General features: G+C 41.2%; 1 non-coding gene across 1 annotated transcript; it reads right to left on the reverse strand.

The window, feature by feature from the left end:
* Nucleotides 1–25086: 25086 nt before the first annotated feature.
* Nucleotides 25087–25234, reverse strand: LOC111754236 (small nucleolar RNA SNORA57). The gene has a single exon (XR_002788937.1). It is a non-coding gene; the product is annotated as a small nucleolar RNA SNORA57 (small nucleolar RNA).
* Between the last annotated feature and the right edge of the window lie 46855 nt (nt 25235–72089).

Raw genomic sequence — 72089 nt, forward strand, 5'->3', positions numbered from 1 at the left:
CTCTTTCTTTGAAATAGTTGAGCATAACTTCATTTACAATAGTATCAAACATTAAAAAACAGTATAAAACCATTCAAGAGAATGAAAGTATTACAGGGCATTCAGAACCAAATAACATAAAATGAACAATGGCTACTATATTATCTCATTTTTCATAGAAAATTTGTTTATACTATCATACAGAGTAAAATCAAATAAGATGCAACATGATAGAACCAATGGAAACAGAAAAACAAAAGCATGGGAGGACTTCAGAGTAAGATGATATCCTGGCTATAATAATGTCTTGTTTTTTTCAAAATAGCTTTTCATACCATCACAGACAATAAAATCAAATAAACCAGGATAAAACCATTCCAACTAATGAATGAAAACATTATAAGGCTTCAAAGCAATGTAATGGGGAATTGTGATTACCATAAACTCTTATGTTCTCTTACCATTTCTTACACTAGGGAGACTATGTAGTATTTATACTTGTGAGTTTGATTTATTTCACTTGTGAATATGGTCTCAAGTTGTGTCCATTTATTTATAAATATCTCAGTGTGATCATTCTTTATAGCTGAGTAGTACTCCATTGTATAAAAATACCACAATTTTTTATCCATTCCTCAGTTGATGGACACTTCGATTATTTCTAAGATCTGGCTATTACAAATTGTGCTGCTATAAACATGGGTGCACATATATCACTGTGGTATGATGTTTTCAGTTCTTCTGGGAATATGCCCAGAAGTGGAGTAGCTGGGTCGAATGGGACTTCCAATCCCAGGTTTTTGAGCAATCTCCAGACCAACCTCCACAGTGGTTGCACCAGTCTACACTCCCACCAACAGTGCAGGAGAGTTCCTTTTTCCCCACAGCCTCTCCAGCATTTGTTGTTGGTAGTTTTCTTGATCTTAGCCATTCTTTCTGGAGTGAGATGGAATCTCAGTGTTGTTTTAATTTGTATTTCTCTAATGACCAATGATGATGAACATTTTTTGTGTATTTATTTGCCATTTGTATTTCTTCATCTGAGAACTGTGTATTCATCTTAGTTGCCCATTCTTGGATTGGATCTTTGAATTTCGGGGATCTGATTTTTTAAAAATTCTTTGTATGATTTAGACAGAAGTCCTTTGTCTGAGGGTCAATTCACTAAGATTTTTTCCCAGTTTGTGGGTTTTCTTTTTACTATGCTGGAGATTTCTTTTGACATTTTTTAATAAGACACGATCTCAGTTATTGATTCTGTGAAGTATTTCCTGTGCAGTTTGATTCCTGTTCATGAATTCTCTACCTACCCCTATGTCTTCAAGATTTTTACCTAATTTGTCTTTCAATAGATTTAGTGTTTCTGTTTTAATATTCAGATCTTTGATCCATTTAGATTTTATTTTAGTACATGGTGATAGGCATGGGTCTAGTTTTAGTTTTCAGCATGTGGAGAGCCGGTTTTTCCAGTACCATTTATTAAAGAGACTGTCGTTCTTTCAGTGAACATGTTTGACCCCTTTATCAAAGAAAAGGTGGTTGAGTGCGTCGGTAGTTATGGTTGTATCTTCTAGTCTATTCCATTGATCTTCAGATCTGTTTTTATTCCAGTACCATGTTGATTTTATTACAGTAGCTTTGTAGTATAACTTTAAGTCAGGGATTGTGATGCCTTCTGCCTTAACTTTGCTGCTTAGAATTACCTATGCTATTATAGGTCTCTTTTGGTTCCAGATGAATTTTAGGAGTGATTTCTTGAGATCCATGAGGTATGTTGACGGTATTTTCATTGGGATTGCATTGACTGTGTATAAAAGTTTTGGGAGAATGGCCATTTTCACAATATTTATTCTTCCTATCCATGAACAAGGGATTTCCCATTTTCTGAGATCCTCTTCAATTTCTTTTTCAGGGTATTGTAATTTTCCATGTATAGATCTTTTACTGCTGTTTTTAAAAATTTTTATTTAAAGAAAGACTAAACAAAACAAAAATATGTAGAAATAGTACATACATTCAGAGGAAAAAATAAACAGTAGGAAGTCACTAGTTGATGTTGTCGGTTTACAAATAGTTGCTCAAGATACAAAAATGGAACATGTAAAGTGGGAATTCAAATAAAGAGACTGCAAAAAGTTCTGTTCAACTGTCCAACAAAACTTAGTAACATGGTTGTCAGTCCTATACACTTAAACATACATGCAGTTATCCATATCTTCATTTATGTTTAGATTAAATAAACTAACACAGGTTAAAATCATTCTGAACAAAGAATAATATAGTATTGCTGGATTTCACATCACTAGTTGATGATTACGGATTATCCTCTTACAAATAGATATTCAAAATACTAAAGCGGGGCATATAAAGTGGGGATTCAGACAGTGAGACTGCAATCAGTTCTGTTCAACTATCCAACATAAACCTAGAAATATGGTTATCAATCCTGTACCCTTAAACATACATGCAGTTACCCATATCTTCAATTATGTTGACAATGAATAAACCCAAGCAGGCTAATATCACTCTGAACAAAGAATAACACTATTTCTGGGTTTCACATTATGACACTCCAGGATCAGCACTGGGTATTTTAGTGTCTCTTTTTTTTCAAAGTATCTGTTCATTTCATTAATTGTCATAAGATTAGTTCTCATAAACTTTTATAGATTCTACACATGCATGAATCTTAACATGTATTTCTTTTTTTTAAATAAAATTTTAAAGTAGTAAAAATGCAACAGCACAAGACAGAACAAAGCCAATCAAGGCAATGCAGTGAAATTGGTACAGGATTTCACAGTAGGATACTGGGATAGTAGTAATAAGTGCTATGGTGTATCTCTTTAACTTAACAATAGTTGTCCAGTCAATTAAGTATTGTAAAATCAAAGCAAAAATAGAACATTATAAAACCAATTGAGAATACTGAATAGAGCAAAAGAAACATAACAAAACAGTGAAAACAACCTATGCCTTCAAACAGAAGATAGAAGCAAATCCCCCATATTTGCTATACTGCATATGGTCATCTCCCAAGAGATGTTGAAACATCTATCCCCAGTAGCTAAGGGAGGAGGGGGCAAGTGGGGGAAGGGTGCTTGATTTTCAGCCCGTGTGGCAGTAGGCTCACAGGTAATGGTTCTCCTCCAGGCCCAAGCTGCAGGTGCTTAACAAGAGGGCGGGTGAATAAGCTGCCTGAGGCCCTCCATGGCTGGATCTCTCAGATCTTTTACTTCTTTCATGAGATTAATTCCTATTTCATTATTTTGGATGCTAGTGTGAAGGGTGTGGCTTCTCTTATTTCTCTCTCAGTGATTTTGTTGTTAGTCTATAGAAATGCTATTGATTTTTGATTTTGTATCCAGCCACATTGCTGAATTTATTTATTATATCTAGTAATCTTTCAATGGAGTTTTGGGGTCTTCTATGTAGAGTATCATGTCATTTGCAAATAATGATAATTTAACTTCCTCTTTTCCTATCTTTATGCCTTTTATTTCTCTTGCTTGTCTAATTGCTCTGGCTAGTATTTCCAGTACCATGTTGAATAGGATCAGATCAGTGATAACAGACATCCTTGTCTTGTGTCTGATTTTAAGGTAAAGGCCTTCAGTTTTTGGCCATTTAATATGATGCCGGTTGTTGGTTTGTCATAGATGGCCTTTATTATATTGAGGTAAAGACTGTCTATTCCAATTTTCTGTAAGGTTCTTAGCATGAATGAGTGTTGAATCTTATCAAAAGGCTTTTCTGCATCTGTAGAAATGATCATGTGATTCTTACTTTTGGTTTTATTGATATGGTGGATTATACTTATTGATTTACATATGTTGACCTATTTCTGAATGCCTGGGATGAATCCCACTTGGTCATGGTGTATAATCTTCTTGATGATTTGCTGCATGCTGTTTGCCAATATTTTATTGAGGACTTTTATTTTTGTGTTCATTAGGGAGATTGGCCTGTAGTTCTCTTTTTTGTTGGGTCTTTCTCAGGTTTTGGTACTAACATAATATTTGCTTCCAGGAATGACTTAGGAAGAATTGCTTCCCTTTCAATTTCATTGAAGAGTTTGAGTTGGCATTAAGTGTTCTTTGTATTTCTTGTAGAATTCTGCAGTGACTCCGTCTGTGCCTGGGGTCTTCTTTGTAGGTAGGGACTTAATTACATTCTCAATTTCATTAATAGAAATTGGGTTATTCAGCAGTTTTATGTCTTCTTGACTCAGCTTTGGTACTTCATATGTTTCTAGGAATCTATTTCTTCTGTGTTATCAAACCTATGAGAGTAGAGGTTTTTGAAATAGGTGTTGATGATCTTATGTATTTCCACAGAATCCGTAGTGATTTTACCTTTTTCATTCCTTATTGCATGAATTTGACCTTTTTCTTCTCTTTTTTAAAATAAGGTTTGCTAGGGGCTTATCAATTTTATTTATTCTTTCAAAAAACCAACTCTTTGATTCTTTGGATTGTTTTCTTAGTCTCTATTGCATTAATTTCTGCTCTCATTTTTTATTTTTTATTTTAAAGAGATTAAGACAAAAGAGAACATAAAAAAGCAGATCAGATCAGAACAATGCAAGTAACACAGCATTTTACCACAAGACAACCCATAATTAAGAGTAACTATCATAGTGTCTCTTTCTTTGAAATAGTTGAACATAGCTTCATATACGATAGAATCAAGCATAACAAAACAGTATAAAACCATTCAAGAGAATGAAAGCATTACAGGGCTTTCAGAACCAAATAGCAGAGATTGAACAATGGCTACTATATCATCTCATTTTCCATAGAATATTTGTTTATATTATTACACATAATATCCAATAAGATATAACAGGATAGAACCAAAGGCAACAGAAAAACAAATCTGCTCTGATTTTTATAATTTCCTCTCGTCTTTTGGCTTTGGCTTTGACTTGCTCTTATTTTTCTAGATGTTTGAGGTGTAGCATTAGGTTGTTTATTTGTATTTGTTCTGTTTTCCTGATGTGGGGACTCAGTGCAATAAATTTTCCTCTGAGGACCACTTTCATTGCACCCCATAGATTCCAGTAAGTTGTATTTGTATTTTCATTTGCTTGTAAATATTGTTTAATTCCTTCTTTAATTTTCCCTGTGACCCACTGATTGCTCAAGAGTGTATTATTCAATTTCCATGTGTTTGTGGTTTTTTTGCAGTTTCTTTTATCATTAATTTCTAGTTTCCTGGCACTATGATCTGATAAAATGCATGGGATAATTTCAATTCTTTTGCATTTACTTAAATATGTTCTGTGGGCTAGTATATGATCTATTTTAGAGAATGTCCCATGCACTGCTGAGAAGAATGTATGTTGTGGTATTGTTGAATGGAACACTCTGCATATGTCTATCAAGTCCATTTGTTCACAGATGTAATTCAGTTCTGTTATTTCTTTGCTGATTTTCTGTCTGGTTGATCTGTCACTTGGTGTCAATGCTGTGTTAAGATTTCCTATTATAATTGTGGTATTGCTTATTTGATTTTTCATTTCTGTTAATACCTGCTTTGTATAACTGGGTGCTCTAGAATTTGCTGTGTATATATTTAAGATTGTTATTTCTTCTTCTTGAAATTTTCCCCTAAATAGTAGGTCGTCACCCTCTTTATCTCTTAGGATCATTCTTATTTGAAGTTCACATTGTTTTCAAACAGAATAGCTATCCCTGCTTTTTTTGGTTTCCTGTTGCATGAAGAGTTGTTTTCCATCCTTTGACTTTCAGTCTGTGAGTTTCTTTTTGTGTTAGATGGGTTTCTTGTAGACAGCATAAGGTTGGATGTTGTTTCTTGGTCCATTCTGCCAGTTCTTTTAATTGCTGAGTTAAGACCATTTACATTAATGGTTATAACTGTTATATATTGGTTTTAACATTGACATGTTATCTTTCTGCTGTTGCATCTTTATCTTTCCATTCAGTTTGTCTACCTTGCTTAGTGTTTTTTCCCTATGTGTATCTAAACTGTATTTCAGTATTCTTTGCAAGGTATTTTTGGTGATCATGAAGTTCTTCAGCTGTTCTTTGTCATGGAAGTATCCTATTTCTCCATCAATTTTAAAGGACAGTTTTTTAGGGTACATCAGTCTAGGTTGGAAATTATTTTCCTTTAGGATCTGTAATACTTCACTCCATTCTCTTCTTGACTTCATTGTTTGTGTTCAGATGTCTGCTGTGATTCTGGTAGGTTTTCCTTTATAGGTAATCTGTCTTTTCTAACAGCTTTTAATATTCTATTCTTATGTTGGATTTCTGCGGTGGTGATTATTATATGTCTGGGCATAGTCTTATTTTGGTTATGGCTATTTGGAGTTCTATATGCTTCACTAATCCTAATGTCAGTTTCCATTCTCATGTTTGGGAAATTTTCAGCTATTACTTCTGTAAATGACCTCTTGATATCATTTGTGTTGTCCCCTTCTTTTTCATTTATCCTTATCAATTTTATGTTGTTTTTCTTTGCATCGTTTTGCAGCTGTTGAATTGTTATTTCCTGATTCCTTGTTATTTTTAAAAGATATTTCCTTTCCTATTTACTTGCTGCAATCTTGTCTTCAAGGCCTGAAATTCTGTCTTCACTTTCTTTGAGGTGGTTTTGACAACTTTCAATGGAATTTTTGATTTCCTGTTTATCTCTTTGAATCTGCTTCATGAATTCTGTTTGTTTCTTATATTGTTCATCCAGGGATTCTATCTTTTTGTTTTGTTCCTCTAATTTTTTAACTGGGTCTTCTTTAGATATGTTCAGCATCTCTTTCATTAGTTTTATCATTTCTTCTTTTACCTGGGAAGTTATTTCTAATTTGAATTCCTTTAAAGCTTCCCAGAGTTGCTTCTTTATTTCAGTTGCTATTATTTCAGGTGTATGGCATATATTTTCTTCTATATACATGGCTCCTAGGCTTTCTTGGAATGGGTAGAGTTTTGAGATTGCATTTTGGTCTTTTGTTTTGTTATTTTCCTATATTTCAGTGTTTCAAGTGATGTTCCAAAGCTTCCCCTGGGCATGTTGGAAATTGTCTCCTATGCTCTCAGTTCCTGGACTGAATGGAGGTTGCTGAGTGTGGTCCAGTCAGGCTCACAGGACCTCCAGTGCCTCCTCCACTGTTCCATGAAGCTGGGCAGGCACCTATCCACTGTGGATGATGGTCCAAATCTCTCCCAGGGTAAGGGCCAATGCTGTGGAACTCACTTCATATACCTTCAACTCCCCTGATTGAAAGAGGTTGCTAGGCATGGTCTAGTCTGGCCACAAAACCTCCCAAGCTTAGTCTAGTGTGGCTGGAAGCAGGGTGGGTCCTTAACCACTGGGAGTGATGATCTTCAAGTATGAATACTTTTAATGCATTTAAGTCAAATTAGCAAGATATTCCCCCTTCTCAGTCCATAGCTCTGCCCATACAGTGGCTGTCCTCTACCAAACACTGATGTGTAGCTACCTTTCCAGCCTGTAGAGCATGGCCCTGTTCCTGTAGCATCTACCAACTGTGTAATAAACACAACAATCCAGCAGAAAGGGAGGGAGATTGGTATCCTACAGTAAGCCTCAAGTTCTTGTTTGGCTTCAGTCTTCCCAAATGATAGGGTTAGAGAAACGCAGTGCAGATGTTGGAGAGGGCAGTTGGGGGACAGTGTTGTGTGGCTCCTGGGACTGGACTGAAGCTCCTCTCATAGCTAGAGAATGAGGGAGAAAAGGACAAGCTGCCTGTCCCCAGCTGAGTGTGAATGTTTTCCGTTGTCTCAGCAATGAAGTGCAAGGCTTTGAGGAGGGCAGGAGGAAACTCCAGCTTTACCATTTCTGAGGGAAGAGGATTTGGCAACACAGAGGCAAGCAGTGAAACTGGTCAGAGGGTCCTGCCCAGTGGAACTATTTCAAACCCTCCCTTTGTTTATGGAGCAAGGGCCCTGGAGATACACAATATGAGCTGTGGAACCCTGGAGTGCGGAGGGGTTTGTCTAACATCTTGATCTACTTTCCTAAATTTTTTGGAAGGAGAAAACCCCCATGCCTCTGTGCCAAGCCATTTCCCCCCTCTATTTGTTAAACCCATCTGCAGTTCAAGGGAAATCAGATTCATGTGTTTTCAATTCATTTACACTTAACGTATTAAAATATTGCTTTGTAAGAGCTATTTGATGTCCAGGAAGCCATTTGCGTCTCTTAAATAAATCTTTAAAGTCCCTTTTTCTTAGAAACAGGAAATTGCATTTTGCCAAATGCAAATTAACTTGCACCTCGTAAAGTTCAAGTTGAGCTCAAAACATACACTGCGTGAGGGTCGGGCGGGTTTCAAACTTGGCAAGCTATCTCAAGGTTTAATCTAAACCAAAAGACAGCAATTGGAGCTCCAAGACATTCCACAGGATGGTATTATTGAAATCTGCCAGTGAAAAGTTAGATTCATATTGAGTTAGATTCTCAGCTGTTAGTTGATTATTCATATTGAGTTAGATTCTCAGCTGTTAGTTGTCTAGCAGTTAGTTGATTATCAGTCTTCTCTCATTCCCATCTTTTGCTCCTCCTTTATCAGACCTCTTCGCCCCACTGCAGGTTAAGGAGACAAATCAAGACCCATGCACTCTCTCTGGCCCCTTGATCAAGAGAATGGAGGAATTCAGGGTGGTGTCCAAAGGGCTGAGTTTATAGGCAGCAGATTTGACTTTCTTTGTTCCCTATGAATCAAGAGACATTATCCTTTCAGTGCCAGTCTTGAACTCATACCTTTTACTCTGCTTTTCTCTGTGCAGTCTATTTATGCATGGGGCCCCTTCACTGAAGCTTCACGACCCATTATCCTGTCTACCTGCACTATCAAGGTAAAGCAGGAAAGGCTGATTATTATTTTTGTTTAATTCTAAAGAAAAGGAGGGTTAGGGAATGATTCATTCCACATCGCAAGTATAACCAGGTTGTCTGCCTCAGACTTGAGGAAAACTACTCTGGGTACTTTTACTTATGCCAGTGGAGGAAAGAACCTCCTGGATGGCTGGCTTAGGCAAGTAAAAAGCTATGGAAAGAAGCAACTGTGGGTGGTCTATTTAGTGTTCTGCTGAGTTCCATGGATGTGGTTTAAGCACTCACCTTGTGTTTGGCGTTGCATGATGAGATACAGACAGTGCATTCATGAACAGTGTGAGGTCTCAGTGCTTCAGGACTTACAACACCCTCAAGCATAATTCCCTGGAGCATAAAGCAATATTCAGAATGGATCATGCATGGGTGTTTGAGGGGAATATAGAAGTGGTGCTTAGCCTAGTCTGGGGTTCTGAAATACCTTCTAGGAAGGAGCCACCTGCACTGAGAAAAAGAAAGCTGGGGGGAGGACAGAAAAGGACATTCCAGATAGAAGATACGGTGAAAATAGAGGCATAGAGCTCAGTAACAGCATGGTACAAGTGGAAAACTGTGCGACATTTGGGATTATTAGAGCAAAAGAAGGTAGTGGTAGGTGGCTAGTGTTCTTGACTGTCTGGCTAAGAAACACGAATTTAATCAGAAGGCCAGGGTTTCTCAAACTTCCTGATGGGCTCTTCAAATATAATAAAATCTGTAGACTGTCTCAGAAGAAAGCTCTATATATTCTCACAGACACACAATTGTGACTGCAGTCTGAAGGGTTTCATCTGTCTTCTGAAGCCAAGGCTCAGAATCCTTAGGCACTGGGGACTCACTGATAAACATTCATCAAGAGGCAGCATGACTGGGCTTGCATTTCAAAGCAACATCCTGCCTGTGAAGTGGAGAACAAATGGGAATGACTATAGGACTGGAGGGAGGGAAGATGGCTGGAAAGTTGATGCAGAGTTAAGTAGGATCTGGTGGAAGCTGAAGGCAGAATTGATGCCTCCCTGAAAAAGTCACAGCCAGGGAGCCAAGGACACGGTCTCAGGTGCAGAGCAAAACCTTCCAGATGGAGAGCTAAGTGCTGAGGACAATCCTGGAAGACACCTGAAGTCACCGGTGGAACCAGGAAGAGCTGGAGGTACCAGCATGCTTCCTCATGTGTAGGAGGAAATGGCAAAAGAGTTGAAGAAAGGATCATATTAATTTTAAAAACTTAGGATTTGAATTTTTTTCCCAATAAATATAGTATGGTTGGATTTACCTATGGGTCCAAATTTTGAGTGAGAAGAACTTATTTTATTCACTATTGTGCCTAGGAGATAGATGACAGCCATAGAACTTCTGTATATGATTGCTATAACTATAGTATCTGTCTTTTACATATATATGTATCACCCATATCACTACATTATTTATATAACTGAATTTATTTTTAAGTTCAAATTTTAAAATAAATTTCATAATGTTGAGATTACTTTTTAAATTTCCAATCCTTTATAGGAGAGGAGGAAGATCCTTTAAGGTGATATGTGAAGGCCAAGTAAAAGTGGCCCTTGGATCTTCTGCTGCTTCCAGTGCTGCATTTGGAATCTGCCATTGTATTTGTGTAGAGGTCACACTGCCCCCTGCCAGTAGTTGTACATGTAAGAAAGTAGTCTCGTTCAAGTGGGACAACTCTCCAGGTTACAGTCACGTTGTAATAAGATTGCAGTCTTATTCTCAGAGCCCATTCTAGTTGACAGTTGTCTCATGGCAAAAAGACTCTGCCCAGAAATATAGTTGTATTTAGCCATTGAACCACTTGAGTTGCTTTAATCTGTAACAGTTTCTAACTCTTTTCTTTGGCTTTTATGGTGTTGGTACTTTTAAACTGGACAGTTCATTTATTTTGTGCAGGTCAATAATTTGTATTTGTTGAATGCTTTCTCATTTGTACCATACGAATATCACAGATACAATGTTGCATAATTTTTATGACATCCTTTCAGAGAGCCATAATTTAAAAATTTCCCATCACTGAAGATGTTGACCTTGGTCACTTGAGAGCTTCTGCCAAACTTCTCCTCTTGACATTTTTTCTTTGTATTTAAAGCATACTTTTGAAGAGTTTCTTTGAATGTATTCATATTCCATTCCTCACAGAATTTTAATGTACTTATTCATTTTTGTAAAAAAGTAGGACCTCATAGATTCCTACTTATTGAGCATGTTAGTGTCTTTTTTCCCCTTGTTGTTCCAATTGTCCTACATTTGACCACTGGGAAGACTTTCAGTGATGTTTGTGTCTCGAATGCCCCCAAAGACTCATGTGTTGAAGACTTGTCTCTTGTCTCCCAGTCAATAGCACTATTAGGAGGTGGTGGTGGAATTTTTAGTAGGAGGGACCTAGTGGAGGTAAGAAAGATCATTGAAAGGCTTGTCCTTAGAAGGGACATTGGGGAGTTGAATTTTCTTGCTTCTTCCTTTGTTTCTTTATTCCTATGAAGTAAGCTGTTTCTTCCACCATGTACTGTTACCAATGTCATAAGGACAACGGGGCCAAGTAACAATAGACTAGGACCTCCAAAACCATCAAACAAAACAAGCTTTTCTTCTTTTTATAATTGTGTCAGGTATTTTGCATCAATAACAGAAAACTAACACAAATCCTGCCTTAGTTCCTTGGAGTTTCTATAACAAAGTACTTTAGACATGGCAATCTATAAGTAGTAGAATCTTGTTGCTCATAGATTTACAGGCTGAGAAGTCCAAAATCAAGGTACGGGAAGATTTGGTGTCTAAGGGAGTCTTGTTTTCCCTCTAGGTACTATCTTTTCTCTGTGTCTTCACATGGTGGGAGGAGCAAAGAGTTCTCCTAGTCTTTTTTTATGAGGGGATCCAATCACCTCCCAAAGGCCTCACTCTTAATACTGGCACAAGGGGGTGAATTTTCAATATATGAATATTGGGGGACAAATTCAGACCATAACAGACCCCACCAATCTTTGAGCAATTCTTTACTTTCTGCAGGAAATGTCAGACTTGTTTTGATCTTTTCCTTCCCAATTCTGAAATTAGTCATTTGTCTAAGGAGCCTTGCTGTTTCTTAATAGAGACAAGTCAAATGGTATGTTTAAGTATGCTTGTTGTTATTGGGGTATCACTTATTTTCTGCTGTCTCAGTGGACAGAGTTTGGAAATCTTTATATGGTTATTTTTATGTTCTTTTATGTACATTACAGAAAAATTTCAATGTATATCTTCCCTAAGAGTAAGAAATCTTTTTTTACTGAATACTTCTTTGTGCAATCAATCTCTTGTCCCTGCTTCTGCTGGTCCCTGGTGTGAACATTTCCACAACTGTACTTTGGCCATGACACTGGCCTGCACTGGCCTGCACAGAGATCATCCTCAGCCCTCAGATACCAACACTTCACAAGGCCATGGAAGCTCTCTTCTCCATTAGAATGTCCTCTCTATCCTCATGGACCAGGCTCTATCCTCATGGACATTGAGTTAATTTTTGTATCTGTGGTTTGCTGTGGTTTGGATAAGTGCCTCCCCTCAAAAGCCCTTGTGTTAAAGCTATTGTCCCTTGTCTGGTGCTACCAGGAGGCAGGAGAATCTCAAAAGGATGGAGCCTATTGAGAAGTCTTCCTGTGATTAGGGTCATGTGCTTGAAGAAGGTCGTGATTAGTGGGACCCTGGCCCCTTCCTCTTCTCTCTTTTACCCCAGCCATGAGGTAAATGGCTTTGCTCTGCCACATGCTTCCTACCATTATGTACCAGCTTGTCACAGACATAAAGGCAGTAAGTGTGGCCAACATAGACTTAAACCTCCAAAACTGGGATCCAAAGTAGACTTTTTCTCTTTATAATTGATTATCTCAGATATTTGTTAAAGCAATATAAAGTTGCCTGTCTTAATTACTTTGCTTACCACTGAGACAATATGCTCAACACTCAGAAGTTTATAGAGGTTTCAGTTCATAGTCAGCTGGTTCCAAAACAAGGCAAATGGCAGAGGGGAAACACCAAGAAGAAACATTCCATGACTCGACAGGATAGGCAGAAGGCATCAAGCAGCAGCAGCAGCAACTGACCTTTCCTTTCTCTTTTTATGTTCCATCCAGGCTGTAAGCCTATTGATCGGTGCCACTTACAACCAGAGTAAGGCTTCCATTATTCACATCCTTAATTCTTAGTATCACACCCTTAATCCACACTCACTCAGCCTAATCTAGCCATTTTTGAAACTCCCCACTTGTGAGCACATGAGGCTTTGGGGAATATCTGGATACAAGCCATAACCATCCACACCTAGATCACAAAAGACTCATGCAAATTCCTTTTGTTAGAGTATTCTGGCGCAATAGAGAACCAAAAAGTACAAAATGAACAGGTTTATTGAGTTGAGGACTTGGGAAGGAGCACACAGTCCACAGCGGTCGGGCTGTCTCTTTATAATGGATGTAGAGAGGCAGAGGGTTATATGACCTCTGCTCAGAAGTGTAGGCATTGATGATGTGAGGAAATGATTAGAATTCTCTATGTGTGCAAACAGAAGGGGAGCTACAATTAGTTCTGAAGAAGAAGCAGGAAGTGGTAAACATTCCCACTTTGGCTTTCTATCACATTAGACCACCACCATAATTGTATAGTAATTTATACTAGGGCAAGAACCTTTCACCTTTATGCCTCAAATCCAGTTTATATCATTCCAGGGCTGCTTCTTCAGTTGGCCTCTCCAAAATTTCTCAAACTCCTTCCATAAACAAGTTTAAAATGCTTCTGAATCACACAGCTAGGTAGCATCCCAGCAATGGCCCCATTTCTCTAGTACTGAAATCTGTCTTACTTTTCTTGTTGCTGAGACAAATACCCAACATCCACAAGTTAAGGGAGGAAAGGTTTGTTTAAATCACAGTTTGTAGAAGTTTCAGTCCATCTTTGGCTGGTTCCAAGCAGGGTAGCATGGCAGAGGCACATCCCAGAGGAGAAATTGTCCATGCTGTGCCAGAGCAGGCAGGAGGCAGCAACAGGAGCAGCAGCAGCAGCCTGCCTTCCCTTTCTCCCCTTGTATTCAATTCAGGCCACAAGCCTATTGATCAGTGCCACCCATACCTAGGATGGGGCTTCCGTTACTCACACTTTTAATCCCAGTACTATACCCTTAATCCACATTTACACATCCTAATACATGAGGCGTTGGGGAAACATCTAGATATTAACCATAACACTGACTAACACACACATACAACAAGTTACTAGAAGCTTAGTGACTTACAACAACACAAATTTATTATCTTATAATCTGAAAGTCTGAAATGGGTCCACAGATTACATTCCTTATGGAGGGTCTAGGGGAGATTCCACTTCTTTTTTCTAGAAGAGAATGTCCATTCCTTGGTTCATGATTCCTATCTCCATTTTCAAAGCTAGCAGTGTAGTGTCTTTTTCTTATTCTTACCTCTGCTTATGCTTTCACATCTTCTTTCTGTCAGCACGACTCCCTACCTCCCTCTTATATGGTCCCTTGTAATTACATTGGACCCACTCAAGTAATTCACCATAATCTCATTTCGTGGTTATTAACTCAATCACATATTTAGAGTCTTTTGTGTATGAAATAAGTTCACATATCTAAAAGTTCTGGGGATTAGGGTATGGATATCTCTTGGAATAGGCTATTATTCAACCTCCCAGAGGCTTCATTCAAATCCACTTAGTGCTGTTTGGAGGTAATTATTTGAGGAAAGATGAGGACTGAGAAGGGGAGGAATAAAGAAGAAGAGTAGATAACCTCAATTATATTTTTTAGCTAATAATCCTAAAGCTCTGAGAGATTTCATCACTATCCACAACCTCACAGTTTGTAGGCATCAGGGCTGAGACCAAAATTTGGATAGTGCTATTGCTATGATACGTGGACTTCTCTTTCAATTTCCATATTCTGGATTCTTACTTTCCAAATTATACTCCACACACCTGACATCACAGGTCTTGAAAGCTGGGCTTTCAAGATGGGGCCTCCTTCCTGCTTTCCAGAAGGTTTATCTGGAGGTTAAACAGTGAAGCTCACCATGCAGGTTCTGGTCATTACACTGGGCCAACTGACAATATCCTTTCCTCTGAGCTTGTGGAGAAATGTAGTCTGTAATTATCAGCCCTCTACTTTTTCCTTTTGACTATAGCCTTTCAGGAGGTGGAGGTGATATCAACCATTATTTCAGTAATCAAGCTATGTCTTACTGTTTCCCCCCATGTGAGAATAAAGTAAGGTTATAGTAAGACGTAACATCTGATCCAGGTTCTATGATGGTATCCTTGAGACAAAGTAGTAGCAAAGTACTGTGGCCTCACATATTAGTCAAAATATGTGGTCCAGCACTTGACCACAGCAAAGTCCATGTCATCAGAGCATTGTCAGCTCTTACACCCTGAGGGTACAGACCCATCTGATGGCTCAGAATACCAGCATGTTTTGAAACTGGAGATATGTCTGTGGTGGAACAAGACTTTCTGTCATTTGGTTTCACCATGTTGGAGGTGAATGTGGATGGTAAGAAATGAGAGAAATGAAGTGTAAAGCCATTTCCAGGTACTATCTAGAAATATGTGTGCCCTTCTTCCATAAACAGTCACATTCTTTGATCCCTCACCTGACACCAACAAGGGCCCTTACAATTGTGGGGGAATTTTTGTGTTTGTAATTTATTTGTATGTATACATCCTCACTCATTGATTTGTGAGGCAAATAATGGTTATTCTGAGCACCAGGGTGCAAAGAAGTGATGAATTTGAACTCTACTGTCCAAGTCTCTCATGGAGGTGATCTTGCAGCCAAATCCGAGGGCTACTTGAATGTCACAGTTCCATTTGAGCTGAAGTCAGAAGTTGCAGCACATGACTAGGTTTAATAAAATTTTGTTGCATGAAGTTGCTCAGTTTCTACTCTGGAAAACCTAGAGTTCAGAAAAAAGTCAAGTGCATGATGGAATAAAGACTTCCATTCAAGATTAAGAATATGTCCAATTAAAAAAAAATCTATCACACCTTGCCAGCAATCTAGAAAAGCACTATATCATTACACGAACAAAAATATACAAGCAAATCTTGGAAAGTATGCACAAACCTAAAGAAAAAAAAAAGAAGTCACGTTTAGTCCCAACACTTGGGGTTCTGATGATCTTTTGTTTAGAGATGTCCCCTGGAGTGTGTGGATTTTATCCAGACCTCAGTTCTGGATTTCCTACTGCTTGAGGGATTGTTGTTAGGAAAAAGCTGCTGGGAGTTAGAATCACGGTAGTTCTCTGCAGTGTGGCACCTCTTCCTGGATCCTGTAGTTTTCTGAATTCTGGCTCACAAACCTGCCTCTGTGATCTGGTATAATGCCTTGATCCTCTGCTTCTGGGTTTTGCAAAATGAGATTCCAATTAGGAGAAAAAACACAATAACCTGCCGAAGCCAGAGGAAACCAGATGGACTGGACTCGTAATTGCACCATGATAATGGCAGAACAAGGAGAAAATTTTGGATTATGTTATGGTTTATATCTAGATGTCTCCCCAAAGCTTGATGTGATCATAGGTGAGGAGTTTTGAAGATGGAAAATTAGGGTGTGAATTAAAGATGTGATACTGGGATCGAGGGTGTGGATAGTGGAAGATTTACCCTGGGTGTAAGTGGCAGCAATCAACAGGAATGTAGCCTCGGTAGATTATAAAAGGAGAAAAGAAAGACAGACTGCTCTGCTGCTGCTGCTGCTGCTGTCTGCTGCTTGGCTGCCTTTTGCCTACCACATCATTAACCATTTCTCCTCATTGAGGTCCCTCTGCCGTGCTGCTCTATCTTGGAAACAGCTGACTATGGACTGAAACCTCTACAATTTATGAGGTGACATAAATCTTTCTTCCTTTAACTTTGGGTAATGGATGCTTTGTATCAGCAATGAACAAAATTAATTAAGATAGGTATTTGTGCCATATAAATGGAGTCTTTGCTGTGACTATGTGAACATGTGATTCAAGGGTCTCTGGAACTATCTTGCAGGAAGGGTTTGGAGAAGTTGGCTGAAGAAGCAGAAGTAAAATGAAAATTTCAGAAGACCAGAATGTTGATAGAAATAAATCTAGTAAAGGCTAAGCTCAGGAGGTATGGTGGATTGACAACTGGTAGTTGACTTGTTTGCCCACCTGAACTGAATCAACATGGTGCTAGGGTATGCACATCCCACCTGAAGATTTTTTCTAACAGCATAAAGAGAAAAATGGAGGGAAAAGAGTGTGCTGTTTATTCTTCTAACGAAGCTTGTCATGATGGTTTTCCTGATATGAACTTGACTGTTCTCATCACTGGAAGATCTTAGGACTTCATTGTTGCTAAGGATGGCTGTGATTCTTTTCAGAGGAGCTCTGGTTCTTATCTTGACCATTGCTTCCTGGCAGATCCTTCAGTCTGCTGGCACAGATCCTTCATCCCACTTGTGTAGACAACCTTAGGGCCATCCCAGTGAAGGTGCTTGATACACACTTGCATGAGACATTATCTTGAGCTCTGGGACTCCAGTTGAACTTGGGGAGGACATTGCCATGGGCTATAGTCTCATTCAGGACAGTGATGTGGGATCCACGTGCTCAGCTGGATTTTTTGAGTTTCTAGTGTATATACAGATTTTCTGCATTCTTTTGCATTTAACTCTTTAGGTGACTATTATAAAATAATTCTATAAATTATGTGTCCTATGTTAAACTGTTTCCCTTGTAAATCCCAACCTCAACAAGAAGTTTCAGTTAGGAAGAGGGAATGCACTGGGTGTTGGATTCCAGATCATTTTATGCTTTGGCAGAAAAGTAGTCTATATTTTTCTCATGTCAAGAGATCTTTCCTGACTCTGATATTAAGGGCAGTGGACTAATTAATCTAGTGGAAGATATTTCAAGGCAGTCTAATGTTGAGGTAGTGGTATGGCTACTGTTAGGGGGATTTCAGCCACATCTATGTTGAGAGTCAAAAGCAAAGAACCAAGAAGAATGATTTTAATCATTATGAATTTGGCCTGAAAGGAAGGACCAGTAAAGTTGCAGCCTGTAAAAATGGAACAGAGGAGAACTTGGTTGCTGAAAAGAAACAAGATAATAAAAGGATGGAGAAGGTCATCACCAGAACCAGCAGGACTCCACCCTGTGCAGCACCAAAATTGCAAAGACGAAAGACCTTTCTTTAAGAAGAGAACCTCAGAGCACCATGTTCTAGAATGGCAATGTCCTAGAGAATTTTTTCTTTAGGATTGTGTTGGCAGTATTCAATAATACAGGCAGTTGATCTACACAACCAAGAGAGGAGAAAGCCTACTTACTTCACTAGTTGGCAATAGACCTTGATTTCATCCATGTGGTGCTGGTTTTAATCACATGCAGAATGCAAGGGGGTCCAGAAGGCTTTTACCCAGATTGCAGAAGATGTCTTGGGAAGGCAGATAGTGTATCCCTGGGTAGGCAGTGTAAAATAGTGTGAGTGTGAAGTTGAAGGTGCCATGGAGACCCCAGAAAGTTGGAGAAACCTGGATGTGGATTGTCTGAAGAAAGCTCCAAGACAGAGCAAATTAAGTGCAAGAAAGAAGCCACAAGAACTATAACCACCCACCTTGCTACAGGGGTGGAATTCTCCAAGCCCTTCAGAGTTCATATCTTGCCACAGATTGTCCTGGATGCTAGACATGGAACTATCGGGCTTGTTTGCCTTGCTAGATTTTAATGTTGCTTGGTTCCTTTTCCTTTCTATTGCCCTATTTGCATTTTTTGGCATATATTATGGTTCGTATCTGGATGTCCCCTCAAAGCCTCATACAGTCATGGGAGAAGGCGTCTAGAATTTGTAGTTAATTTATAATTTATAGTCCAATGCTGGGATTAAGAGTGAGAGCGCCTAGGGTGGGTATGGCCTACATACAATATAAGGCACAGGAAGAGTCTTTTCTGAATGCTCCTCCCTTTTTGCTGTCTTGCATTGCTATGAACTGTTGCCCTCTGTCATGAGCCAACTTGCTTGGGCTCAGGAGCTTATAGACTAAAACCACCACAAACTGTGAACTAGATAAACCTTTTGTCCTTTAACTTTGGGTGTTGGGTATTTTGTCCCAGCAAGGAGAAAAAGGTGACTAACACAGTATGGAAATACTTATCTTATGTCATTGTATGTTGAAAATGTTAAGGTTTCATTTCAGTTGCATGAGGGTGTACATTTAAATTTGCCTTATATCTTAGAGGACACTTTGGGCTTGGATTTTTCAATAATGCTGAAATTGTTGGAACTTTGGCAATTCTCAGAGATGCATTAAATCGCCTTTGCATAAAGGGATGGCTATTAGTCTTTTGGGAGCCAGGGATGGAATGTTATGGCTATACTTAGATGTTCCCCAAAGCCTTATGCGGAAAATGGCTGGATTAGGCAGTGTGAATGTGGATTGAGTGTCTGATACTTGGATCAAAGGTTTGGATAATGGGAGCGCTATCCTGGGCATAGGTGGTACCAAACAACAGGCTGGATAGAATATAAAGGGACAGAAAAAAGGCGATTTTGCTGCTGTTGTTGCTTCCTTTTGTCTGCCACATTATTATCTGTTTCTCCTCTATGATGCCTCTTTGTCATTCTGTCCTACCTTGAAAACAGTTGACTATGGGCTGAAATCCTTACAAACTAGAGGCTGAAATAAACCTTTCCTCCTTTAACTTTGGGTGTTGGATATTATTTTTTCAGCAACAGCAATCACAAAAAAGTAATTAAAACAGCAGAATATTGTGCAAAGTGGGTCCTTGTACCTGTTTCATTTTATTTACAGGTTTGCTTGTTTATAAAACATTCTCTTATAAGTCTGATGGGTTATTTTAACCCTGTTGGTCTGTGCTTTTTGTACCTTTGTAATTTGTTGCTTTATTATGCCTTCACAAATGGAACACATTTAATATGCAATTAAACCACACAAAACAAAGTAGAGTAAAATTTTAAAAACCAGTTTTACACAATAACAAAATTGGAACACTTTGATGGGAGTGTTGTTGTACCTTTCATATCTTTTTCTAAACTCAAGCACATATACATTACATGCAAAGCTTTTCCCTCATAAATGTGACATTAGGCTCTGTATCACACTGCAACTTTCTTTTATCACTTAACTTTTCATCTTGTACATATTTGAGTACCTCTCTAGCCTAGAACAGAACTTTCTAAGCATGTTTCTGCAGAACATTGGGGTTCCCCATGTTGAAACAAGGTGTGAATTGTTGATATCTTATTATTATAACCATCTTTAGTTTAGTTTTCAGTAAACAAAATAAATATTTTCAGTATTTTTGATTTTTGCTGTGGCTTTTTATCGAAACATTGGCATTACTACTATTTTGACATAATTACTACAAAATTAACATAGAGAGCTTTAGTCTAACTACTAAAATTTCATAAGGTTTGCCAGATCACCATAACCTTGAGAGACCTTGTTGCTTTCTTACCTTGGGGATGCATGATAGCTCTAGAATACAATTTTCACCTACATTTCCAGTTTGAATTTGACCTAACCATTAGGGAGTGGATGCCAGTCCAGAGGAGGAAGAATATGGCAAGTTGAACTGCTAAACACTAAAGATTCATGCAATTTTGCTGAGGTACCTTTCCAGGATTGTGCAGAGAGGAGGAGGTGTTTCTCTCACTGATAGAGAGGATTAAGTTCAGTAGTCTCAATCAACTGGGTGTTATGGAGAGGACAGCTGAGGACATGGACAGGGGCACATTCAAGTTTGCTTGAGGGATTGAAGTTGGACATGCAAGGAGTGTATGGGATTAAGTGGTAATACCAAGACACTGAAGATGTCCTTTGGGTCCCCACTGAAAGATACAGTGAATGGGAATTTTGAGAAAGGCCTGAGCTTCTTCCAGGATGATACCTATCATGTGGTAGCTTTTCTGACCAATATGCTGTGTGAAGTTGAGAATTTTATGTCAGAGACAGAAAGTCTAACTCTGTGTGGATCAAGCCAAAAAGGAATTTATTAGCTTACATTTCCTTTCTATTAGTTTTTTTTTTTTTTTTTTTTTTCTTGACAAGTCTTGCTCTGTATGGCAGGCTAACTTTGACATTGTGATTCACCTGCCTCAGCCTCCTGGGTGCTAGGACTACAAGTTAATGCCACCACACCCTGCAATGGCTCACTCATTTGAAGAATAAAGCTATGACGGTTGCTGCATGTGTTAGTCAGTTTTCTGTGATTGGGGCAAATAACTGAGATAATCAACTTCAAAGGGCAATTTTAATTTGATTCACTGTTTTAGAGAGTTTGGTCCATGGTAACTTGGTTTTGTTGCAGCACAGTACATCATGGTAGAACTGCCTGATGCAGGATGCTGCTCATTTCATGGTGGCTGGAAGAATAGGAGAGAAAGAAAGGGATGGGAGAGATGGAGGTCTCATATTCCCTTCAAAGGCACAATCCCAGTGATTTAACTCCCCTTAATTAGGCTCTACTTTTAAAGGTTTAGTGTCTCCCAATAACACTGTGAGCTGTAGACCAAAGACTTTTGGGGTCATGGTACAGCAAATAGACCTCAAATAGTGTCACCAAAACCTGACCTTTTCAGGTTCCCCTCTTGGCTGTGTCTTTCCATCCTCACTCAGGCTGAGCTCTCTCCCAGCTTCAGAGACAGCTGCCAGAGCTCTAGCCATTACTTCTCTTTAGCTTTAGCTCATCCCTGCATTGATTACCACAGGAGGGAATGGCTGAATCATGAGCTCCTTTCCTGCAACCTGGGGTGGGCCCCTCAGCATGAACCACTAGCTTGGGGAGGATGATGCCTTGAGAAAAGCAGAAAAATCCTAAGACATGTGTAGGAGGAAGGGGTACAGAAAGCCCCAAAACAATGTCCTGCATTTCAAAATAATCATTGGTTATGTTGAATGTTGGTGAAGACCTCCTAAAGAAGAGAAAATGGAAGATCAGGTAAGCATTTTCCCATATATGGAAGTCTTAACATGAAAGGTGAGTAAGTTTACTGTTAAGTGTCCTGAGTCTTGTCTCTGCAGAGAGAATCAGCATTTTCTGTGTTAAAATTCTGTATCTCACTCCAGTCACGCGCCACTCACACATTTTTAAATACTGCCCAGTCATGATTTTCTCATCAGAGACAATACAATGGTGAGTGGAATAATGTCTGGCAGCAGGTTAGACAACAGCAATCTTTTTCCAATGTGAAACAGAAATACAGGGAAAGAGAAAAAAGAGCCTGAGGCTTGTGCACGTGTGTGTGTGTGTGTGTGTGTGTGTGTGTGTGTGTGTGCGCGCGCCCATGTGTCTTAACTCTCAGATAAATAGTAAGGTTTTTAGATAGGCTTTATAACTTCTGATAGAGTGATGGAAGAATATTTGATAGAAGTATTATGTCTTTTGGCTTCTTTTGACTTGGATATAAGCTTTTCTTAATGGCCAAGTATGGTTTGGGGGCCTAGGCTTGCTGCCTGAAAGCCTGGCTACTTAGTCTCTGCCTCAGTTCTCTCTTTCTACAATGCAACTCCTAAGTTACATACACCTCTTAGAGCTCTTGTGAGAGTGGCTTTAAGGTAGAGGAAATAAGCTGGAATGATCTGTCACCCTACAGCCTCCCAGACACTCTCAAGTTTTGGTGTGAGGTAGAAGGGAGGGAAGATCTCAGGAAGTAGAATGGGCAGTGACCCTGAAAGTGGAAGACTGGAAGACATCTGCATGAATGTGCGTGTCAGTGCACTAGGAGAAAGATTGGGGGAGAGGGCTAGCATCATAGTTGCCATAGAGAACAGAAATTGTACCTCCCTGACCTGTTGTTGAAGATTGCACCTGAATAAGTAATGCATTTACCTTGAGCCTTTTCCAGCAGGAGAAACTTGTGAGAGCCCATCCCTGTGGTGTGCCTGTGGGGGCAGTAGCCAGAGGAGGGCTGGCATGTGGGCCCTCCAGCTGGCCTCCTCGTCCTGTGCTGTGAGGCTGTGGAAGATGTCAAACACAGCTCTCCTCCCCAGGGGGAAATGAGACACTCAGCAGTAACAGGTTAACTATTCATCTTGTCTCCTATCAGGTAATCTCCTCCTCATCCAGGGCTCATTTTTTTCTCTATTTCTATCTCTGTCTGCCTCTCTTCCTCTCTTATATTCCCTCTCCTCTCTTATAAGCATGCTTCTTAAATCCCTTGTATTAAGTTACTGTTGAAATGTTTCGAACTCTCAGCACCAGGATCATATGACAGAATGCATCGGGCTTTGCTTTTAAATCTTGTCCAAGAGAGAGAAATGAAAATGACTTGCAGGATTTTGACACAATGATCAGACATGAACATTTTTATCCCCCACCTCTTGAATAAATAGGAACTTGTCAAATGCCATTATCATATCAGATAGATCAGAATTCGTCTTAGTTTTTTTCAGGAGGTCCTAAAAGTAATAAAGAGTTATAACCACATTCCAAGTTATGTTTGGATTATTGACGACTCCATGACCAAAGATTTGTCTGTCCTGAAGGCAGATGGAGCATGAGCTGATTTATCCCCTGGAGCTGGAGGTCCGACTGCTGCCTCATTGAGTCATAAAATGCCACAGAAAACTCTGAACTTGACTGCTTTTTTTCACCCACTGGGCTTGGATTTTCTGATGTGACTGGTGCTGAGACCAAACCATCAGGACAGAGAGAGGTGGGAAGGTGGAGGAGGGGGGATGGAGGACTCCATTTCTGGTTTCCATTTGCTTGGGGGTGGGGAGAAAAATCTATTCTAATAAAGACCTCTGCCTGTGCTGAGTGATGTTCAGAAATTATTTCCTGTCATTGTTCCTTCATTAAATGAATAAATTGCTGCTGCCTTTGATTTTTTTTCATCAGGAGACTATACCGGATCTTGGATGGGTAAATTCAGCTTTAAGTTGTACCTGTGTAAATTTTGCTTTGCGTGACTTGACATGATGATGCTAAGGAGAAAGTCAAGTTTCTTCACCTTCAGGTGAGGATGGGAATTGGGTTCATCCGGTGTCCTCCTCTCCATCCACATTTCATTGGCTCTTTTCTAATGAAGACAGATGCCAGGCAACTCTGGTTTATCCAGTTACTCAAAGGTGTAACTGACTTCCCAATTTATTAACAATGGTGATTCATTGCCATGACAATTGGGGAAAACTGATTACCTTTGAATTTCTGATGAGGTAATCCTGTCTCTATGCAGTCCTGGTAATGAATCACCATTTTCCCTCCCTCCTCTGACCTAATTTCCCAAATCATGTACCTGTATAAAATATTGCACAGAGGGTATGCATCTATTTATCTTGCAGGAACTCTTTCTGAATTCAAGGGAGAAAGCAATCCTTCTGACTGAGAGGGAAGATTCATGAATGTTCTGGGTCTTGAATTCACCAAAGCTCAGTCTTCCTGACAATCAATCTGCATGGTTGACAAGGCTTGGAAGAACCATTTCCCTTTAGCTATCTATGATGCTGGAGTTTGTACCTCATAGAAATGGAGTAATCTGTAAGGACAGTATGACTCCACTTTCCTTTGAGGAAAGAGGCTACATAATTTTTAGGCCTCAAAGGCTGTGATTTCTTGTGATAATTCTTCTACCTTCAAATTGTTTCAGCCAGAGGACTCATGGTATCTCTTAATTGTTAGTTTAAATAAATGGTGCCAGTGGCTACCATGGCCCCTAGAACCAACAGTGGGCTGTGAAAGTGATTTGCAAGTAATAAGCTCCCAGACTTAGGACTGACAACAAGCAGGGAAAGGGGCCTTTGATTAAGTACACTCATTGGTCAGAACAAGGTGAGAAGGTAGAGCCATTGGACAGGAGAAGGTAGAGCCATTGCTAACTTTCTCTTAATCACTTATTGACTACTGTCTTTTTATCTTGTAGCTATGAGAAACATCCTTAACACAGACTCCGTTTAGATGGTTTAAAATATTCTAATGTTTTTCCTGCTGACAGGAGCAACTAGCATTCAGCTAAAATATGGCTATATAGGTCAGGGGCACATCTCCTGGACACACACACACACACACACACACACACGCACGCGCGCGCATACAGAACGGTTTGATTTTTTAAAACTTTAATGTACAAACAGCCTTTATTAATTGGTTGCATTGGTAAATGGAAGATAGCTCCTGGTATCACATCCATAGACTGAGACCAAAGAAGGTATAAGCACACCAAGGAGATAATTCACTGGGCCTTGGTCCTGTTCTGCACCATAAAGACATATAGTCTGATTTTTGAAGATAGAACCTGCAGATGGGAAGCCACTGGTGTTAGACTTGACACTGAGGCAGCCAGAACCCTTTCCTTCTGCCTTCCTATATAACAGAGATTGGAACAGCACTCCTGGTCTCTGCCAGGAAACGGTAGGATTCTGATTCTTCCAAACACATCTTCTGACTGTCTACTTTGCTGGGCACTAGGGGACAACTAAAGATAAGTGGGACACAAAGATGATGCCTCTGGAAATCATCTTTCACTGATGGGTCCAGTGTCGATGTGAGTCTTCCCAGTACATTTTACCTTGTTTTTGTATTTGCCCAGGTTCTTAGTCTTGGAAGCTGCTAAAGTTTGGTCTTCGGTGCCCACCAAAGGCTCATCTGTTTAAGGCTTGGTCCCCAGAGGGTGCTATTAGGGGCTGCGGGAAGTTAAAGAGGTGGGAGGCTGTGGGAGGTCTTTAGGGTCATGTCCTGATAGGGGATTGTAGCCCAAGGTCTCCTTGTTCTTTCCAGCTTCTGGTCATGAGATGAGGGGGTTTTCCTTACCACAGGCTTCTGCCCAAAGCAACAGAGCCAATGATCATGGAGTGTGCCTTCCTCAGGTGTCCAGTTATGCCTGGTCAGTAAGTCTGTTTTTGTGATGACATCGTAATGGTCTGTGTGTCCAAAATGGCTTTGACCTGAGATGTTAATCCCAGCTTGGTGAATGGATGAAGTGCTGTACTGTAATGTGTGTCTTTAAACTGGGCTGTGGTAAGAATAGGCTTCTGGAGGCTGCTGGACACCACAGGCTGCTCATTCTTTGTTTCTCTCTCTCTCTCTCTCTGGCTGTCTTCCGTATTGACCTTGGGTTCAGAGAACTGTTCTGTGGCTCATGGATGGCAAGATTGGGTCATCAAGTGCCAAACCTTCTAAAAGCCTGTGAACTCACCTCACCCGTTGAGTTTCCCTGGGATGGGAAGCTGAGGAGAGCCCATCACATCTCACCTCATAGAACTGAAACAACTGAGAGTTATGGAATTCAGGCTTTCCAATTACAGCTGGTCACCTTAGTGCAGTGACTGTGGTGGCCAAGATGGATACTGACTCAGTCAAGAATTAAAGCTCATATGTGGAAGTGTAAATAGGCATTTAAAAAAGGTAGAAACTCTATTAGTTACAAGATAATTTTGAGAATCTATGATTGTTTAAATATGCTTAGGTGAGTTGGGGGCTTCAGGAGATACTGAGAGAGAGTTCTGGGGAAAACGGGGAGTATTGGATTAGGTCAGAAGGGATGAGATACCGGGGAGGCAGGGGGCCCCCCTGCAGGAGCTGCTTGCATCTTTGCCCTTTCATCTACTCATGCAAAGCATGTGCGTGAGCTTCCCTTCCTGTCTCCTTCATTTCCTCTGTTTCTCTCTCCCTTTCTCTTTCCCTTTGTTAGTTTCTTCTTTTCTCCTTCCTTGTTTTCCTTCTTTTCTTACTCCTATTCTCTTTGTTTCTCTCTCCCACTTCTTCCTCCCTCTCCTCCCCTTCTCTTTTCCTTCCTGCTAAACAAAAACATTCTTAATGCTCTAGATCCTAAGCCTTTCTCCTCCTGTATCAGTGTTCTACTGCTGTGTGACAACTCACAGCAAGCTCAGAACCTTAAGATGGCACAGGCTGATTGTCTCACGCTTCATTAAGTTCTGTGCTGTCCAGATACGACACAACTGGGTTTGCTAGGTCTTGCCAGGCTGCAGCCCAGGTGTCAGTAGGTAAGAGGCCCAGAGAGTTTATTTTCAAAAAAGCTGGTAAGTCAGATTTTTATTTTAAATCTCTTAGTTTTCAAATATTGTCAATGGATATAGTAATAATAATAACAATAATAGTAATTATAGTAAAGAAGGAGATGAAGTTGTAGCTCAGTGGTAGAACGTTTGCCTAGCAAGGCAGGGCTCTGGGTTGGATACCCAGGGCCACAAAATGAAAGAGAGGAAGGTAAGAAAGAAAAAAAAATCACAATGTAGGTTAGTACTCCAGGTCACCCCCAGTATGTTGGTCTGAACCTGATCTCAGATCACTGCTTTGCAGCCTGAAGAGAGCAGCCAGTCAACCAGCAGGAGTGTTTGGTCCTGGTAACATGATAGAGCCAGCTGAAGATTAATTTCTCATGTGAAAACCCAGGGCGGGTAGTCCAGGGCTGGTATGGGGATCTGCTTCCTGCACTGATTTCCAGGCATGTTCCTTTGTTTTACAAGAGAACATGAAATCACAGTTAGTTTTCAAGCACAAACATTTGTGTTATTGACGCCAGAATCGTGCCCTAGCTATTTATATGCCTTGCTGTGGAATCGTGATGCAAATTTAGAAAGTAGGAGACCCATGGTGCATGCAGTGTAGCTGAAGTGATGACAACTTGAGTACTTACCCAAATCTACGTGCTTGGGAAGTGACAACTGCATGCAGATAGCTAGCTGGGTGACATCCAATTCAAGATGCTTGCTTTGTAAGGTGCATCCTCATTTTAGACAGGTACTTTTTGGGGTAAGCATTTTAGATTTGATGAAATATTTTATTTGGTGTCTAGTAAGGATCAGAATAGAAGAAGGGGAGGCAAAGTTCATTTGGGTTGACTACGGGGAGACCTGGAGCCTAAGCTCATTCCTGCCACTCTTCTGCATCTTTTTGAGGTTTGATTTATCTTCTTGGGCTGTCTTTCTTAATTCCTTTCCAATAGACTTATCCCAAGTCCCCATGTTAGTTGGCTTTCCTGCATCTTCAATGAAGACTAAAGTCAAGAATAAAGGTTGCTTCGAAGGCTCCCATCTTATCTTTGCATTGAAAGATGTGTGACCCTGAAGCAGTTGTGAGACCTGGCAGACATTTGTTTTCCTCATTTGCAAAATAGTACTATTTCTGTCTTGTACTTAGAGCTAGTGCACATATGAAATGAAACATGCATGAAGTTCCTAGCACAGTGCTTACAGATGGCAGTTTGGTAAATACTAGCTTCCTTTTCTTTTCCCTTATAGAACTGACTCAGTGAATGCATTTGTTGCCTTCTTGATCCATTGGGGTTAAGCCCCAGAACCTATGACATGGGGGCTGTGACCTTGCTGATACATGCTTGCAGTCTGATAACAGGTCCACCTTCTTAGCAGCTTGACATCTTATCAACTGGAAGTTTATTGTTGGGTCTTAACATAGATCTCTATTTTCTTTTGATGTCCTTTTCCCCTGATGTCAACAAATTTTCCCTGCAGTCAGTGGTTTTAGGTCCTTTTGATGGACTTCTGAAGAGATGAGAGACCATAAGATACTAGGGACCAATGTGGACAAGAGGGAGAGGAACCATAGACTGTCATCATGGCACCCCACAGGGCTCTCTGATTTTATTCAGTTCTTCCCCTCTTACGTTATTTCTTTCCTCCTGTTATCCTTGGGTTGGTTTTGTTGTTTTTCTGACTACTCAAAATAATTTCCTTCCTGTTTTTGTTTCAAATGTGATCTTGACTTTGAGAAGCAGGTTTTCTTGCATGGCATCTGGCTTGGTATAGAATATTGTTTCAATTTCACTATTTAAAAACACTACGCAGTTATGGATTGTAATTTATTTCTTTTTCTTTTCTCTCCCTCCCTTTTACTTCTCTCTCTTGCTCTCTCCCTCTTTTTTCTTCTCTTCTTTTTATTATCACTATGGTAAGTTTTTCATATATCAATTCTGATAATATTATGGAATATGAATAACCAACCAAAAGTTGGCAGTGTCCTGATCCTACCAAAGGCATAAGACTATATTAATATCCTCAAATAGTCAAGTGACCAGAGTCCAAATGTTAAATAGGATGAACATTCTGTGACCACACACACCTATCACTGAACTAGATTTGGGACCCAGAGTTCATCCTGGGGGTTACCTGTGAGAAAATCTCACTGGTCCATTCATTTCCTCTAATGAAATGAGGGTGTCATTTTCACAGGCACTATGTTAAGGAGTACAAAACACAGCAAATCCCCTTTCCTATGACACTTTTAGTCCAGTAAGGAAGATAAGCATTAAACAAGTGTTCATCTTCTAAAAGGGTAGATGATGAGTACTGACAGAGAAGGCCCACAACTCAGTTGCAGTTTGGGATAAAGATACCTATTATGTGGTTGACTCAGGGTAAGGAAGGAAACATACCATGAAGGGCTTCCTTAGTGAGTGAGGTTGCAGCTGGAAACTGAAGGATGACTCTGCAGAGACTGAGCTCAGACTGGAGGATGAACAAGTCTGAGTTGATAAAGGTACACAGTGTGGGGCAGGGGAGAGATGGCAGGACACGTGCCAGGGCCTGGAGTTTGGAGTCCAGACCTGGGAAACAGTAGGCAGGGGCCAGACAGGTGAATCCTTTAGGATCTGCTAATTATTTTGGTGTTTATCCTAAGATCACTGCGTAGTCTTCATCAGATCTGTGTTTTGGCACCAGAAGCCAGTCAGAAGAGCTCTCCAGGAAGTGAGGGAGGCAGGAATGGCTTAGATAAGACTAGAATGGTGTGCATGGTGAGAACAGGGTAGGATAGAGGTACATGTTGGTGGAAAAGTCAAGAGCACTTGGTGATTTTTGGCTGGGGAAAGAGAATGTAAGAGTGGGGAGGTGGCCCAGTTGCCTCTAGGGTTGCAATGCTCCCTGCCAGGCCTGGGGGCAAGGCCAGGGTCTCTGCAGTGGGTCTCTCTTGGTGGTTATCTCTCTCCATCTTCATTGTCTGGCTTTCCCTTACTGTTTTGAAATGCACTTCCATGGGATCTGATTTGATGTGCGTTTCTGAGTCAGAGGGTTTGGTTTTAGTTGAGGTAGCTGCATTCCCACCCCTAACGACCCCCCTTGCAAAGTCAAGTAGAACCAGATGTCTAACAAGCTTCTGGCACCAAAAGTCTCATTTAAAACTGGATCAAGGGCTAGAGTGATTTGAGGGAGGGACAGGGGTTTTGAAGTGTTGGCCACATGAGATGATGTTTACAAAGCTTCTTGTCAAGTGGCCTTGAGCTGCTTAGGAGCAAGGCTTCTCTTCCATCCTTATCTTTGTTTTGACTGCAGTGCAGCAGCAGGGATCTCACTGACAGTAGCCATAGCCTTGCTCCAGCAAAGCTGGGTGGTTTGAGGGCTGGGAGTAGTCAACACTTCCCTGGAGGAGGCGGAGATAGGAGTATAGGGCTCCCTGCGAATGCGATGGAGAGTGAGTCTAAAACAGGCAGTCAGATGGGTATCCACTGCAGGGCCATTGCTGTGGGTGTATTAGTCATAGCTTTTCTTTCCCTGTACTCTGATGCTTTGACATCTCAGAACCTCACTGATTTTGAGGCACTGCTGCTTCCAGGGTGAACCAATTCCTAGAGATAATAAACAGTGCACCAGAGACACACTTGACAAATACAGACCATTTTCCTTGAGTCCAGGTCTCCAGTCACTTCCTCTGTGGGGCTTTCATACCCCTAGGTCACAACCTTTCTTCTCTGATCACCCCAGTGCCAGACACAGGACAAAAGAGACAATCTGACTACTCAGAGTCTGCTGAGATCACTCAAACTACCCCAGCCAAGTCTGCTGGCCTCGCCTGGCCAGATGGCTGCTTCAGAGCCCTAACAGGGCCCTTGTCTGCAGTTTGTCCCTCCTTCTCTGCCTTTTGATGCCCCGTGCCCCACTTGTTTCCTCTTTTCAAGGCACTGTGAGTGGCAAGCCATCTTCTCAATGGCAGTTTTTTCCTGATCTGCAGGCCGTTCTGTATCTCAGTGTTCTCATGAGAATGTAAAATATTTTGGAAAAGTGGTTACCAAGGGTACTGTGACTCTCTTTTGAGCCCAAAGACCACTTAAGGGTGTGAGGTGGGGATAGTCTGCATGACTGGCTCTTCCAGGTGAAAACCATTTTCAATATAGTCCTCAGAAGTCTCTAAAACTCTTGCCATTGAAAAGTAGGGCCCGTGTCCCCTCATTTCAAGTGTAGGTTGACTTATCAAGGCTTGGGCCAATAGAGTTTGGCAGAGGTGATGAGTGGACCATCCAAGAAGGTCAAGGAGAAGCCCTGTACATTCCACCTTGCATCTTTGGAGTACTTGCCATGTGCAAGTCAGCTATGATGTGTGAAGTCTGGCTCATCCTGGAGAAGCCACATGGTGATCAAGTGCTTCTCTAATTGCTGATTCATAAAATCATGAGTAAGTTAAAAATGCTGGTTTTTTTAGATTGCCTCTCTCTGAGGTTATTTGTTATAAGCAATAAAACTCAAAACAACAGAATCTATTTATTTTGTACTTACTAGGTGCCAGGCATTGTACTAAGCAGTTTATATATGTAATGTCATTTCTATTAATAACAATGTAAGATAGGAATTATGGTCCTCATTTTAGATGGCAGGAAGTTATAAAGTTCAGAGAAGTCAAGTGGCTAAATCAGCATCACACAACCCACATAACGCGTCTGGAAATGAAACCCAGGGCTCCCGGACTTCAAAAAACTTTGTTACTTTTGGAAAACAATACTGCAGAGTCAGTGCTGTAGCCCTCCAGCAATGACCTACAAAGGAATAACTGGAAAATTCCAAGTATTATTTCTGTGTTGTTTCTCTTCCATTTGATATTTTGTTCTTTCTACCTGGCATATTTTGGGCACTACATAGTCCTTGAGTTTCAGGTAATAGATATGCTGTAACATCCAGTTTAAGGACCTCTGAACTAAATCTTTTATGGTGAGATTTGGAGGGTAGAGAGGCTGAGTCCTTTCCAACTTCCCTTCACTACTTCGAGGACTTTGCACCCACATTCCAGTGTTGAGGGTGGGCAGCATCCAGCGCACAGTGACTGCTCTGTAAATGAATAAATGAATCTGTAAATGAATGAATGAATATATAGAGAGTGGTCCTGTAGATTCTATGCAGAATTTTATAGAAAAGACTGGAGCATCTGCGGAGTGTGGTACCTACAGGGGGCTCTGGAACTGATGCTTTGCAGAAACTACGGGGCACCTACCTGTCTTTATTAGTTTAAGCAAGGCCTAGAAAGGAAGCTAGGAGGAATGAGCTGAAAGGGAGTGGACAAGGAGGGAGTTGTGCCTCCACTGAAGCCTGGACTCTGTCTCCTTGGCCTACCAAACTTCTAGATTATGCTTATGAAATTAAAGAGTGGGAACAGGATTGGATCAGCACATCTTGGTGTTGCATGAACTACTCAAGTGAGGGAGGAGTAGCAGATATGCAGGGTGAAAGAATTCAGGACTAAGAATCCAGAGACCTGGATTTACATTCTAATTTTGATGCTGGTTTGTTGTGCAGCTTTCTGTCAGCTGCTTAGCTTCTCTGATGCTCATTTTTACAGTGATGCATTCCACCTCTTACTGAAGTGAGCAATATGACAAGAAATGCTTAGCACCTCTACTGTCTCCTGAGAGCCTGACACTTTCTTTTCCCTTTCTGCTTTTTTTTTTGGAGTGCCCAGGATCTGCTCAGAGCAGGCTAAGGAGAAACAGGTCGTAGAGAGTGCATAATACTTGATTTTCCCTCATTTGCCCCAAGCCTCATTCCTCCCGGCCTCCTGCCCTAGTAGCATCAGGGACACCCTCTCTGCTGCCATTCATAACAATATTGAGCTTCCCCTTTGCCAAGCAGGATTTAATGCAGTCTCTGTTCTTGGCAATGGGTGGCCTGGAACTACCAGGCTGCCTTGTCCTCTATCAGAATCCTCCACATTCTCCTCCCTTTGTCACTCTGATTCCTACTCAAAGACTCTGAGTTATCCTTCTCGAGCACATGTGCCACTTCCAATCTGTTTAACCACTGGCACCTTCTGCTTTGTGGGGAGCAACCTGTTGATTTTTTCAAGAAGGTATCACATTGTCCCCACTGCCCCACCACCTCCCCCGTTGTGTGGGTATTTAAGCTTGCATGTTCAAAGGATCTCCCTAGTGGGGCTTTCATTTTATGCTGCAGGGACCGCTCCTGGCTGGTATGTGCCCAAAACTTCAGTCTTTCTTGGCAGTCTGTCTCCTTGTACTCACTTCTCCTTTGTTGTGAGATCCTTGCAGACAGTAGAGCTCCCACATGGAAATGTGCAGATTTCTGCACTGTAAATTCATGTGATTCATGGTCTGAGCAAGAGCTTTGTGATGCATGGGCATAAGAGAGATGGAGAGACAGACAAAAAGTGTGTGAGAGACAGGTAGATGAGTGACAGATATATAGACAGAGTGTGTGAATACATGTAAAGCAACATTTTAGGGTCTCAGAGAAAGGACACTCCCTTATCACTCATGTGCTCCAACCCATCATACCCTGAGCCAAGTCTCTATTATAAAGAACACACTTCTGCATTCAGCCAGTATGTTGTGGAGCTGTCATGGAACCCTAGATGTTTCCCTGATTCAGTAAGTAATTGTTGAGCATTGCTATGGTTTGAAGGTTTGTTCCCTGCAGAACTCACCAAAATTTTGCTGTCATTGTAACAGTATTAAGAGGTGAGCTGAATAGGAGGTGTTAGGTAAGGGGAGCTCTGCTGTCAGGAAAGGATTAATGTCACCTCTGGAGGGCTAGGCATTGTGGTAGTGGGTTGGTCATAAAAGAGGAGTCTTTCTGTTGCTCTCTTGCCATGTGTTGTTACTTGTCATGTTAGGAAGGACTAGAAGGTCCTCATCAGATGTAGTCCCTTAATCTCAGACTTCTTGGGTTCTAGAGCTATGAACCAAACATATTTCTCTACCTTATAAATTACCTATTTAGCCTCAGGAAATGAACTGCACCAAGTATCTCCTAGGTCCTAGGCAGCTTAGACCACATGTGAGGTACCTGACTGTAGGTGCAAGTGTGTGTGCCAGTGCCTCACTGTGTGAGTGGGCAGGGAGTGAGAAGATATTGGAACCCCAGTGCCACTCACTGGTCCCTCCACCACATGCAGACTTGTTCAGGCTTTGTGTCACCACACATTTACATCCCTGCACACTTTGGGTCTTACACAGTATTGTTCTCACATCTACTTCCCAACTAAGTGAGCAACTCATTGCAGGGATATCTGGATGTCTCTATCCTAGCATCTAGCTCTGAACCTAGCATGTGATAGATGCTGAGTAACTGTGATGACTTGAGATTTAAAACAAAGAGAGCAGCCAGGTGTGGTGGCTTGTGCCTGTAAGCCCAGCACTCAGGAGGCTGAAGCAGGAGGATCACTGTGAGTCTGAGACCAACCTCAGTTTCATAATTAGCTGAAGGCAGCCTAAACTACATAGTGAGACCCAGTGTCAAAAAACAAAGAATTTATTTATCTTTACATTATTTTTTAGAATTCATTGCAAGAAAATAATCTAGGTGGCTTCTTTGACCTCCTTACTATGGCTAATAACCCAAAACATAATATTTAACGATTAAATCCAGTGGATTTAAGAAGAGGTAAACACAGCAGTTTTGAGCATTCATTTACTTAAATATCTTCTCTTCCAAAATTGGAGAGGAATACAGTAAAAGAATTAAAGCACAAAAACTCTGAAGGACAGAACAAGAGAGTAGGTGAGAGTAGTTAAGTGAGGTCAACAATGAGTTTGACATGGCAAGTGGATAAACAGGCACCTACTTAGCAGTGGGGAGGAAGCTGAAATACAGCCTCCAGGAGTGGGAAACCTCATTCCCACAGCGGAACACCAGAAATTCTTAGAAACTGTAGGCATGTGGTGCTCTGAAAATAAGTCAGGACCTTAAGCAGACAGTTTAGGGGTCTTAGAGGTAGGGAAGATCCTGTGACTTCTCCATTTCATATAGCGGGCAGCTGACCCTGCCCCCTATCAGTGCAATGGGGGTCACATATGGAAAGAAAAGGGGAAGAAGCCCTCACTTTGAGAAGGGAGGGCTGGCCTAAGAGAGGAGGGAACTGAGGGAAAGTCTACATTCTGATCGGGGAGACCACGTTCTCTCTTCCCCCTCTGCCACTGGGTCCCATAAACTCCAGGATTTGTACCATTTACAGGAGTTTAGGATTACTACCAAAGGAAACTGATCAGTTAGAAAAGATTTAAAGAGAATACTATTAGAGGGACTCTAATAAAAAGCAAATTCAGCATATTTTTGCCTTATCAAATTGCCTGTCGTTGCATACAGAGCTTCCAATTGACTTTCTACATCAGTCACACAAAAATGATCAGGTGGTGTCTAAGGGTCACCAGGTTACTTAAAGAAAGCATTTCATGTGAAGGCTGGGGGAGAAAAGAGATGGAGAAAAACAGCACAGCAATATAATGAGGCTAATAACTGATGTGCCATCTACAAAACCAGAACGGGAGAGTATCGAAAAGAACATTCTAAAACAAGAGCTCTGGGAGACTAAAAATATAAAAATCATATAAAAAGTTGAATAGAAAGTATTGAAGACACATTGATGGAATTTCTGGATCATGGAAGGAAAACACAAAACAATAGAAAATAGAAAAAAAAAGTTAAGAAAACTAGAATCTTCATTAGTAGTCTTCCAAAAATGAAGAACAGAGAACAGGAAAGTGGGTTAGAGAATAAGGAAAGGAAGTGCATGCTCCTAGGCATGCATTAATGCATGATGCATAATTTCCTTCTAGGAGAGGGCACTTGGCCAGGCCAGGGGTGGAGGACAAGGCCAACCTGACAAGGAGGGCAGAGGGCCCTGTGGTGCATCTCAGAGAGGAGGCCTTTGACAATCTATTTTAGGATGTTTTGCTCTAGATTCATGTTCATTTATTGGAGAGGATGTGAAGGTCCTTTTTGGAGAGGTGCTAGTCCCCAAGCCTGTCAGCAGGCACCCCACAGCTTTACCCAAGGCATTTAATTTGTTGTGACAACAAAACTCAGTGCTCTCTCTAGGCCTTTGGGCCATACATGCTGTTCCTTGTCTCTGGATTTCCTTTCCTGCTGAGCTTCTAATTATCCTTTACAGTTCAGCTCCAGCCACGTGTTCTGTGGGATGGCTTCTCGTGACCCTTCTCATGCACATCCTGTAAACATGCTTTGAATGATTGAAGGAATGAATCAACCCATGACATGTGGGCCGCTGGAACCTTTGTGCTATTAGGCAGTCATGTCACCTGCTGCACACATGCTTAACATCATCTTTACTCCACTGGTTAAGGCTCTGAAGTTATCCCTGCCTGGCCCTTGCCATTTATCCCACAACGGCAAGTCTCAGAAAAGTGAAAAGTTTGTTTTCTCCCAGCTCTAAAACCATGAGGCCCTACAGAGCTGTACCAGCTGTGAGTTGACTTGTTAGATAAGTAACTGTAAGGGACAGAAACATCTGCTGGCACTCCATGTCACTGATCATTCTCACTGTCTCCATCCTGGCTACTGACATCTGCAGCTGAGCCCACGGTCTTGTGATCTGAAGCTGGGGGCAGGTAAAATGCCACTTCAGTGCTTATCAGAGCACTCAGTGTTTGCTGCACAGCTTGGGCCCAGGGCAGGTAAGCAGTCAGGTGGCTGGTGAGGTGCCAATAGTGGCAGACACTGAGCCCATGCAATGAAGTGGGTTTCACTTTCTCTGTTAGGGTGAAGAATAAGGGTACTGCTGACACCATGTGTCCTTGCTGATAGTTTATACTCTGACAGGCGTGTAGAGTAACAGGGTTTTAAGGATGTCATTGGAGTTGTAGTCACATCTGCTTTGTGGACAGAGAAAGAGGTTAAAACATAAAGCTAAGCAATGTTGTGAATCAAGAACAAATTTCAATAGAACAATCTGACAAGAGATTACAGCCTTCATATATAAAAAGTACGTACAAATCAATAAAAATACAATAGGAAGACGAACTAATGACAAAAATGTTTGTGGAAGAACTGCACCTTGATTTAGTATAATTGTCTTGTTGTGTTATATGGATTTTTTGCCTATTAGTCTGATAGTTAATCCCTGTGTATTATAATGAACTTTATAAGAATTTAAGATGAATAAATGAATCTGATGCTAGTGAAAATAGTGGGGAGGGGAAGGGAAAGAAAAGAATTGAGATGTGTTATGTCCATGTACCAATTCCTCACAGTGAATGTAGTCATTACATACTACAAACATATACTAATAAAATTAAATATTAAAAGAACTATAAGTGAGGAGTAAGTATAGAAACATGTTCAGTTTGCTAGTAATGTATATGCATGTATACAGAAGTGACAAAAGCTTAATTTTCGCCTGTCAAACTAGTAAAAACTTCAGTTTTGATGATAGTGGGATATAATGGTCACTAGCATTACCTTTCTGGAAAATAATTTTGCAGTGGATATCTAAAAGACACAAAAATGTTCTTAATGTATGATGTATAATTTCACTCTTAGGGATGTCTGCCAAGGAAAGAGAAATCTGGACAAAGATTTATGCACAAAGATGTGTATTTCAGGGTTATTTGGAAGCAACTCAGATATCTCACCATAGCAGAATGGTTAAGCAAACTGCAATATAACTGTAGTAAAATATCATGCAGTTATTAAGACAATGCCTTTGAAGAATTTTAAATGACATGGGAAAATACTTATGAGATCATTTTAAGTGAGAGAAGCCAGATACAAAGCTATATGTATATAGTAAACTTGATGTAAATATTACCTTCCTTTATATTCTATTTTTGGAAAAAATATTGGAAGAAAAATATGGTGGTTATCTCTGGATTAGGAGATTATGGGTAATGTAAATTTTCCTACATACATATTTCTGTATTTGCCCAACTTTAGCCTATGAGCTTCTTTTCAATTTACCTATTGATTCATCCATCCACTCATTCAACATATTTATTGATTGCTTCCTATGTTCCTGGCACTTATCCAGACACCAACTGAAAAAAAAAAAAAAAACCCTACACAAATGTTTTGTTTTTGGCTGCAGGTGTTGGAAGCAGACCACTGGAATTCGAGCCTGGTTTTCATACTCAGGGCCTTAAATTCTATCTGCCTCATTTCCCTGAAGAATAAAGTAAGGATTGATATGAGCACCTTTCTTGTATGGTGCTTGTAAGGATTAAATAATAACATACCGGAAAGACCAAGGTTTTTTTGTCCTGTTATCTTAAGAATCTCTTATTTTCGAAACTCTGAAACTCATGTGGAAATTTTATCCCTAAAGTAAAATTACTAAGAGATGGTGAGGCTTTAAAAGTGATTAGGACCTTAAAATGCATGAGTCCCTTTCTCATGGTGTATGTGGGTGAATTTTTGTGGGAGTGAATGACTCCTTCCTTTCAGGACTAAATTCATTACTGTGAAAGTGGGTTAGGATAAGGCAAGATCTCTTTTCTACATGCTTGCTTTTTAGCAGCAGTTAAACTACAGTTCTCTTATGACACCAGGCTCTTGCAATTCCTGACCTCCATAACTTCAAGTTGAAATAAGCTTTATAAAGTATACAGTACCAGGTATTCTGTTATAGCAACTGAAAGAGGCCTGGTGCAACCTAAATGTGTCTTAGCTACTGGAAAAGTCACACTCACGGAGACTCTTCTGCCTTCTCTGTAGTCCAAGTCTACTCAAACCACACAATAGTGTCAAGTGGAAAGGGAACCTCTTTTCCATCTGTGCTTTGCTCTCATATTGTTCCTGTCTGTAGAAATAAATTCAAGAAACAATCTTATTTATCCTTCCAAAAAGGTGGTTTCTTTGTACTTTAATGTACAAATTTGGAACACAACAGCCTGTGCCACAGATCTGATCATGTTTATTTGTCACAGAAGGAATCAGAGGCTCAAGGAGAGCAGTGTAACTCACAGATGGTTAGGGCCAGACCAAGAAGGCAGAGTCAGGCTCTTCAGTGTCCAGGCCCTTAGTCCCTAGACAGCCCTGGATGGAGTCCTTCCAAAAACATTCCGATGCTGGAAACCCAGGACTCAATATTATAAACATCCAAGCCAGGTTAGTTTTGTTTTCGTCTACCTCTTGACTCTTCTCAGTGGGGAGGCCTACTTTCTCCTTAAGGCCAACTAGGAAGACCCACTCCTTTTGCCCTCAGGCTTGCCCCGTTGCAATGGGGTGTGCAATCTTCCCAGTGGCGGGAGGGGGAGTTCCGCTAGTTCTCTCCACCTCTCCTCGTGTCTCCGCCCACCTGTTAGCTGTGGGGGCAGGACACACTGAAAGGTGGCTGTGGGGTTTCTTAGCTGCCTGAAGCTGGCTGACTTTAGGCTGTTTGCATTTGACACATGTTCCTGATGCCTCTTCCATGGCAGACACTTTGGGCAGGTTTTTAGAGGCTTTGTTGGGTCCCTTTGAGCACTCTGTCATGGTTGATGGGAAGAGGTTCTTCAGGCCCAGTCCCGACAAGTTGTACTCTGTGGAGGATTTGTTTCAATATGACTCCAGCATTCACTTGTAACCCAATATCTGCCTCCAAGAGTCAAGAAATATATTTGCCAAAGCAGGGGAGGGTACTTCATATTTACCAAGTTTATCTTTTTATTTTTATTTATTTATTTTTTTGTACCAGGAATCAAACTCAAGACCTCATACTTGCCAGACAGGCACTGTGCCACTGAGCTATATCCCTAGCCTGAGGGTATTACATCTTTAAATCTGTCAACAATAAAAGGGAGTGGAGCACTATGATTGTTTCATGATTATGTATATTTTCTGGGTCTCTGGTTTATACTTAGAAAGATGTAGCATCTGGTATAATATTTGTGGCTACCTAGTTGTATCAATTAAGCTTCTGTAGAATAAAAGGTTTCATTAGTTTGGTGTACAGGTTGACAGACAGGATAGTCCACAATGGGCATCTGAGTGCTGGAGAGCCAGGGGATCTACTAGTTTCTCTGCCCAAGAAGCTGGAAGTGGGCAGAATGGGAAGGACAGAGGATGCAGCACCAGTCTCAGACTGATGGCCTGAAGCTGCCTGAGAATCACCAGTGTGAGTCTGCATTGAAATGTTGAAGAAGCTGAAGTCTAGAATCCACAGATACCCACTCAAGAAGCATGGAGCTTGCAAACACAGGGTGGCCAGTCCTTTGTCTTCTTTTCATGCTGCCTGGGCTGCAAGCCTATTGAAAGGTGCCACCCACCCTCAGGGTCATCTGTCCTTGATTTGCTTTCTACATGGTAATCATTTCTGGAAATATCCTTGATACCACACACAGAAGTGTGCTGTACTATTTTGATTTGTGTCTCTCAACTCAATCAACTCAATCAAGCTGACAGTCGAGATTTGCCTTCAGAGTTGCCAAGACCTAAAACCAAGGGCTTTGGATCCTCAGCCTGTTGTGTCCCTTAAACCTTCCATTCTGCCTGATTTTGTGCAAAAGCTCAGTATCAGGAATGGTCTCTAATGGTCTCCTGTGGTCCACCTTGGTGGTGCCAGGAGAAGAGGTACATAGTTTGTGCACATTTTCTCTAGGCAAAGGATATGTGAAAAATGAAAGTAGTTGATAAGAAATGTTGATGGATAGTGTAAACCTAATCTGTCAAGAAGAAGTCATAGAAAAGAAGCCAAATAAATATTATTTAAAAACCCATCCTTGAATAGTGGCAGTGCTAAAAATGTTCATCATGAATGTTCATAAAATGATGAGTGAATAAATTAAAAGAGTATATTCATGCAGTGGAACACTATTCAGCTTTCCAAAGGAAAGAAGCATTGATATTACTATTGCAAGGATAACTCCTGAAAATATCTTGTTAGGTGGAGGAAATTAGACATAAAAGGGCAAACATGGCTTGGATCTATTTTAATGAAATACTCAGAAAAGAGAGATGCATGCAACATAAATGAATGGCTGTCGGGGAGGTGGGGAGGGAGAATGAGGAGTGACTGTCATTTCTCTTTGGGGTAATACAGGTTTTCTAAAATCAGATTGCAGTGTTAGTTGCATAACTTTGTGAATAAAACCTTTGCACACAGAAGAGTTTTGTATTTTGTGAATTATAACTCAATTTTACAGAATGTGAATTAAAATAAACCTAATTGACAAAGCCACAAGGATTTTACCTGGCTTATTTATTTTAGAGACCTAGGAAGCCAACCACAAGAATCAATCCATGCATTCATCTTCAAAACAGAGTGACAGCATACACTGGTGGTTTTAGAAATCTAGGCCTTTTCCATCTCTGTATTAGGGCTGAGGCCAATTAGCTTCATAATGAAAGTCTAATCTGCTGGAGATGCAAGAATAAGTAATTTACTTTCAGTCAGTCAAATGTGTAAAGTAGGACCTCTCAGGTAGTGAGAGGAAGAGGAATTATTTTGTTTTTCTAATGTTATTGAAGGCCCCTATATAGAGCAGCTGACAGCCTTCCCCCAGCTGGGCCAGGCCTCCCAGCAGGTGGTACAGGGATCTGGAATCCTTAGCAAATCATCCTGACTACTGGGACCATGAAATCCAACCAGGCCCCCAAAAGGTGACCCTGCAGCCCTAGCGCCCTCTGACGCCCTCTGGGTAGCCTGGCTTCCATTTCGGGTCCAGCGTGGCCATCGAGGAATGCCAAACATCCTGCACCTGGCAGTCACTAGGCCACCAGGTGTTCTCAGCCAGCTTGAAGGTTCAAAACTGGAAAAGCATTGCCACTCTTCCTTGCTTCATTCAAAAGCCCTCCCAAGCCCTCAAGTCCCCTTTCTCCTGTTTCTGCTTTGCCACTAACTCCGGAGAGTGGACAGAGCTGGAGCTCTCTGTCCGTTGGGGGAGACCAATGGAGGCCCATTGCTTTGGGGATATCGTTTCTTAGGGAAATGGTTGGGATAATTGGAGACAGGTGTCCCCAGGTGCTAACATGCAGGCTCCCACTGGAGAAGTGGGTGCAAAGTGAAACCACATGGGCTACTTACAAATAAGTGAGGTGCGAGCTGGCTGAACCCTGTCCCTCTCCTTCCTTCTCTTGCCCTCTTCCTCCCTGTGGTCTGAAGAGGGAAAAGGCCCCCTGAATCACACATCGCACAGTATGGTTGTGGTTTCCGCACAGTGCTTTGCTTGGTGCAGTAGAGTGAAAGACAAGAGGCTGCAGGAGCCTCTTTCCATCTCAGAAATTGGGGTCAAGAGGGGAATGTGCCTTGTTCATGGTGACAAGAGTGAGAGGAGGCAGAGACAGCAGTGTGAGGGATTCTTGGGATCACTTGTTCCGGAAAGTCTGGAACCTCCGCACATATGCCTTAGGAGTTCGTTTGACCAACAGGCCAGGAACTTTGTAGAAACCTGCACCCAAAGATTTTCAGGCTCTCTTGAGCTTCTTCGTTATCCCCCTTGGATGTCTACTTCCTTTGTCCACTTTCTATGCAGGAAAACTAAATGACCAATGTCACCTGGGCAGAGCCAGGACAGGAGTTGGTATTGGTGGGCTCCAAGTTGACTCTGGGGTAAGCCTGAGTGGATTACAACACCAGCATGGAGCATGAGCCCATTTTGTAAACTCCTCTACCTCTTACCTCTGCATGGATTGGGCTTCACTTGCTTCCCAGGCAAAGGCTGGGAAGAAAAGAATGAGCACATTGCTGAAGGCTGAGGAGACTTCAGATTCCCCCAAATCACACCTAGAACATGTCCAAATCCCTGATATCATGTAAGCCCCATAGTACTACTGACTTCATTGCAAGTGGCCTGGGCATCTGAGATTCTAGAAATGACTGTTATGTTGATAAATTTAGATTTGCAGGCTAGGAGGCGCCATCAGTGTGACTCATTGAAGAGGATGCTGAACCAGGAAATAGGAATCCTTGAGTTCTGGCCTGATTCTTCCATAGACAGTTGTTTGAACATTACTAAGGTACTTGAGTAGGTTGTAGCTTCCCTATCAGAAAACAGAACTTGGCGCTGATAGATCTACAGGCTATGGGTCGCCTCCCTCATGGCCATCTCAGCCCTCTTCCCTTTTTTCGCTTTCTGTGCAGAGGCTGGTCTTTTCTCAGCCTTCCTTGCAATGACCAGTCAGTGTTTTTGATTCCAGTCAGTGTTGCATAAAGGAGATATCTGAAGCACTTGGAAAAAGCTGTTGCTTGTTGGTAAAAGGACAGAAATTCCAGAGAAAGCAGGCTGCTTTTCCTTTCACTCCTTTCCTTGATGCTTTGGATGTGACCAAGTGAAGATGTAAATTTTGGGGCTGTACCATCTGTGTTGTGGCCATGAGTAGGGTATGTTTGACCTGAAGGGAGAGAATCCTTTGAGGCTGCATGGCAGAGAAATGAGTGAGTAGGATCCTTAAGGACACTGTTACTGAACCAACCTTGGTACCAAAACATCATGTTGCAGAGACCGTTAAATGCTTATAGGCATTTACTCCTTAAAATTATTTTTAGGTGGGTACTTTTTCACGGGTAGTCAGAAATATCACAGCATTCTGAATGAGTATGGTCTACTTACAGATGATATTTAAAGACCTGAGGATAGACAGATATGTGGATAGAAAGATAAGTGGACAGCAATCTACTTACCTATCTCTACATATCTGAAATTGCTTAAAAGTTTTTTTGTGAGACTATTAGTTCCTATTACTTTCTAACACTAGGTTAAGTCCTAGCCACTCAGTTCCCAGGAGGAGGGTATAGGACCACAGTGATGAGCTCATCTTTGACTTAGCAAGACTTGATCAGCTCACCTCTGTGAACAGCCCAGAGGCTGGATGCTTACCCAGGAGAGGACCTCAAATCACCCTTGCTGCCTCTCTCCTCTGGAGCCAGCTGGAGTTCCTTCTTGTGTCTGACACCCCTCCTGAGTTCTTACTTTGTGACCTTTGCAAATTCTGTTTCTTCTGCAGGTAACTCTATGCGTTAAACCCTCCTTACTTGCTACCTCTTATTTATCCCAGAACATCTGGAAGGCAGTCATGGCTCTGCCAGGGACAACGGGAAGATTGCTCAATACCCATGTCCTAGCCTCTTGTCATTTTCCTTGCATCTGCATTGCTCCCTTGACAGACCGAGAACGCTTGCAGAGAATGCTGCCCTCCCCAAACAAACCTATGCACATACTTGTAGCATTTTGGTAAGCTTTTTAGGCTTCCTATTGTTGTAAGTATCAAAAACTCATCTCAAGAGATCTTAGAAAAATGAAGAACTTCCTGACCAATGGATGATACTATGCCTCAGGAATATTTAGGAACCAGGAATTCATTCACACACACCCCCATCATTTTCCTTTTTCTTTATTTCTCTATGTTGTTATCTTTACTTACTATTTACCCATTCCTCATAGCTTGAGACACTACCATGCAGTTTCAGAACTTCTCACAGAATACTTGTGTCTTCAGAAGGACTGATTTCCTCCATTGCTATCTGACAAATTCAGAGAAGGATTTTCAGAGAAGGAGTGGGGTCAGGTAAGATCACGCCTGCTCCCAGTGATGCTGAGTACCTGGAATTGGATTTTTTTCTCAAAGGAGAGTCAGCTCCCAGGTGGACTGGCAAGGGCACCAAAGACTATATCAAAGATGGTCATCCTGAGCAGGAGTGAGGTGGCTGGCACCAAAAGTGCTTTGCACGCAGAGGTACCCTTGGGAATGTGGGGCTGGGAAACTGTAGTAGGGATACCATGTTTCTGCCCTCCCTGCTTCCCCCACTTGCATTTTCCACACCCACTACCAGGGGCCTCTGTGAGATCTTAGGGGGCCCATCCACGGGGAGAAGGCCTGGATACTTGGAATTGGAAGTTTGAGGGGCATAAAGGATAAAGAAGAGTGGGAAGGCAGTAGAGGAGAGAGAAGGCAGAGAGATAAAAGGGGAGAAAGAGACAAGAGAGAAAAAGGGAGCAGCAGTATATGTCAGGGAAGGAGACAGCCAAGGAGAGGGAAGGAAGTGGGCAAAGAGAAGAGAATCACCACTGCTCAAGCTCTGGATCCTTGGGTTGCTTCCTGCACTACTTTCCATCCTGCTGACTGCCTTTCTTGCAAGGTAAGGTGGAAAGTATCCTTGGTCAGCCTGCCAGAGGACAGGAGGACACAGGAAGGGCCATATGTGCCAGGATCCCTGCTGGCCTCAGCCTTGGGAACTCTCTCCTGTCTCCACACTCCCCAAGTCCTTGTTCAGGTTGGTCTTCTACATTGACAGGGCTTTCCTGGCTGCTTCTACATGATTCCAGATCATGCTTGTATTCTTCTTCCTCCACGAATCCTTCCTTTTGGTCCAGGCTGAATGCACCAAGCCTTTTTCCTGTCCAGGACGTGGACTCCCCTCCCACATGCTCTCCTCCCTGCCTGTCTCACTGTGTTGTAAGCACCTTGAGAGCAGAGTTCTTGTCTTATATTTATCTCTCACTTCATCATTAAACACTGGGCCTGGCCACAGCAAGAACCCAAAAAAATATTTGCTAGGTGAATTGGAAAGGCAAGAAATGACAGTCTTGCTTTAAATCAGGCGTGGTAGCAGCCAATTTCAATTGAGCATGTACTATGTGCCAGATGCATTATCTCATTTTATGTAGACTACCACAATGGTTTGGGGAGCACTTTTGTGATTATCTCTGCCCTATGAATGAGGAAATTAAGGCTCAGAGTCCCAGGTCATGTGGCTAGGAGTCAGCAAAGTCAGAGTCTGAAGCCAGGTCTTCTTATAGCATGTGCTACATTGCAAGAGTCAGGATAGGAAAGGCAAAAAAGAGGGGGGAATTGAGAAGAGAAGAGAAGAGAAGAGAAGAGAAGAGAAGAGAAGAGAAGAGAAGAGAAGATCTAAATTGAGGGAGTAGAGGGTGGCCCCTTCCATCACCATTGCTAACTCATGACCCAGGTGAACTGTGCTGCAAAGTCCCTCCCCTTGCTGCTGTCATAACTGAGGTGAACCTCTCAGGAAGGCCCAGAGACTAGATGGAGTGTCAGCAACACAGCAGAGTCCCACCTAGAGCATAAAGGATGGACAGGCAGGTCTAGCTGTGTGAAAAGTCCAAAGCAACAATAGCAGTGTGAGCCAACAGGTGGTAAGTTACCTGACCAGCATTGTGCTTAGTGGACAAAAATAAACGCAGATGAGTGGGGCTGCCCCTGTTCTCTCTGTCTTTGTTTTCTTTTTCCTTTTATTTTCTCTTTTGTTTTTTTCTCCCTTTTCTTAATGGCTGAGAGAACTCCAGCCACAGAAAGCTATCCCATCCTCCAAACCCACAGCCCAACTTCAGATAATCCCTTGCTCACTCTCTCATTCTTTCTCTTCTGCCCTCTCTTCTAATTTCACAAAGTTTTTGTGATCATCCTTTGTCCTCCAACCTTGCTTCTCCTTGCTTTTCCATTACTTTTGTCCACTATCCTTCTTAGATCTGCCCACCACAGGGGAAAAGCATACAACTAGGGAGAAACATTTTAAATACAAACCTCTAATTTACACTCAGTTCTGTTATATAATTGCAGATTTTGCTCTTGTGGTTTAAGGTACAAAATTAACAGCTACCACAGTTTGTCAGTTTCTAAACAGTACTTGGTGCTATTGTTATTGCTAATTATAATACTTTAGGATGTCATATCTGTTGTACATAGTTGTTCTCCCTTCTGTAACAATACTGGGAAACTCTGGGATAATAACCTGACCACAACCCAGCATTAAAGAACTGGGGACTGAGCCAAACAGATACTAATATCTCACTCTTAATTAACTGACAAGGTAGGATCTTGGAATAGACACAAGAGCATCCAATTCTGAGAAAACATCCCTGAAGAAAAGACTTTTCCTAGAGAGGACTGAATACTAGAGATACAGCTACTTATTACAAAAACTTACAAGGATCTACACAGAAAACAAAATAAAACATTTTGAAATAGAAAATGACAAGATAAAGAAATAAGATGAAATCTCAGAACTCCAATCCACCCAGAAGAGGTCCAAGAGACAATGAGATAAAATGGAAGACACAAACCTGAAATTTCTGGAACGATAGCAACTGAAGTAAAGAAATAAATCCATGAGGCTATAGAGAAATCAGATGAGAAATAATTTCTCAGGTTAAAAAAAAAGAAATATCATTCGTAAAAGAATTGCTCAGAAAATCTAGATTAGCAATAGATTAAAAATAGATGAAGATATAAAAATGATGGAAACCGTGAATCATTAATACAAGTAAGAAGAGAATGCATTAAATCCAGGAAGTTCCACTGAAAGATGACAAAACCACTTGAATGAAACTGAAGCTAAACGTTCACACTTTGAAGACAGAATTGTGGCTAGTGATCATAAAAGAAAAGACCTCTTAAAAATAACAAAGGATCAAGGAATAACAATTCAACAGCTGCAGAACAATACAAAGAAAAACAATATAAGACTGACAAATGTTAATAAAAAAGCAGGAATCAACAGAAATAACATAAAAAGATTATTTGCAGAAATATTAGCAGAAAATTTCCCAAACATGAGGACAGAGTTTGACATATAGAAGAGTGAGATATACAGCACTCGAATTAGCCATAAACAAAATGAATCTATACTCAGATGAATAATAATCAAGGTCGCAGAAATTTAGCACAAGAACAGAATTTTAAAAGGTACTAGAGAAAAGAAACAGATCACTTATATAGAAAAGCCCACCAGAATCATGGCAGACTTCTTAATACAAAGCCTCAAATCAAGAAGAGCTTGGAGCAAAGGATTTTATGTCCTTAAAAAAAACAGCTTCAAATCCAGATTGATGTACCCTGTAAAACTATTTCAAAATTAATGGAGAAATAGAATACTTGCATGACAAAGAACAACTGAAGAAATTCATGACAACCAAACCAAATCTATAAAGAATACTGGAAGATATTCTAGAGAAATAGAAATGACCACAATTCCAAGAACAATGTAAAGAAACCACCAGGGAGGGCAAGTAATTAAACAGAGGAAAAAAGCAGGGAACCAACAGCAGGACCAAGACAAGCCAAGACCTATCAGTTATAATCATCAATGTACATTGCTTCAATTCACTGATCAAAAGAAACAGAATGGGTCAAGAAACAAGATACAACAATATGCCATACACAAGAAACATTTAACTAAAAAAGAAACTCATAGACTGAAAGTCAAAGGGTGGAAAGCAATACTCTATGTCACAGGAACCCAGAAAAAAAACAAATGTGGCTATTCTTTTTGCAGACAATGTGAACTTTACACCAAAAATGATCAAAAGAGATAAAGACAGTCACTACATACTTATTAAGGGAAAAATTTAAGAGGAAGAGATAATCATAACTATATATGACCAAATAAAGGAGCACACAACTATATAAGACAAATATTAGTGGATATGAAAAATCAAATATATATATATATATATATATATATATATATATATATACTCTGAAAAAGGAGTTCAAAGAGGACATCAAAAATGGGAAGATTTTCCTTGCTCATGAGTAGGAAGAAATAACATTGTGAAAATGAACATACTCCCAAAATTGTTATACCGATTTAATGCAGTCTCAATCAAAATATCATTAGTGTATTGCACAGAACTAGAGAAAACATTTCTGAAATTCATTTGGAACCAGAAGAGTTCTAAAGTAGCAAAAGCAATTCTGGGCAACAAAGACAAGTCAGGGGGCATCACAATCCCTGACCTGAAATTATAATACAAAGCTACTTTGATAAAAACTAGCATGGTATTGGCAAAAAACAAAAACAAACCAAAAACCCAGACCTGAGGATTTGTGGAACAGATTAGAAGATGCAGACACAACTACAAACACACTCAGTCACTTTACTTTGCAATGGGGTCAAACATGTTCACTAGAAGAAAGATAATCTCTTTAATAAATGGTGCTGGAAAATCTGACTTTCCACATGCTGAAAATAAACCCATGACTATCAACAGGCACTAAACTAAAGTCAAAATGGATTCAAGGTCAAAATATTAAAACAGAATCACTAAATCTACTGTAAGAGAAAGTAGGTAGAAATCGTGAAGGTATAGGGTAGGCAGAGAGTTCATGAACAAAATCCAAACTGCACAGATAGTATTTCAAAGAATCAGCAATTGGGATCTCATCTCATTAGAAAGTTTTTGCATATAAAAAGAAATCAACAACAGAGTGAAATGAAAATTCATAGAGTGGGAAAATATTTCAGCCAACTGTTCCTCAGACAAAGGACTTCTATCTATAATATATAAAGAACTGAAAAACATCAAGTTTCTCAAATTCAAAGACCCGTTCCAAAAATGGACATTTGAGATGGATACACACTTCTCAGATGAAGCAATATGAATGGCAAACAAATACATGAAAAAATGTTCAGCATCTTTGGTCATGTAAGAAATGCAAATTAAAATAACATTGAGATTCCATCTCACCCCAGAAAGAGTGACTATTATCAAGAAATCAACCAATAACAAATGTTGGTGGGGCTGTGGGGAAAAAGTAACCCTTCTCCACTGTTGGTGCAAGTGCAGAGTGATAATAACCACTGTGGAAATCAGTGTGGCAATTTCTCAAAAAACTGGAATTAGAGCTCCCATTCAACCCAGGTATCCTCCTTGTGCATATTTTCCTGGAAGAATTAAAAACATCATACCACAGCAATATATGTGCATCCATGCTTATAGCCAGACAATTTGTAACTGCTAAATCTTGGAAACAACCCAAGTACCTATCAAGTGAGGAAAGGATAAAAAAGATGTATTTTTATATAATAAAGCACTACTCAGCTATAAAGTAGGCTAAACTTGAGGCTTTAATAGGTGAATGGTTGCAACTTGAGACCATGCTCATAAATGAAATAAATCAGGCTTGCATGTGTAAACATTGTATTGTCTCCTAAGTGTGAGAAACTGAGTGAGTAAATAAGATCCAAAATGTAGAATAGATAGTGTGAAAGGAGAAGAAACTGCTCAAAAGTAAAGAACAACTGGAAAGCGGGAAGGATAAATGAAGGATGGGAAAAGAAAAAATATATATACACGAGATAGCTAAGTGAATTACCCTTCTAATTTGCATTAGTTCATTGAAAAGAAGTTTGTTTGATCAGTTTCTCATGCCTATATCTTGTAAATGAGTAACTATTTTGAAGGTAGTAACATGCAATATATTAATTATTGTTCATGTCCTATTATTTTGTTTTGAGATTCTGTATCATTGTTTTTCCTCTTTAAAATTAAAAAAAAAAAAAAAAAAAGAGAGACTCTAAATTGAGAAGGAGGAAGAAGCAGGAGAGCTTCCAGGAGGTAAAGAGTGACTGGGAACTTCCACAGGCCTGCCTGCTTGAACATCAAGGGTCCCAGAACAGCTACCCCTCAAATGCTGAGCCCTCTGGATGAATGGAAGGGACTGAGGGACTCAGCGTCCTAGGTTGAGCTCTGTCCACCTCCTCCCTTGTTAGGTCTGAGTTGCTGGGCTTTGGATGGCCCTTGGCAGAGGGGACATGACGGCCTGTGAGCAGCCACCAGCAGAGTCCCTGACCCCAGGAATTCCTGGCTGAGCATGCCCAGTGGGAGGCTGGCTGACATTTCCTCTTGGTCAGCAAAACCCCTGCCCAAATGACATCTGGAAATGAATTCTGGAGTGAGAATTCTGGAATTCTCCCCAGTTGCTCTTAGAGGATGAAGACCTCATCCTGAAATAGAATTAACATTAAAATAAAAACAGACAGTAATGCTGGGGTCTCTATTGGCATCCCTGATTCCACCTCCTGTGTTTCTCGTAGGGGTGTCCTCTCAGGGGGAGTGAGAAAAGTTTTCTGCCCATGGGGTGGAAAGATCATGGGAAGCTCTCTCCAACGAACAGGAAGCTCTCTCCTTGGTCCTTTGGGAGTACTGGGAATTGGATCCATTTCGAGTCATTTCTTTGTGTCTTACTCACCTCTTCCTCCCTCCCCCTCCAGGCCTTCTGCTAGATTTTTGTTGAAGACATGCCATATGTCAATGTTATGCTCATCGCCACGGAAGTTCAGTCACACAAGGCCTCTGCTTCTAAGTTACTTACCCTTTAACAGAGTGCAGCTCACCGAAATACGAATGACCGGAGATGCCCACTTGCTGTTAACACTTGAAAGAATGGAGAGATGCACATTTCATTTTTATCCTATTCAGAGTGGATAAGAACACAAGTAATCAAAATTAGTTGGTTTACATTTGTTTTTTATTTAATGTTGGTTATTCTTCTTCCCATTCCACAATGAGAAAACTGAGGTTGAGAGAGTGATAACTTCCTTTCTTTCACCAATTATGCTTTGCCATGATTAGCTTCCCGGGCCATGGCCCTGCATCAGCATCACCCAGTGTGTGATTCCCAGGTAAACAAGGTTAGGTCCTGGTAAAGAAAAGTCTCCTGGTCAAGCAAAGGTGGGCAGAGGTGGATGAAAGATAAGCCTGCTTTTCTGCTCTGGGGTGCTTCATAATCTTAAAATGTACATTAAGGGGGTCTCTTTGCCTCAATATAACAGAAACTCTAGGGAGCCAGCTTCATCAGTAAAGACAAACTTAGTACTGTCAAAGAAGCTCACCAAACACAAGGCAAGTATGGGGCAGGGTTGGAAAGGAAGAATCTGATTGGTCCATTTTGGGTCATGTGCTTCTCATGGGCCAATCATCACCACCCTTTATTGGGTCCTCTGAGTGGAGTAAGGAGGTGTACAAGAGAAGGGTGAACAGTTGAACGCAGAACGTTACTGTGTGCTGGTGGGTATGGATAACTCTGAAGGAAGAATCTGAGCATACATTTCCAACGCTTTTTGGCCAGGAACGCTTCTTTCACTTGTGCCCCTTCAGGCTACTTGAGGATGTGTGTTTGTTGGCAGAGAAGAGAGGAAATTGTAAAGCCAGACACATCATGGGGTGGACTCAGGGTAACCCAGGCAGCTGGGGAGGTGCTAATAAGGAGCTGGCGGGGTGAGGGCTGCACACTGGCTCATGCTGGACTCCGGACCCCAGAAAGAAAAACGAAGTCACTAGCAGTCACGCTTCCTTTTGTACCTTTAATAACAATAAACTTGTGTTATGCAGGACCCTATGTTCAGGTATCTGTTGGGTGCATTATTTTATTTAACATTCGCAATACCAGGTCGCAGAAACTTTTATAGATTCATATTAAATATTGGAAAACCAGAGCTCAAAGAGATTAAGCTAGTTATCTCAGGTTCTCCAGCTAGTGGCAGTGTGAGGTCTTGCTTTAAAGCCTTGGTGTTGAACTTTGCTGTACTGTTTTAGAATAAGAATATAAAAGTCTGTGCTATGAAGAAGCTCATTTCTTAAAAAGATCCTAAAGTCCCAGACTTTCACCATTAGAAGGAAGTTTAGGCATCCTGTATCAACCCTGTAAACTCTATGTCACCTTTCCTATTAGGATTTCACTTAAACCTTTATAGCCACAGGCATATTACATATTTCTACCTGCACACAAGAATTTGGACAAGTAACTTTATAAATGTTTGAATTTCTAGCCCCAATTGTCTCAGTCAATGCTTTATTAGCAAAACAGATATAACACAAGATACACAAATGTATAAGGAACTACAAGATTGGCTTACAGTGGTCACCTACAGAGTTGATGAGGAAGCGTGTGGAAGATGTACGCACACTTGAGAATAAAGAGTTCAGTCCAAGGATTATTGTTCACTGCAGTGTCCCATGCAAGTGTATAAGGAGGCTGATGTGTCTGCAATGAAAGGCTGAAGAGTCTATGACAGAAGTAGAAGAGTCTGTGCTGGAAGACAGGAGATCCAAGCTGCAGGTGAAGACTGGAGCCCCTCTGAAGAACAGAACCAGATCTACCTCTCCTCATTACCCCTTTATATCTCCAGGCTATGAGCTGCCCACTGGTGAGTCTTCTACTTCCTAAAGTATATCATTGCCGAGCTGATTTAGTTAAGCTTCTCTTAACTAAACTTTTCAAGTTGACACAATCAATCAAGCATTACACCAAACCACACATTCTGATTATGTATTTCTGGGAATGGAGCCCAGAAATCTGCCTGTGAACAAACTCTCCATTCTACCACTAGCTATGAATTCTAATAGATGGTGCCATAGTCATCATTTTGGAACCACTGCCTTCATTTATGTGGTATATAATCCCAGGGATTCCTAAACCTCCAAACCAGAGGCACTTAAACTAATAGCAGCTGATATTTCAAAGCTCCATCTTTAGAACAATTGAATCATAATCCCAGGGCTGCAGCCTAGCAATCTGAATTTTTATCAACGCTCAGGTAATTTTTACTTATGTTTGGTGGTAGTGACCCTAACTGACCACTCCCAGAATCATAAAAATTTAACTCTGGAGGATCCTACATTGGAATACATGTGCATAGGGGGTGATACCTGGAAGGAAAGCAGGAATTGGCAGAGATAGATGAATTCTAGAGAATTATTGACTTCCAGGATAATTGATGTGATGGTTAATTTTAAGTGTCAACTCAATTGGACTAAACAGATACCTGGTAAAATTTATTTCTGGGAGTGTCTCTGAGCATATTTCTGGAAGAAATTAGCATTGAATTGGTGGGCCATATAAGGAAGATCCACTCTCACCAATGCCAAGTAAACATCATGGAACCAAGTGATGTTTTGGTTTGAACAGAAAAGTAGAGGAAGAGTGAGTTGGCTGTCTTTCAGGGTTGGGCCATTCATCTTCTCCTGCCTTTCAACATAGGAGCTCCTGGGTTTCAGGTTCATAGACTCCAGGACATAGCATCACTTCTCAGGCCTTGGGCCTTGGACTTCACATATCATCAGCTTTCCTTTTTCCTAGTTTGCTAATGGCAGACAGTAAGATTTCCATAATTACATGAGCTCATTTTCACAACAAATCTCTTTCTTATCCTATTATTTCTGTTTCTCTGGAGAACCCTAATACAGTTGGTTAAATGATTTGAGGAGAAACTGAGCAGCAGGTATGAGTGATTCTAGTGCATTGAACAGTTTTCAGGTTCATCTTGAACTCTTCCTCCAGTGGGAGAAAGAGAGCGAGAGTTGAGGGGCTACATCTTGAGGTGAGCTCTATGGAGCTGTGTTCCAGATCTGCTCAGCATGACCTGCAGCCTGGGGCTCAACACAGAACAGTGGTATTGCAAACATTTGGGAATGCAGAGCAATGCACACTGCTATGCTGTCCACACATAAGGTGAATGAACTTGTCTTATTGAAGGGGGTACTTAATAGAGGATTGTGGAATTCCATGTTAAGTGTCTGGATTACTCATGGCGTGATCGGTGTGCTTGTCACATGGACGCCATGTGAGCCCCTCATTACAGGTGGTGGCAAGGATGTAGAGCTTGCTGGATTATCAAAGTCTGTGCTGAGCTTGGCTCTTCTGAGATGCTGCTAGGAGAATTAGAATGGAGTGTGGTGCAAAGTGCTTGTGCTTCTTTTTGTTTATTATAATAAGAGATGGATGACTGACTGAATTTTTATGTTACACATTGTAAACCAGAGCCCTTAGGACAACAGTGGCACTTGGGCTTTTTTGCTTAACTCACACATGATTCCTACAGTGTTTTGAAACACTGAATAAGTTGTCAACTATTTTCAAGTAAAAATAAGATACTAGCTTTCTTGAGAAATCAGTTCACTTAGCCAGCCTGGGCCATATCTTTTTTACCCAGAACTGGGTGGCAGGAAGCAGAGGTCGCCCCTCTATGTGAATCCAGGTTCTTCAATTTGCCTCTGCTCCACTGCCTGCTACTGACCTCCACCCTGGCTGGGTACCCTAATATACATCACTAGCCTTGATTTTACATTTTAACATCCCTACTTTAGGGGATTCAGCATAAGAGTTTCATCAAAACATTTTCATTAGGTGTCTGTTATTGGCCTGGTACTGGCTGGTGATTATTATTTTAAAATCAGGTAATATTATGTCCTGTAGTGGATTGAAAAATAAAAATTAAGACAATTCTAACATAGTCTCTTCTGCTAAAAGCATCAGCCTTATTGGGAGGCAGGTGATAGTCAAGGGGCAAAATAAGAAGGTATGTGATTGGTGCAAAAGTTACTCCTGGGAAAAGAGCAATTTAATTCATAGAGTTTATTTATTTTGGTAGTGCCAGGGATTGAGCCTAGAACCTTAATAGTGAACTATATCCACACACCCCCACTGCATTTATTTTTAGAGAAGATCTTGCTAGCAGCCAAATTGCCCAGACTGGGCTGAATTTGTGATCTTCCTGCCTCAGCCTCCCAGAGTGCTGGGATTTCAGGTATGTGCCACCCTGACTAGCTGTAGTATACATTCTTTATACTTGTATGTCATTGCACTTTTTCAAAGCCTTCTCACACTAAGTGGTTGCTGTGATGAACCCTGGTGAGACACAAGGCAAGAATTAGTCCTTGTACTTTACTAAAAGAGGACAGATAGTGAGGCCAAGCAGTGACTTGACTAGGTCTCCCATGCAGGATGGAGTAGAAGCCTGGTCTCTGCAGGCCAGTCTAGTGATTTTTCAATTGTCACAGAACATCCAGAAAAACAAGCCAGGTGTCTTGAAGTAGACTTTGCCATAGGCAAAGAGGGCTCATGTGGTCTGGAGACTGCAGCTGAATGATGACTTCAATATGGACTATTCAGTATGCTGCCAAGAATCATTCATCAAAGAGTGAAGCTGTTTAGGAATGGACGCACCCAGATAGTGTCATCACCTACAGAATGAGTCCTCATGTTGCAGTGCAGGACACACCCTGCTTGAGAAGTTGAGAAGCAGCCTTTTGGCCTGGCCTGTTTCCTGCCTTATGAGGTGTGTTTGATGATTGGGCAGAGTCTTTGATGGAGATATCCCAGGTTCCTAAACTTCAGCAAGGTGCAGCAGATGCAGTTTATCTTGAGAACCAGAAAAGTTGCAGAAGGATTTGGGGGACTGGGGCAAGGTTCAAAGGCAGCCAAGTTATTTCTGGTGGCCTCAGGCTTCCCACTCCACTTCTGAGCACCTCTGAGTACTCCACTTTGTCACTTTGCATCCAGCTTGGGAAGTCATCACAGGCTGCTGCTTCCCCCTGGGGAAGTATATTCCAGAAACACTTCTTCTGCATCAGAGGCAGAAACTCTAAAAGCTAATCACTGCAATTCCAGAACATGAATGGAAAGGCATAAAGGATGATCCTCTTAGCAAAACGTGTCACATCATAAAAGCCTACTAGAAGCAAATGTATGTATAAAGCTCTCAACTCAATTTCAGGTAAATCTATGGAATATGGTGTTGATGTCACCATTTTACAGTCCAGGAAATGAAGCTTTTGAAACATTAAATATCTTTGCCCAAATGTAGAAAACAGGTTATAAGATTCCAAAGCCCGTATTTCCCATCTTCCACTCTCTAGCTCAGTCTGCTCCCTGACTGACGATTCTCTTTTCCACTCAAGTGACCCTTGGTTGGAGAGGTACATGTGAGGCACTGGGCAATAAACAGATACACAGAAAATGACCATAATTAAATTGTAACATTGATCAATACCTCTGCAGGTGTCCTTACATTTGGGCTTGAAATGACTTGTAGAATAAAAGATGAGCATGAAAGGAAATCATTACAAATTATGTGAATAAAATCAGCAACAAATTACCTGTAAAACTATAGCTTTCAAAACAGGATGACATTTCTTTTATAAGTTCATGACTCTCTTTCTTTAAAGTTTGCTAAGAAGAGAGCAAAGTAATTACAGTTCTCATCTGATTGATTAAACATGACATATATGCTAATAAGAAGGTAACTCTTGTCCTTTGTTACTCCAGTGTCTAGCTCATTTCAATTTAGAAGGCAGCAGATAGAATTATTTCATAGCTGTCAATTTTTACTTCTCTATACTAACAGTAGAATCTTCTCTCTCCTTTGCTTCGAGAATTTGTATCCCTGTCTGTATTTTAGTTTGTACAGATGTGAAATGATATTGTAGCCATTTGTGCCTGGTATTTTGGATTGAGTGCATCAAAAAGCACATGTTACCATGATTGGTTCTGAAAAAAAAAAGCCTCACCTGCTAAGATTTACTTTGTAGCAATTATGTAGTTAGTAGTCTGTCAGCAGGAGTATTTTTCATTCTGTGAATAAAATGATAAGTTAGACATGACTTAGAAAAAAAATTTAGAACATCAATAAATATGCTACTTGTCAAGATGGAAGGAGAGACTGTTCAATTTAAAGCAGCAATTACTTGAAAAATAGGTCACAGACACATCCATCAAAATTAGCTGGCATTTTGAGAAGACTGCAATCACTAATGCAGCAATTATTTTTAAAATCCATAAAACAAAAGGATTACAAATATAATAAAAGCACATGTCTACCATGCTTACCATGGAGCAAGCATTATTCCAAATACTTTGCACAGATGGACTAGATTGATTCTGGTAACAACTTTGGGAGATAGATACTAGGATGGGGCCCCCTTTTCTACAGATGTGAGAAGAGAGACACAGAGACGTTAAGAAACTTCCACAAGGTTAAACAATTATGAAGTTCTAGATTCCCAGTTATCTTTAGATTATGCGACTGGGATGTTCTATGGAAAAGAATAATCAAATTCTTGATAAAGACTAAATTCTCATCTACACAGTGATGGGCTAAGTCTCACTTTACAGCCTTTTCTTTTCCTGGAATGTGATGAACTGTGAGCTTTTTACCACCTTCTGGCTTTGGTAACCCCAGGAGCTCAGAGACACCTGTGCCTGCAAGGGGCAGAGGGAAGAGCAGTGGGTCAGTATCTCAGATTGTCTCCTCGTGCTATGATCTGTCTGTTCCCTAGGGTTCTGCTAAACTGCAGCTCTTAGCTCAGTCTCATCTCACCTGACTCTCTGGATCTAGTGCCGCTCCTGTCCTGATAGGGCAACAGCATTGCCCTATCATATATTGCCATCTGATCTGGGGATATGGCTCAATGCATCAACACAGCCTGAAGGCACGAGTACCTGAATTCTGGCCCTGCCACTGTCTCTGGTAACTTTGAAATTGTATCTGTTTTTTTTTTATGAATCAGTTTCCTTATCTGCCAAATAGAGATCTTTAAAGAGTGAATGATAACCTGATGATTTAATATGTGTTTCACAACAGGCGCATGGCATATGCTAGAGTGAGTTCCCTTTTCTGGGTGTCTTCTTCCCATTCTTCCTTCCCTTTTCTTTCTCTTCTTCTTCCTCTTTTTTCTCTTCTTCTTCCTGTTTTTTTTTTTTTTTTTGGTTGTTGTTATTGTTGTTGTTTTCCTTTACCTTGTGCAGCCCAGATCCTGTATTAGTCATCTTTTCAATACGGCAAGAAATTATTGAGATAATCCACTTGTAAAGATAAAAGCATTCTTTTGACTCAGAGTTTGGGAGGGTTCAGTCCATTGTCAGCCAACCCCACTGTTTGGGGGCGTTAGTGAGGCAGCACGTCATGATGGGAAACTCACAACCCAATCAAGGAGAGACAGATGGGCAGCAGGTTTACATGTAAACATTACCATCGAAAAGAGAGGCTGGCCCAGCAGCACGATACTGGAGGACACACCCTGTGGAAGCCTTCAACGCCCTTCTATGCTGCTCATACCCCTTCTACCTCTAAGTCTGCAGAGGCTGCATGGGACCTGCCTCCTTAGCATGTCTCCACCCCAGCTTTCTCATTACTCTCTATAACTGGCAGCTGCAGGCTTTGTGAGGACAGAAAATGAATTTAAAGGGACTTGTTTGAAGGGCATAAAGCAACACTTGAGCACAAAATTAATCAGTGAGGTGTTCATTAAGTCCCCATTAAGTTTAATTGTGCAGAAGGACACTGATGTCTGGAGGCATCAGAAGGCCAACAGCCTGATCACAAGTGATCACTGGAAGAGAAAGGCAGTGTTCTCACTGGAAGGAAAGGCCTTTGGAAGATCAGATCAGATTGACTTTTTTGATATCACTTTTTGATGTGTGGATGTTGACTTTTATGTCCTTTCTTTTTGGGCTTCCTTTTTTTCTCATACTTGCTTGAGTCTCAGGGCTGAGTGACTCAGCTCCTGTTTGCCTTCCACCTTCCTGAGCTACACAGTCACTGCAGTTAATCAGTGTGCAGTCAGGGCTGGAGTAATAGAGTAGCTACTGCCTGTCTTTTATCCACATCAGCTCTGAACATGAAAACCCAGCTATGTGTCACAGTGACAGGGCTGGATCTGGTGGGCTAAGGAGGCAGCTCTGACATGTCATTTTTGTTCCTGTGTTAGGATTGCTGGACAACGGGCTCCACCATGACTACCCGTCAGCATGTTGTAGAAAATCCTAAATGATGCAGGGAGTAAGGTTTCCAGTTTTCTTCCATAAAATGTTATTTGCCTTTAATAAATGTTTACATGGGAAAACACCTTCATGTGTGTAAATCCAGGTCTTTTGAGCAGCCCATAGAGAGGTTCACAGTGACCCCTCAATTTATGCTCAGGATACATTCTTCCCATTGATGGGGCCCCTTCTATTTGTAACATTGAACAAACCTAATGCAACAACTTTCCGTACAACCTGCCCTCAAACTCCCCTTTTTGAATTTCTGATTTCAGTTTAAAGGCAGCCTTTCCCAGTTTCATTCTGAATCTCCTTTTTCTTCACCCCTCTGCCATAGCCATGTAATAACATAGAATAAAGGGACCCTGAGTGCCAGGCCTTAAGACTGCAGACAGGAGGAACCCTGAGTCACCTTGCCACATGTAGGCGTACACTGACCTAATGTGGAGACATGTTTTGGTGCTACCTCCCCAAGCCACCTCTCTACTTGTCTACCTCAAGCCTGCCCTTCCCTGCTCATTCTCAGACCTGGGGGAGGGGAAAGAGCTTTGCATAGTGGTTCTAAGCTGGAGAATGCCTTGCAGGTGGTCTTGGCAGAATGTTTGCCCAGGCACCTCAGGTCATGATTTCTGCCTCAGATCTCTCCCACTGGCTTGGACTGTGAGAAGGGAAATCTTAGTGTCCTGGCAGGGGGCAGACAACACCCTCAAGACAACACCTCACTGCAGGCAACTTTAATGAAAGTACTAATTTAAAGGCATAGGTAGAGTGCAGGATGGTCATAAAGAGACAGGATAATCACCAGAAAGTAGAAATGAAGAGGACACTGTGGAAAGTGACCAAGCAAGAGCTATGGTTTCTTGTGTGGAGTCACACAGGTAATTTGTTGGACCCCACAGGGCAGGGGCTTCAGGGAAATTGGCGTCTAAGTCTGAATCTCTTCTGGTTATGTATCAGCCACTGACCTTGCCTTTGGTCAGCATAACTAGGTGGGAGCCATGCATGGTCAATGTTGTAGAGCACAGAGCTAGGTGGGTGGAGGATGGGGAATATGAGATCTGGGAGCAAGGTAGATACCCTGTCTACTTACATCTACTGGGTAGCTGCTTTTCCAAGGCAGGACTGACAGAAGAGGTGAGGCTGGGGCCTCCCTGGTCCAGACTCACCCCTCGGCCTCAGAGTAGGTGAGTATATATCAGGGTTGCCCAATGGAAGTGAAGAACAGCAAGGTGTACCCACCAGACCCTCTGGCTCCAGGCCCAGAGGATGCCCCACCGTTGCCCCACAGCTGCCTCCCTGAACCATTTCCGACACTCATCAGTCTTAACAAGCTCTCTGCACTAACTTGCTTCCACAAATGCATGATTTCTTATTGCCAAGTGTAATTAACAGGATACATTGACCTAGGGCAGAGCTAACAAGCACATATTAATTTTGAAAAGTCAGGTTCTTTCGCTGGAAATGAGTTGCTGATGAACACCTACCACAGGAGTTTAAAAGTGCAGGAAAGGGAGTGGGTAATTATGGGCTGGCACAGCCCGCAGGTCTGTGCTTCTGCCCCCTGGAAACACCCTGACAGTGAGTGATGAGTCTCCGCCTCTGAAAGGGGGATGCTCAGGGTCACCTCCGCGCTGCCTCCTCTATGGCAGTCTCCCCCTCCTTATGGAGGGCCTTGGTTCCGGCTGCCTCTCACTGTGCTTGTCTTCCATCCAAACTGGAATCTTGGGCTGTTGTTTGCCTAATTGCTTCCCCTGCCTTGGATATTTTTGTCTCCTCTCATCCTGCCTCACCAAACCTATTCTTCTAGGGATGTAGGTCATGAGGCAGCCTTGGGAAGACGATGAGGGAATAAAGATGCCAAGAGCCTTGTCTACCCTTCTCTCAGGGGCTCCCTGCGAGTTGGAATTTCATTTAGAACTCCAGTTGCGTATGCCAGATGTTTCAGTAAACTCCCCTTCCTACCTCACCTTCCAACTGGGGCAGGGAACTTCCCCACACACCTTTCTATATAAGAAATAGTCATGAGTAAGAAAACTTTGTGTGTTGGTGTGGGCCGGGTGTTTTGTTGGGGGCACCATTCTGTCTATGAACCCACTCTTTTACACTAGAAATCCCACAGGAGGGTCAAGACTGAGATCAGTACTGGTTCTGCTATTCTCTGAGCTTTTTAGATAACATTGTGGGTTCCTGTCTGAGGGGCTGAGTTCAAGTCCTTCCCTGATTCTTTCCAGCTATGTGAAGCTGGTGATCACCTTGTTAACCTCTGGTGACCTCATTAGCAATGTGGGGGTCATGACCCTTGTCCCACAGGTGGCCCCAGGATGGATACATTAGCGCATGCCCAGTATTGTGGAGCACTGACCCTTGCAAGGACCCAGGCCCACATTGCTTTCCCTCCTGATTCTCCAGCACCATAGGCTTCCACTCTGAGGCCATCATAATGCTTGTATTTCTTGGGAGATGTGAGGAAACCACTGCAAACCTCTGTTTAAAAACTCATTTTGTGGTTTCCTTGGTTATTTATAGAACCTTAAGTTTTCTCTTTCCCACCTCTTTCCTTTTCACTTCATTTCCAATCTCTTCTCCCATTTTTTCATCGCTCCTTACAGACCTTTCTCCCTGAAGGACCCTGGATGTCTGTGAGGGACCTCGTTTCAGTACCTGTGGTTTTTAAATGATCCTCTTCATACTGACAGGGGTCTAACAGCAGACCTCCTATTGGGTTTTTCTTCACCAGAGCAGCTCCCAGTCCCAGCTGTAAGGAAGGAAGTAACCCTGCTCCCACCCCCACATCCCACCCCACCTTCCAAAATTACTTTGTGCCTGATGACACCAAATTTGATGACTGATGCTTGACTCTTCCTGGCAAGAGCTCCAATTCTGGATTCCTGGTTGGAAATCTTTTTATCTCGACCAGGTTCGCTGTTTTCTCACTTTTTCTAACTTCCGTTTACTAACCTGGTCCCTCCTGTTCCACTCAGCTGCCCTAACAGTTCTTCAATTAGTGCCTCCTAATGTAATTTGTTAGTTACCTAACCTTATTTGAAACCAGGACTTCGAGGACTTGCTTCCTGTCTGGGTTACTTTTCTTTTGTTACTGGGACAAAACACCCCACACCAAAAATGAAGGAAGGAAAGTTGTATTTAGCTCATTGTCTGTGGAGGCTTTAGTCCATAATCAGTTGACTCAAAGGCAGGGTGGCCTGGCAGAGGGGCAACACTTCAAGGAAGCAGCTAGAGCAAAACTGGAGAACAAACCTTTTCTCCCTTTTATTGTACACACCCCCTTCCCCCCAGGGCCTGTGTAGCACTCACAAAATCTCCTTGCCCTCCTCTTGTACAGGATGAAGATATTTACAAAGCAGAATCCTAGCTCCCTACTCAGTCTCTCAGTTAAACTTCTCAGGTTGACATGGTGTATCAACCATAACACTTCCTATCTGGCCCTCTGCTGAAGCCCAAGAATAAGGTTCCTCAGAGTGGTCCCTACGCAGGAGAGACATGCAGAGGCTTCTGCAGCTGCTGGGCCTTAGGTTCCAACTTTGTGATTCCAAAGCATTGCATTCTGTCTCTCATCCTGCATTTCATCCTTGTCTGGGTTCTAGGGGCACACGGGATTAGAGAATGACCAATAATTCCTTTAATCTTTTGCTGTAATAGCTATCAGATAGGAACTTTAGTTTCCTTATAAAATGAGGCTGGATATCATTGAGCGAACTACTGTACTCTGTAGTGGGAATTTCTGTGCTGGATTTTATTTGTTAACTCTTTCTATCTGTGACCCAGTTTTAATAGGGCATTCCTTGGAAAAGCGGGCCTCCAGACTTGCTCCCAGAATCACCAGCTACCGATTTGTTACAGGAAGCATCTTTATTCTTAAATTGAATTGGAAAGGAAGTTTTGGTCAAACCTTTGAGAGACTGCATTTTAGGTAAACCTAATTTAATTAATTATTTTGAAAAATAAGCAGCCATTGGTTTGAATTTAGCACGCTGAGTTTGGAACAGGTTTCTTTGCAGCCTCCGTGGCAGACACGTTTGCATTCCTGGGTCCTGAACACACAAGTCAGTCCGTCTGATCTTCCTTCTCTCTGGCAGAGGTGCTGGCAACATTGTAAGAACTCTGTGGTGCTGTCACCTGTCCCTTTGCTGGTGACTGGAGAGTATCAACAGGATTGAGAGAGCCCACTAGCAGAGCTGTTTCAGCCCAACTACACAAGGGCCATTTGGAGTGGAAATGGGAAAGGAGCCGAGTCTCACAGGGAACAGCTATGATGTCAGAAGCTCTGACAGCACAGTGCTGCAATCTCATTTTCTGTCCACTCAATCCCTATAGAGAAACCAGTATTGCTCTGACTTTGCAAATGACTGAGTGAGGCTCTGTGAGGTTGGTTTGAGTGGTTTTACCAGAAGCAGATATTAGAGTTTGTGATGTTGATGTTTATTATATTTGAACAACTATAAAAGGGAGGGAGTAGAACAAGACTGGGCATGAGGGGATGATAAACTGTGATGTAGGTCCAACAAAGCTGTGGCCAAGCTGGGAGGATGTGTTCATCAGGCTGGGTGAAACGGTCAGGTCTTTGTCCCCATTCCTGGCCCAGCAGGTGAATGTGGTTGCCTAGGAAGGGAGTGTCCACTCCCCAGGCGCTCTTGTGAGGTAGATCCTGGTAGTGCATCCCATCATCTCTCATGAAGGGGGCTCAGCCACATTTTTAAACCCTGGGCTGGGAATTATACCATGGTCTGATTGCTTGCAAAATCCATGTCCCCTGGGGATAGGAGTGAATCTGTCCACTGAAGAGTTGTATAACAACTGAATGGTAACTTTTATTTCCCGATGGGAAGATGATTCAGTTCATTTTGGCACTTCTTGGCAGAATGGTCCTCAAGGGCCTCACAAGACACCCAGAACTCTGTGTTCGCTAAAGCATCACTGCCAAGAGTCCGCCAGTTTCTCCATCATGTAATGTACACCTGACTCCCTTTCAGCTTCCAGGCCACTGCAGCCTATCACTTACACCCAGATAGGGCCTTCTTAGCTCTCCCCCTTTTCCAGGCACGCACCCACTCTGTTTCTCTATTTGATGTTATGTGCTATTCTGATCAACTGATCAATCACCAATGATTTGGAGGGAGCTGGAGGGACTTTTAAGGGCAGCCTGAGGATACTGCTTTAGAGATACACCTGTTCTGTCCCACCTCTGGGAGATTATGGAATCAAATCTCTATTTTGAAGAGAAAATAAGGTGAATAGAACTCACACGGATTTTCATTTGCCCGTATTGAGCATAGGATGTTGTTGTGGTTTGGATTTAAAATGTCCCCAAAGGCCCAGTATTAAGGCTTGGTCCCCAGCCTGTGGTGCTAGTAGGAGTGATGGTGAAGCTTTTAGGATGGGCTGTGTGTGTGTTTGTGTGTGTTATCTGTGTATCTGTCTACTTTTCTCCTTTTTATAATGAAATAAGTCACATGAGTTATGATCCCCACAATGACCTCATTTTAACCAGATCACTTCTTTAAAGACTGTTTGAAAGTAAAGGCATACTCTGAAATGCTGGGAGTTAGGATTCTACCATATCCTTCTAGGGGACCCTATTGAACCCCTCTCAGATGGTGAAAACACATAACATCTTTGAGAGACCCTCTGTGCTGTCACATCAAGTTTCTGTTGATGCGCAGAAGAGGGATGTTGGGGAGAAAACACAGTGACCCTCCTTGACTGGGGTCCTGGGAGTTAGGAATCTGTCCCAGCTAGCCATATGGCACTACTGCCCTATCCTAGAGACATCTTACTGACACATGTGGTGCCTTTACTGATACATCTTCAGGAATTACACATTTGCCTAGCTTTCCTGTTACTGTTATTCATCTTACTGAACTCCTAGGTCCCTGGGGAACAGGTACAGGACGACAGCAATCAGAACATCTTGTAGTTTTCAAGCAGTTTTTGAGCTGGAGAGCTTTCTTTCAAGCTTACTTGCTCATGTAACATTAACCTATAAAAGGAACCAAACTTAGGTTTCACTGGTGAAGGTCTTGGGGAAAGTACTTGGGAAACTGAGGCATGTAGAAGAGAGATTCTGTTGGGAATATTCTTGGAAATTAAATTAATGATCTTGATTAGAGTAAAGGCTGTCTGATGATTTACTTTTTGTGGGGGGAGGGATGGTGGTGGCGTGGGCTGCACTAATCACTTTAAACTTTAGCTCCTGCCAAGTCAACGGGATTTATGAGACTTCACAGTTTTGGTCATCAGAGCTAGACTTAAATATATATATAATTGTACACATAAAGAATAGAGCAAGACAGTACCATTTCTGTGTTTGTTTGTGACTCAGTATTTGTTATCTAGCTTGGAATTATCTAATCAACATTTTGACACTTCACATTCCTTTATCCAACGAACATTTATTTCATATTTACTGAATATATGTGATTGGTGAGCAGAGAAGGAGGATTTGGTTTTAAAACCTTGGTGCCTGTAATTCCAGCACTTCACAGGCTGAAGCAGCAGGAGTGTTGGTAGTATGAAGCCAGACTGTGCTACATAGTAAGACCCTGCCTCAAAAAACCAAACCAAACCAAATGAAACCAAACCAAACCAAACCAAACCTTGTCTCTGGGATTACTCACTCTAGGCTCATCCAGGCAGGTAGGTAAATAGATGAATAGATAGATAGAAACACATATAGTGGAATATGTATGTTTTCTAAAAAATAAAATTAAAGTCATTCAGTGGAAACAATTCTCCTCTTGTCTGCCACAAGGAAAAGCACAGAGACACTGTGTTTGCAGCTCACAAGTTTCAACTGCAACTAATGTCTTTCAATTTAGTGCATCACTATTGAGGCTTGAGACTGGAGAAAGAAACAGGTCCCACTGGAAAAGAATGGAAAATTGGACTTGCATCTTCTGTGACATGCACACATGAACACACGCACACACATGCACACATATGCACACACACACAGAGTCTCCATCCACCTATTTTAGCATACCCTTCTCCCAATACCCTAGTGCAGAGAGAGAAAATTCTTTGTGCTTAGGATCAAAGTCATGGCCACACCCAGCACACTGACCACGGAGGAGGTGGGGAGCTGTCCTGTGGGGAACTCACATCCTCTTTGGAAACTCTTAGAGGTCAATGCAAATTGCTTTTGGTCATTGCCCAAACTGGAAAGAACATTTTTTTTCCCCCAGATCATTATTAAGAATTTTGAACAATCACACACTGCCTTCTCTCTCACATATAGACATACAGTCCCAAAGAGAAAAACTCATCTCTGAGTATTGGGGTCATAAATTATATGAGGTACATTTCATTATAAAGTACATTTCTTTAGTCTTTTATGAATACTCTCCATTTACCCCAGGGGGGTTGTAATATACACTGACATCTTACTTTCATCCAAGAAGCATTTGCTCATATTGTTTAGTATGTGGGGCCTAACCGGGCAAACAATTCTGCACTGGAAAATGAAAGTAAAAAGAATATACAATTGAGAATATAATCATGCATCTATGCCTGGGCTTCAGGAAAGTCCCATATAATCTTTAGGAAAATGGGGCAAGTAAACCTGGGTGAGGGACACGTCTGATGGGGAAAGAGGCTGCATAAACAATACAAATGCATAATTGCTATGGCTCAGAACAAATTGGCAGCTGAGTAATTTTACAGTTACACAGGAACAACTATTTTGTAGAAAGTTGATCCTCATTATGTTTGATTTTTAATTTTGGTCCTTCACTGGATTAGCCCACCCCTCTCAGCCTTCACCCAACCTGTCTGAAGGTGGTTTGTTTTCTTTAAAGTGAAGAAGTTAAGTAAAAATTAAAAGCGGAGCAAATTAGCGACACCTTTAAGGCCTCCGCGTTTTCACCAGCTAACAAAACTGGCAGCGGAAGCAGCCAGATCTTACAGCGCTTGGATTTTTACATGCTTCAGTTTTACCTTGTGGATAAGAAACCAAAACTCATCAAATTGAACTCAGATGAAGAACACTCTCTGTCTTTGGAGTGCTACTAAACAATCTGCAAATTATTTAAATTAAACCAACCAGGCTCTCAACATCTGCGCACAAAATGCTTAAATTCCAAGTGCAACTTTACTGGCATAAGAAAATAATAAGGGGAGTTCAATTTGTGTCAGCATGGCTCAGGAAAATAAGATATCATGTCTTGCTGTCTGCTTGATGTCAACTTCTCAGATGCGAGCCCTAATGCCTCATCCTAGACTGTCCACACCAGAGCCTGCCAAACGGAGGGGTTCAGCCAAAGTTCACTGAGCTACTACCAAATAGCTTTCTTTCCCTCCTTTTCCAATCATTAGAAGCCTTCTGTTTTATATTGTGCACACGTGATGTTTCTACCTCTTAAAACATATATGACTCTATTATCCTCTCCTATTCTTTGGGAATACTGTAAATTCTTTCCTGTGATGAGTTTCTTCTATGCTGTGCAGTTAGTTAGCTTTTTTGTTTGCTTGTTTGTTTTGTTTTGGACTTTCACTGCATGTACTGCATCATGTCTGGAAACTTGATCAAGATGCACAGATAAAATTGTAGTATTCGAGATGATTTGAAAATCGCTATTTGTTAAAAAAATAAAGTGAAAAAGAAATAAAGCAGACACTGATTAATTACTGTCAGTGATGGGTTCAGAAATATCTTCTCAGCCTTGCTTCACTTACTTCCAAATCACAGGCTTACCAGGACCTGCCCAGGAATTCACCCTGAGTTAACATTCGACGCTGGGGCTGGGGGCGGGGGAATCCCTGGCTCAGAACTCAGTTCTATCTTCCCTCTAGCTGGGTTACGGAGGCGACCAAGAGAGCAACTTCATAAGCCATTTTTCTCATTTTCATTGTTTAGTCTTGATTTACTTTAAATTACTACAACTAGCATTCTTCCCAGTGAAATTGGGCACCCACACTTTTAATCATGCAAAATCAGCGTTTTAATGTTGCTGGATGATGTATCAATTTAGGGTCCTGGGATCACCAAAGAGCTAGAATTTCACTCATCAGCAGAAATGCAGGTTTAGTAGGTGTGGGAAGACAAAAATAAGTGCAGTGAAGTCTTTGATCTACAGCAATCTTTAAAAATACCATTCCTATACTGTAACATGTCACATTTAATTTACATTCTGCTTTTTACTATCTTTTTTCCAATTACAATTTGGTTCATTTTTCCTTTCTTTCTCCTCTTTCTTTCTTTCTTTCTTTCTTTCTTTCTTTCTTTCTTTTTCTTTCCCTTTCTCTCTTTCCTTCTTTTTCTATCTTTCTCACTTTTTTCTATCTTTCTTTCTCTCTTTCTCTCTCTCTTTCTTTCTTTCTCTCGCTTTCTCTGTCTCCCTTTCTCTGTCTCAGATCTCAGTCTCTGTTTCTCTCTCTCTGTCTTTCTTTCTGACACCATCTTATTGTGTTGCCCAGCTGTTCCCAAACTCCTAAGGACAAGAGATCTTCCTGCTTCCTCAGCCTTCCCAATAGCTGGAACTATAGTCATGTGCTACCACGTCTGGCTACTTGGCCCCTTTTAAGGACTCAAACACCAATGCTCAAAGATGTCTTGTGGAAGGAAAAACTTTCTTGCTTTGATTTGTTGGTGGCAAATGGGATGGGGTAGATGTGAGAAATCTCATTCATCAGGAAAAAGGAGACTAAAACCATCAAACTTTTTAACCTAATGTCTTATTGTCATATCTCACTTAAAAATAATAAATATGTAGCTGAAATCCACATTTCAGTTAAGTTATACTTGCTTATATTGGTTATTGTAAAAAATCTTCCTGAACATTTAGTGTTGATTCAAAAAACTTTTAAACAAGCCTCAGTGATTGGCCTCTAACAACTGAGTATAGTTTAATTATGCAGTTTGATAAACTATCACAATTAAAACTTGTCTGAATACAAACAAAAGAAATCCTAAAATATGGCAATATCTGTCTACATATTATCTATCATTATTGTCTAGAATTCTTTCATCTTTCATTTCATAAAATAATTCATTTTAAACACTATATTTAAAGGAACTTGTCTGCTGATTCATATTTCAGTTAACCTGGTATCAATTACTGGCCTAGATTTGGAAAATTCAATGTCTCTATAGATGAAATGCTTTAATACCTTAGATAGTAAGTAGCTGGTTTCTGGATTCAGCCTGAAATGACATGGTCAGAAAAGTTTAAAATATTTTTGCCGTATTCAAAGAAGAGTAAGATTAAAAATTCCCAAATGTGTATTCTGGAATACCTCCAAAAACATTCCATCTTTGTTCATTATGGGATATTGTCTTGATTAAAATTCCTGTTGGTTTGTTCTATGGTTAAGTAGTAATCTTGTATCTTAGCATTTGGAATGTATTGGTGTCATGTGACATGCGCAGAGCCCAGATGAGTATAGAGAGATCTCTTTCACAAGTCAGCAAGGACAGCTTAGAGCATTCAGATTTCAGCAGGGCTGCTGGGGGAAGAGGGGGTTATCTGTTCAGCAAATTCCTGCCAGCGTATGAGTCAGAAAGAGCTGTTCAAAGCAGAATGTTTTTTTCCTGTAACACTAGTGTCCTGAATCAAGGCAGATTTCTCTAGAGAAAATAAGCTCTTTCCCCCCCTTTTTTCTTCCTGTATCTCTTTCTGTTCTATTTCTAGCATTTGCTGCCCTTTATTGCTCGTTTCATCCAGTAACATGTGAAAAATGTGCTTGACAATGCAAAGCAGATGACTCGGTCACCATCTTCTGAGTCACTGCTCTGTTCTCTGCATTCCTACAGGGCCCTTTCGAAACTAGATGATTCTGCAAGGACTGGATGAGAAGGGAAATCCAAAGGAAACTACGACCTGCCGGTGAAGCCCACAGAAGCTTTCGTGGCTTGTCCTATACAGGAAACCTGCTTGGCATTGAATCTCCCTGGGCCTTGGGTTGGGTTCAAAAGTGTATGGGAGACCTAGGGAAGCATGGGAGACTGCACAGTGGTGACAGACTTGGCTGGCCTTTTGTTTTGTTTGTGATAGTAATAACCACTTGGAAGTGAACTCTGGCCAGGAAGGAAGGGAGAAGATGCTGGCTGGAGAAGGACTGAGTACCTGGAAGTGATGTGAACTGTCACCGCCTTGCATGTGCTGGAAATGTATCTGTCAGTAAGAAAAATCAGGAGGCCTGAGTCAGAGCTAAGATTTTTGGGAGAAACTCAACTTTTGGACAAGCTGTCAAAGAGTCAAGTCACCTCCAACTTCTTTGTAGTTCGGTAGTTGTGGGCATCACATGGGATTGGGTGGGAATATGACCTCAGTGACCAAATCCTCTGGAGCAAAGCATTTGCCTGCTTCAGGGCTGCAAGGGGATGATTAATCCCTTTGTGCCCATCAGGGAGTGTGTCTTCCAGGGGTCAAATTTGCGTCCAGGGGGAAGTAAATGGCCAGATAGTTTCTGGTGAGGTCAAGTCACAGGTGAGTCTTTGGGTTTTACCAGTACACTTGCTCACCAACCACCTCATTCTCCACATGCACAAAAATGATAACGAAAGCCAAGAGGCTACACAGTTTGCTGAATACAAGGTCTAAGATGATCAAGATTTTGTCTCTTTTGTTCACTACCTTCTGGCCAGTGCCCAGAACTGTGACTTCATATAAATATTTGTGAATCAATAAGTAGTTTCAAATGAAGATTATGAATCAGAAATCTGTTAATGAAAGTTAGTGAAATTTTGTCTCAAAGTAAAAAATAAATAAAAAGTGCTGGAGACGTAGCTCAATGTAGAGTAGCTGTTGGTTTAGTTCCTACTACCCCTCCCCTACAATCAAAGAAATGAGCAAATGGTTTTTTGAGCACAGTGAGCTAGAAGCAAACTCATTATTTTACAATGTTTTCTACAAAATATTATTATTATTATTATTATTATTATTCTTTTGGTACTGGGGTTTGAACTCGTGATCTCGCTCTTGCCAGGCCCGCACTTATGCCACTGACCTAAATCCCTTAACCTTTAATTAATTATTTTAAAAACAATACTTTAACTCATTATGTTAAAAACAATATTTCAGCTTGTTATTTAAAATTTTTAACTCCTTTTAAAATAGCACTTGGCTCTTTTTAACAAATAAAATGTAAAGAAATCGAAGCAAGAAAAGGGAGACTATCATTTACTCTGTGTTAGAAAAATCTCATGGGTTCTATATGAGCAGAAATTGTCCCATTTTCTCATTTGGGAGACTGAGGTATGGAGAGGTAAAATCATGTCCCTAAGGTCACACAGCTAATGAGAAGTGGCACTGGGGTTTAGATTCAGGACTCCCATGTTGAGGTGGTTTTAGAGGTCTAATTACTCTAGCATTTCATTATTTCAGATTCAGTGTATCAGCATTTGGGAACTTTGGACTGCTCCCACATGAGACTGGAAAAGAGAGTTTAAAATAATTTTTTTATGGAAAATTTTTAGATTTTTGAGATTCAAACCAGATTAAGTAGGTGAAAGTGCTTTTTCAGGCTGCTTGGCTCAACATGAAAAAATTTGCACTGAGTCCAAAGCCCATATAAATATATTAGCTTTTTCTAGCCAAGAACTTACAGAAGCAAGAAATAAATCAGTGTGCCTCCAACCCCAGGAGATAATATAAGAGAACAAAATGGATGTTCGATCAGATCTCAGAGGGCTCAAACCTTGGTTCCAGCTGTGTCATCCTGGGTAGGTCTCTCCATAACACCATTTTCATTGATAGTTAAATAAGAGTTTATCAGCTCCTGCTTTGCTAATGGTCTGCTATTATCAGAATCGGGAGAAAGGATGGAATGAAAATACTTTGCAAAATTTACAGCATTTGAGAAAATCTTTATATTTGTGATGAAGTTGCATAGATATTGAGTATATTCCCATCTAGGTATAATATAACTAATTATACTAGTTATTTTTAATTGCATTTTAAGATCCCAAATGTATTTCTTACCTTTAGAATTTCATCCCTTTTTCTGTAAAGTATGTGGAGCTTTTCCTTTTATTTGGCATTTGGAAATATTTTCCTTATTTTTTTCT

Source organism: Cavia porcellus, unplaced genomic scaffold, assembly GCF_034190915.1.
Source record: "Cavia porcellus strain 051 isolate PalLab524CR breed Dunkin Hartley unplaced genomic scaffold, mCavPor4.1 scaffold_12, whole genome shotgun sequence".
In the NCBI taxonomy this organism is placed as follows: Eukaryota; Metazoa; Chordata; class Mammalia; order Rodentia; family Caviidae; genus Cavia; species Cavia porcellus.